We start from the raw sequence: 72,089 nt of genomic DNA on the forward strand, positions 1-72,089 counted from the left end.
TAAATAGGGCCTTTTCTTAACTCCACATGTTCTTTTTTGTTCTAATACCTAATATATTTTAATAAATGCTTAATGCCCAAAGACTGGTGCAACACAATGATGAAAGCAGACCTAGAAGGTCAGTATCTTATTTTTAGAATGTATGTGTCCTCATGAAGAGAAATAGGATACATTCAATTAATTAACTGATGACTACTTTAGAAAATTGTGGGGTTTTTTATGAGGCAATTGGGGCTAAATGACTTGCCCAGTGTCACACAGCTAGTGAGTGTCAAGTATCTGAGGCCGGCTTTGGACTCAGGTCCTCCTGAATCCAGGGCCGGTGCTTTATCCACTGGGCCACCTAGGTGCCCCAGAAAATGCCTTTTAAAAAAATCACTATTTCTCCTGATCCCAGATACATTTGTAGGATGTGGATATGGGGAAGAAGAATCAATCTGATCTTTTAGTTTAGTTTTTCCCTCCAGATATTTTTTTGACCTCTGAAAACTCAGTAACAGAATAGAGGGACAAGAGTAAATTTTTGCATTCTTTTTTTTTTTAATTATTCTTGAATAGAATTTTATTTTCCAAAATATGCAAAAAATTTTAACATCAATTTTTAAAAACTTTGTGTTTCAACTTCTCTTCCTGCCTCCCTTTCCAACCCCCACCCACAAGAAGTCAAGCAATTCAAAATTAAGTTATACATGAGTGGTCATGGAAAACATTCCCACATTAGCTAGGTTGTGAAAGAAAACAGTAAAAAAAACCCAAAAACTTCAGATTAAGGAATTGTCAAAGATGGAAAAAATTTTAAAAAATGCGTTTCCATCTGCCTTCAGATACCATCAGCTCTTTCTAGATGGGTTGCAATTTTCATAAGTTCTGCAGGGTTATATTGGATCATTGCCTTGCTGAAAATAACCACATGCTTCCTAGCAGATCATCTAACACTATTTCTGTTATTTTGTATACAGTACATTTCACTCTACTTCAGTTCATGTAAGTCTTTCCATGTTTTTCTTATAGTATCCCATTCATCATAACCTGTATATAGTACCTTAAACTTGACAGAGAATTATCTTCATAATAGCTCAGCAAAGTAGGTATCATACGTTTGCCATTATAATCAATCATCATAACTATTTCCCTCTATCCTATTTCCTTCCAATGATATTTACTCTATTTTCTATCTTTTTATCTATTCCTCTTCAAAAGTGTTTTACTTCAGACTGACCCCTCCCCTACTCTGCACTCCCTTTTTTCACCCTTCCTTCCTTATCCTATTCCCCTCCTAATTTCCTGTAGGGTTAAATAGATTACTCCTCCCAATTGGATGTGGATGTTATTCCTCCCATGAGCCCACTCTGATGAGATTAAGGTCTTCGAGTTAATTCTGTGTTCTAAATTGTTCTTCCTCCCTCCCTCCTCAACCCTCCCTATGAAATTAAGCAATTCCATATGTCATACTTGTGCAGTAATGCAGAACACCTTCCTCAAAAGTGTTTTGCTTTTTACTTCTTTCTCCCCCAATATGCACTTCCCTTCTTCCCCTCTCCTGCCCCCTTATCTCCCTCCCCTCCCTCAGGGCAAAAATATAATGCCATACTTACTTGAGTATGTATGTTAGTCCTTCTTTGAGCCAATCCTGATGATATTAAGGTTCACTCACTCCACAACTTCTTCCCCCTCTTTCCCCCCATATAAGTTTTTTTCTCTTTTCCTTCATGTGAACTACCTCTCTCCAGACCATCTCTCCACTTCCCCCTTCCCCAGTCGATTCCTCCTACACCTCAACCCTATTTTAAAGATGTCATCATGGGTTAGTTTGGTGGCACAGTGGATAAAGCACCAGCCCTGGCCCCAGGAGGCCCCAAGCTCAAATCTCGCCCCAGACATAAGACACCCCACCCTGTCTGCCCCACAAAGAACAAAACAGAAATACTTTAGAGATATCATCCCATCATATTCAGTTCAAACCTGTGTCTTATGTGAATTCCTTACTGAGATAGTTCTTATGACTTTGAAGTATTATCTTCCCATGTAGGGCTGTACATAGTTTGATCTTTTAATATCCCTCATGATGTCTTTTTCCTGTTTACCTTTTTATGCCTCTCCAGGGTCTTGCATTTGAAAGTCAAATTTTCTATTAAGTTCAGGTCTTTTTATCACAAATGCCTGAAAGACCTCTTTCTCATTGAAACCCCATTTTTTCCTCGGAAAGATTATGATTAGTTTTGTTGGGTGCATGATTTTTGGCTGCAGTCCCAGCTCCTTTACACTCTGGAATATCATATTCCATATCCTCCAGTCCTTTAATATAGAAGCTGCTAGATCTTGCTTTATCCTTATTGTAGCTCCATAGTATTTGAATTCCTTTTTCCTAGCTGCTTGCAATATTTCTCCTTGACTTGGGAGTTCTGGAATTTGGCTATAATATTCCTGAAGGTTTTCCTTTTGGGGTCTCTTTCAGAAGGTGATTGGTAGAGTATTTCAATGTCTATTTTAGCTTCTGCTTCTAGAATATCAGGGCAATTTTGCCTCACAATCTCTCAGAGGATGGTGTCTAAGCTTTTGCTTTGGTCATGGTTTTCAGGTAGATTTTCAAATTATCTCTCCTAGATTTATTTTCCAGGTCAGCAGTTTTTCCAAGGAGATATTTCACATTGCCCTCTATTTTTTCATTCAATTGGATTTGCTTTACTGTGTCTTGGATTCTCATAAGGTCACTAGCTTCCATTTGTTCAATCCTAATTCTTAGGCAGTTATTTTCATCAGACTGTTTTTTTAATCTACTTTTCCATTTGGCTTTTCAAACAGTTGACTTTTTTCTCATTACTCTCCTGCATCTCTCTCATTTCTCTTTCCATTCTTTCCTCTCTTTCTCTACATCTTTCTTCTATATCTCCTACTTTCTCTTCAAAGTCCCTTTTGAGAGCTTCCATGGCCTGAGACCAGTTCATATTTTTCTTGGAAGCTTTGGATGTTGGAGCTTTGACCCTGTTATTATCTTCTTCTTCTGAGGGTGTATTGTGGTCTACCTTTTCCCTAAAGAAGTTTTTGATGGTCTTCTGCTTTCTCTGCCTACTCATCCTGACCTACTATTTCTTGCCTTTAACTCCTTAAAGTGTAGTTCTGCTTCTAGGAGACACTGTTCGAGCTACAGTGTGGATCAGGGGGTGATTGGGCTTGTTCTCAGCCTACCTGGCATGTGAGTAACCATAGCCACTTTCTCTTTGACCCAGAAACAGAAGTCTGATTGAGCTCTGATTCTCTATGGTTGGAAGCTTGGCATGCCTATGCCCCTCCTCCTCTGGGCCAGGACCACTCAATTCAGCCCACTGGTTCAGGTCCAGGTTGCTTTTCCCTAACTCTAGCAGAGACTGCCTCCACTTTACCCCGGCCTCCTGCCAAACCCCCTCACCAGTCTGTGATTGGACCTTTAGAAGCTGCTGGTCCTGAAGACTCTGACAGGTGCTAGAAGCACTTTCCCTGTCTGGGTCTGGACTGGGTGCTAAGCAGTTCATGCTGATCAGTAGGTGATTGGAATTGCCTTCTTTTGCTGAGAAATAGTCTCACTCTGTTCTTATGTGCATTAGGCTGCTCTGTTTTTTTACCACATTATTTGGGGCGTGAGTAGACGGGTTTATCTGGAGCTTCTGGGAGTCACAGCATCTCCTCCACCATCTTGGCTCCACCTCTATCAAATTTTTGCATTCTTAATGAAAGGAAATATCTCTGGTTCCCAGAGGTTTTTAACAGCTTTTACATTTGCTCACCTCCTAGTATCATTATTGCTGAGCTAAAGAAACATAAATAGGAAAAGCGTAAATTAGAACTAAATTTGAATGTATGTTGTTTTGGGCTGGGTTGACTCAGGTCAGTTTCTTGGTAGTTTAGGTTCTATGATAAAATAAATGAGACATTCATAAGTTATTCAACCAAAGGAGATATATTTAGCCATAGGAAAAGAAGGATATTCAATAAAGATAAGCATTGAGGACATCTGGGGCTGAATCAGCTGAGTGATCATTGGCTTTAGGTTTCCATTATGATTCACCAGCCAAGCCTCAGAAACCCTTATGTACAAGGCAATGAGGAAGTGATTCAACAGATTGGGCCCTTAGTCTCCTGTGCCAACTAAATCCCACAAAACTTCTCATTACCTTGTAAGAAGAAACTAGGATAATCTATATAGGGGAAAGGGTTAAGATATTGCTTCTACCATACGTCTTAATGCACACATGTTTTCTTTTTGTAATGTTTAAACTATATCTGAGTGGCTCTGATAGCATATTCCCCCATTCTCCCCCCCCCCAAATGGCAGAAAGTTGATTGGCTATAATTAGGAAAGCATAATGGATTGTTATGTGTGAAAAGGAACTATATATTCACTCTAAGCGCAGGCTCTTCCCCTCCTATATTGAGTCTTTTGTGAAGACAAACTAGGTCATTTTTTTGTTTCAATTCTTACTTCCCCTTTAATTACTAAATGAGTGTTGTCTCAAACAATCTGAGACTTGGGGAACACCTTAGCTTAAAAAGGCCAAGGCCTTACACTGCGTCCTGAGCCATTGCCAGTCATCTTGACTTATGTCTTGCCACTGGACTCTAGTGACTCAGGAAGAGAGTAAGACTGATGACTTTGCACAGCTCTGCCTCACTTAAATCTAATTCAATTGCAAGTCAAGTTATCACCCTACTGATATCATTCATCTTCTTCCAGAATTAATGATGAATGAGAAAAACCTGTAGTTCTTTGAGGAATCTGGGATCCCATTGGTGTTGCGACTCCCTATATGTATCCAGATATTGCTTCTGGTCTTATGTGATTAAAGTGGATGCCCTTCCATAAAAACACAATCTCAGTGAACCAGAGACCTTTGGTTTTATTTGATTATTGGCAAAGCTATTTAAAGTTGTGTTGAACTCAAATTTTTAGGAAATTTTCCTGGCTGATTACCAGCATCTGAAACACCTGAAAGACTTCCATTCCACAATTACACCCAGAGGACATCCCAAGAATAATCTAAGAAAAGACTTCCAAAGACTTAAATGGATGTTTTCCTTTTCCACATTGTATACACTGTTTATAATGTCCACTTACTAAAGAGGAGTGCCCCCTTTAGTTTTTCTGTTTGTAATGTGCACCTGCTAAAAGGGGAGTTAGACTTTAGCCTTTGTTAATGTATTGCTCAATTTCTTTTTCTCTTTTCATTACCTTTATTTGTTAGTCATAAGTATCTATAATGTTATTGCTTCATGTGAGGAAATGATGTTTCTTTGCATGAAGCACAGGGGGGAGTGTGAGAATTAGAATGATACCCCGTGCTTAGAGGGACATTGTGAAAATCAGGCCTAAAAAGAAAGCATGTGACTTGGTATTGGAAGTGACCTTTCTGGGGTTTCAAGGGTCGGATTGGCATCTGGAAGTTGTGTCTACTACCTGTGGGTTGTGTCAATCAGTGCTACCAGCCAATTAGCTTGGAGAAGTGTGTGGGGATGGCCCTGCTTCCTGTTTCAGAGAAGGCTTCTAGGAGAAGCCACTGAGAAGTGGACTCTTTCATTCAGGACTTCAGTTTGGTGGCAAAAAGAGAACTTCATGTATGCTGTTAGGAAAAGGCAAGGTTTTCTCTCTGGCTATCCTGAATAGATCCACGCTAGGTTTTTTTCCATTCTATAAGAAATCTGTTCTCAATCTCTCTTCACTAACTTCTAATACACTTTAATAAATATTTAAAAGCCTAAACTCTTGCTGAATTGATCAGCTAGTTTCTCCCCCACACTGTGGTCAGGTCAGGTGACCACACATTAGATTTTAAACATCACAGCTAGAATTTTAGGCTTTACACATTCAAGGTGTTTTAATAATTACTATATATCTAGGAAGATTTGAATATCACTTCTACCTACTCTGACATCCCTTGACACTGGCTTCCTTGCTTTTTCTTAACATACAACACTCCATTTGCTAACTTTATGCCTTTTCATTGATTGTTCCTAATGTCTAAAATGCTCCTTCCTTATTTCCACCTCCTGGTTTCCATAATTTTCTTCAAGTATCAGGTAAAATTTCAGCTTTTATGGAAAAAGTCTTTCCTAGTCCTTCCTGTTTTTAGGTCTTTTTTCTCCCAATTTATCCAGTATATATCTTGTCTATATATAGTTGTTTGCATGCTGAGTCTTTGCTCTTAGCATAGTGTCTGCACAGAGTAGAAGCTTAATAAATGCTAGTTGACTGACTTGAATGGACCTTTTGTTTGTCATCTTTCACTAAAGCTGCCCAGCTATTTTTCTATTCTTAAATGCCATACATGTGAAATGATTCCAGTCATATACAATATTTTCTAAACCACTTTTTGTAAACAAGTTATTTCTATGTACCATAGACTAACTCAGAGGACTAGATTTGGAGTCAAGGAGATATTATTTAAATCTGGACTCATTTACTTATTCTGTGAGCTTGGGCAAGTCAATTTAACTTCTGTCTGCTTTAGCTTCTTCATCTGTAAGAGACAGAGATTAATAAAATTATTTCCCTGGGTTGTGACTATGAAGTAAGTTAATATTTAGAAAACACCTTGGAAAGCTTAAAGTGTTATATAAATGATTGCCACCATAATATGTCTTTGTGTCTCCTCAGCTCAGCTTATGTCATATTTAGATTAGAGATGTCTAATAAGGTAGTAATTCCTATTTGGTTTTTGAATGTACCAGAGGATAAGTGAGCATAAACCCCAGATTTTGTCTAGTAATCTATACTTTTAGCCTTTTTTTCAGGGAAAAATTGAAGTATATCACTGCTCCATTTTGAGAAACTAATGCCTGAGCATCATGGGGATGGATTCAAGACCTTACTTCAACCATTATTTAATTATGTGAATTTGGCTAAAACACTTAATATATGTCACTTTCAGTTTCATTGTCATTAAGGCCACCTTGAGTAAAAGAATGACAAAATATTATGAATTTATGTATTTTGTAAATAAAATATTACATCAAAACCCTTTTACCACTTTGAAAAGTATTTTTCTTTTCCTCTTTCTGCTAAGATTTACAAACTAAAGATTTTTTGGTAAATAATCATTATCATTGTCATCCATTATTGAATTATGATGCCATATACAATTTGATTTGTATTAAGATTTGCAAATTTTTGAAGTGCTTTGCATACATTATCTCACATGATTCAAAGAACTCTCTGTATGGTAGCTAATGCTATTATTATCCCAACTTTACAGCTGAAATTTAATGGTTGTATAGCTTAATCAGTACCATATATTTAACAGGTGTCGGAGCAGATATTTGAATTAAGTTCTACCTGATTCTAAGACTAACTCTTTACCCAGTGCTCCACCAGAGAAAGATCATTGGTAGACTAGTAGTCAGAATATCTGGGTCCTGACATTCCCTATAATATTGACTTTAAATAAATCACAAACTTTCTAGACTTCCTTATCATTATTTATAAGATCAATAAATTGGAATAGATAATTAAGTTCCCTTCACAAAATTCTATGATTTCTAACTTCTCTTTTTTTTCCTTTTTTTTTTGTTTGTTTTGCATATTTTTTTGTAGGGAATTTAGAGTTAAATTACTTGCCAGGGTCACACAGCTAGTAAGAGTCAAGTGTCTGAGGATGGATTTGAACTCAGGTCCTCCTGAATTGATGACTGGTGCTTCATCCGCTGCACCACCTAGCTGCCCCCTCTATCCTCTCTAAGAGTGTAATTGAGAATTTGTTTTCAGTTCAATAAGCTTAGCTATCCTCTTCAGCTCAATCTAGAGAGAATTGGGCAGGAAATATCATAAGCTAAAAATAAATTAATTTTAGAAAAAATATGCTATGCTTAGGAAGTCAAAGTATTTTGGTACTTTTATTCATTGAACAAAAGCACACAATATGTTTCACAGACCAATTTATAATAAAATAATCATATGTATTTAAAATGTGAAATCTAATTACAATATTAACCAGAAAAAAACATGTATTTTTTCTAAATAAAAATTTTTCCATGCATTTTTAAAGTCCTACATGTGCATATAGTTAGAGCTTCCTTTGTGGCAATTATGTGAACTGGTCCTTGTTCGATTTTAATTCATCACCACAATGTGTTTCTTGCTGTGAAGTATTTGGGACATATAATAAGGTGGTGTGAAGATATTTTCTTCAAACAACAACATCTATACTCTGATGTCTTCCTTCAGTTTCCTTTTTGGAAATTCCAGTTCCGTAAATTGGTATGACTTCTCTCAGTGTATTAGGCTCTGATGTTATTCATATGGGATGCCGTGTTAGATCAGTTCTTTCTGGGAGGTGGTTGGTTTTCTTTCAAATATGGGAAAGGATCTCATTATTGTGTGAGCAGATGATTATTTCTGCAAATTAGTGATAATGAACCAAATGCATTATCAGTTGTCTGAACAACTAAGAAACTGGCACATTTATAATATCAAAGTGGAACCAATTTATCTATTTCTAGGTTTTTATAGGGCAATATGTTTTGAACATCTGCTTTATCTGAGAAATTATGCCATTTTCCCCCTATTCTTGCTGGCTTGGTGTATTTAACTACTGAAGCTACATTTCAACAAATTTAATCTACATTTAATTTTCTTAGTAATTGATCATACTTATGTTGAATATATGCAGACAAAGACACTTTATTCAGTTTTTTATTTTATATTATTTTATGGAAATAGTTCATAAATAAATTAAAGGAGACATTCTAACCATAGGTGCTTAATACTCTTTGTGACTTTTCATTTCTTTGTATGCCCAGTTGATTCAATATCCTTTTTTGTACCCCCAGAAGATTATCATTTGCAATTATTCCAATTTTGTTTTTGTAAAACATCAGACAACTAGTTTATTTGCCAAGGATCACAGATTATAGCTTTAGAGCTATATGGGATCTCAGAAATCATCTAGTTCAAGTTTTCCATTTTATACGAGTAGACCCAGAGAGATTTATGACAGGTAGTAAGGATCACAGGTGAGATTTAAATCCAGGGCCTCTTTCTCCAAAACCAAAGATCTTGCCAGAGTTGGCATGAAACATAATGTATTTATTTGTCTAAATAATTTAAACAATTCAATAAGCATTTTAAGTGTTTGCTATAGAATGTTCAAGGTACAATGCAAAGGATTGTGGGGAACATAAAGATGAATATGACATGGTACCTGCCCTAAGAGGTTTATGTATCAGGTTGTGTCAATAACTAAGGTGCCTTTAAATGTATCTTCAAACTTTAATTCACAGAGTGAATAAAAGTGCTATCAATTTTATTTTGAACATAGTGTGGAGACTATGATACAATGAAAATATATCAATAACCTTCGTTTCATTAATGTGGGAACTATCTCCCTTAAAGCAGAGTACAACCCATCAATACCTTAGCAAATGACACAACGATTAAGTAATTTTCTCATAGTCTTATAGATAATAAGTATCAGAGGTGAGATCCATGATTCCAAGTCTAGCATTCTAGCTTTTACATTACAGGGCCTCTCACAATGCATTTTGCTGTTCCTGCTGCTGCTGCTGCTGCTGCTGTTCTGTCATGTATGACTCTTGGTGAACCCATTTGGGAGTTTTTCTTGGCAAAGATACTGGAGTAGTTTACCATTTCCTTCTCTAGCTCATTTTACAAATGAAGAACTAAGGAAAACTGGGTTAAGTGACTTGCTCAAAGTCACACAGCTAGTGAATTTGTGAGACCAAATTTGAACTTCTTTATCCTAAACACAGTACTCTATCCACTGCACTGCCTACAATACATTACTCACAGATAAATGAAAATTCACCTTTATGAATTCAGCATTATATGACTTTATTTCAAATTATATTTTTTTAAAAAGATAGCCCGAGTCGTTAATGTTTCACTACTCCAAGGAACTTCGTATATTACAAATTTCAAAGAAAGTGCCAATTGGAATTGGTAGAGGGAGATTCCTCATTCTGGAGTTTCCTATAGCAAGGCAATCACAGATACAATCTCTTTCATGATATCATTAGATGTCATTTAATTTCGTTTGAAAAATTAGACTCACCTATGATTTCTTTGGTATAGGGAACTCTTAATGAGGAAAACTCTTCTACCAACACAGAGCAAATACTCTGCAATTCAAAGTGCTAGAAAGTTGCTAGGATCACTGAGAAGTTAAGTGAATTGTCAAAGGTCATACGACTGGCATGTGTCAAAGACAGCTGTGTATCATCAAGGTCAGCTCTCTATTTAGTATGCCATTCTTCCACTCTGACTCTCTATGCCCTTTACACTTTAAAAGGTACTTTCCTCACAGCAACCATGCGAGGCAGTTAATAGAATCTGCCTATTTTGCAGATAAAGAAACTGAAACTTAATGGTACTGTCACTTGTCCATGATCATGGAGTTCTTAAGTGGGGAAAGTGACAATAAAGTCAAAATTATTATGAGTCTCTTTTCATGAGTTGTTCTCTTATACTAGACTTCCTTTCTAGTCAAAATCTAAGCAGCTTGAAATGATGAATTGCTTATCCAGCTTTTTCACCAAACACAACTCAGGCACCAGAGGATTTGACTTTAAAAATAGCTGTTTCTGCTCAGGTGGAAAAAAAATTACTTTGGATTTTAGTGATTTCCAAATGCAACTCTCTCTTTTTAAAAATATGATTGTGGGGGCAGCTAGGTGGCACAGTGGAGGAAGTGCCGGCCTTGGATTCGGGAGGACCTGAGTTCAAAAGTCCAGCCTCGGACACTTGACACTTACTAGCTGTGTGACCCTGGGCAGGTCACTTAACCCTCATTGCTCTTAAAAAATATGATTGTGATTTGGATAATATCTCAATTTTTTACCACTCACATTCTCATATACTTAATGACTTAAAAAAACAGCATTATTTGTTGAAGATGCTTCTTTTTCTGAATGCTTTCTTTACTTGATGCTCTTTAAAGTAAAAAAAAAAATCCTTAGAACAAAAGCCACATGCAACTTTTGATTAACTTATTCAAATGTCCATAGTTTTATTGAAAGAAATATCCATACTTTGTATGAGATGCCATCTCTGCTTTTCATGTATGTGTTCAGAAAGATTATGAACTTATATTTGTCTTTTTGCTTTAGAAGTAGAGCTGCTAAGTTAGGCAAACACTTCTGAATATGGTAAATTATATTTTAAGATAATTTTTAGATTACTGTTGCTTTAAATTTTACAACATAGTAAATGTCTTCATGTTTTTAATTTACACCTAAATATAATTTCACAGATGGACTTGACTATAGTTGATGACTTTAAAACAGAATATATCACACAGATTTTTTGTTATGCTCTTCAGTTAGACACCTGGTCTCAACTATTTAATTACAGGAGAGATTCAAGACAATTCTCTCCTTAATTGGAAATTTACCAGTCCACAAAAATCCCCCAAATAATTGCTTCCATGATTTACTTTCCTTTGGCCAGGCAAAACAGTTGATAGGTGCATATGACATACGACAGTTAGTATATGGAGACAAAAAGAAATTCTATATTTGCTTTATTGTCTGTGACTGATTAGCTTAGTTGATTAGTCTATTCCATTAATGGTAACATTATCATAAGCTTGCCCCCCCAAGAAGGCCATTTTGCTTTTTCTGTTTCATAAATATAATCTGAACCTCTCGCCTCAAATGATTTCCAAAGACATCATAATAAGAAGGCATGTACAATGAGGACATTGCAAATGATCTATGACACTGTAGAATATTAAAATTTAAAAGGATCTTAGAAATTATGACAAAATTCTTTATGAAATAAGGAAGTAAAAGCCAAAATGGATACATGACCTATATATAGAGAGAGAGATTCTACAAGAAAATTAGAATATGGAACATCGCACTTAAGGATAGGCAAATAATTTAAAAATAAATAAGAAATACCAAGGTCAGAGGGCAAATGGATAATTTTAAATATATTATGTTAAAATAAAGATAAAGAAATCAACAATTTATAGTCATATGAAACAATGCTCTAAATTATTATTGATTAGAGAAATACAAACTAAAACAACCTTAAGATATCATTTGATGCCTACCAGATTGGCTAAAATGATAGAAGGGGAAAGTGACAAATGTTGGAGGGGATGTGGAAATAGTTCCACCCTAATTCATTGCTGGTGGAATTGTAAATCACTCCAACCATTTTGAAGAGGAATCTGTAATTATGCCCAAAGCATTATTAAACTACCTAACCACTTTGACCCAGTAATCCCACTACTTGGTTTACTTCTGAAGACAATAAGGGAAAAAAGGAAAAGAACCTAAATGTTCTAAAATGTTTATCGCAGCTCTCTTTGTGGTGGCAAAGAACTAGAAACTGCAGTGAAGTGCATCAATTGGGGAATGGCTGAACAAGTTGTTGTATAGGATTGCGATGGAATACTTCTGTGCTATAATAAATGATGAGCTCAATAATTTTCAAAAAAACATAGAAAGACTTGCAAGAAATAATGAAGAGTGAAATGAGCAGAACCAAAAGAACATTGTATATAGTAACAGCATTATTGTTTTAGGAATGACTTTGAGCAAATAATTTATTTTGACTGTTATAAATACCCAAAGTAAATATAAAGGATATATAACAAAAGTTCCTCTCTGCATTCAGAAAAAGAGCTGATAAATAGACACACGCACATTATATGCCTATTTGTGTCTGATAGTAGCCATCTCTAGTGTGGAAAAACAAGAAATTTACAATATATTTTTGTTGTATATTTGAAAGAAATAGTAAATTGTGCATATATATTGGCAGTTTCATGTATCATCTTTTTTATTGTACTATGCTATTGAAATGCTCATCTTGTTCTGTAATTTTTTTAATTGGAAATTGAAGACAAAGAACTGAAATGACTTGTCCAAGATCCCCAAAACAGTCAGTATCCAAAATGATATAATAGAACATGTAACAACTCAATATATTTTATAATAATGGATACTTTTAATAGTCATATTTACAAATAGAAATTATTATATTGTAGGATTTTAAAGAGTTAAGGTAATTTAATCATAGAGCTTGAATTTTAGACATTGAGTTTCTATCTCTAAATATACTATAACCACAGAAACAGTGTATTTTTATTTTTAAGCAGTGGATCAAATTTTTCCCAGTAATTCTTCCTATTTTCTCCCTTCACTGAAACCCTGGTAATATTGGGAAAGTTTATTTCTATAAAAAAGTCATTGGAAATTGTCTTTGGAAGTAGGCTTTATATAAAACTAAGTATTGATATCATAGGTAAATATTATAGGCAAATCATATTTTTTTTCTATTTTTATCTTTTGTTTCCTTTCTCTGACACTGTGAAGTCTATCCTGAGAATTTAAAAGCAAGAGAAGGTATTAATCTGCCTTTCTGATCCTTGGAGCCAGTCTTTTCAGCAAGGAAGAGTACTCACACTAGCACATATTATTTAAAGTTTACCTTTGTGATGATACCCTCATGCTAGATGGCTACTTTTTTCCTGTAGCATGGTAATATTTTTGCACACATCAGTTTCCAAGAAGGATTTTTAAAATAGTTCAAAAAATAAAAAAAAAAAACAGTACATCCTGAAGAAAACAAATACTGAGTGCCACAAACACAACTATGTGTAGTGGGCCATGGAAAATTGAGACAACAGAAGCAAAAGCAAAAACTAAACAAAGCAAAACAAAACAAAAAAAGAAACTAATGTCAACTAAAAAATAAGATGTTGATATTAAAAAAAACAATCATAGAAAACCAGAAAATACTTATATAAAAAGACAGCTCCTAACTTGGTTCTTTAGAGTTTTTATCATCAGCAGTATTATAATGGTCAACAGGAAATAGAGGATCATAATCACAGTCAATGGCCTTTCATTGGCTAATATTTTAAACATGAGCATGTCTGTACCTTTTGGCATGATTTAATTAGCAATAATAAAGGAGGAACAAAGATCCCAAAAGGATATTGTGTAGGTTTCCAAGGAGTCAAGAAAATCAATGATTAATTTAGATATGTCAGTTGAAATTTTATAAAAGAAGAATCTGGTAATTCTATTGAAATTTCAAGGAGTTTCATATTACATGCCCTTTGATAAAATCATAATTTTTCCCCTTTGTTTAGGAAAATGTCATTTCCCCTCCCGAATCTGTCCTTATACTTAAATCAGAAATTTCCTAAGCTCAGTATACTTTCTAGTAAGAATTCTCTATATAGTCTATAATCAGGACTTGTACTTCTAGAAATTTTGACATGATTGTAAAGGACCATAAATGGGCTAGATTTTGATACTCTGAGGCACAATTGCAAATTTTCTTTCCAATTGATCTTTTCTGTCTTTAGATAAAATTCTGAAAAATACAAGCTCAACTTCTTGATATATTAGTATATAACATTTTTCTTTACCTCCCAACTAACCCTATTTTGTAAACTTTTATTTATCTCCCAATTTGTTTTCCATAATCAAGTCTAACCTTATACTTCTTTCTCCCAGATAACTTTGTACTACACTCATTTGATTTTTCTGAACACTTAAGAGTTTATCATTTTTAAACTAAATTCAGATGAACTTAGCAATAGCACTTGGTTAATATTTCTATGGTCTATGCCTTCCTTTGTGCCTGGGAGTAAAAGCCACAAAAAGTAGAATCAGTTCTTCAACAGTGGATATCCTAAATTATTTGTCCTTTTCAAACTCAAGTGAAAAATTGAAATAAATGAAAAAATCAGACCTTACACTTTCATTTTAACTACATTTCAAGTGAAATTGTTTACTCTTGGAATAAAGGATGAGATCATTTAAAATGGTCCAATGCTTGGTAGGCCTGTCATTGTCCATATATGCACGATAAAAGCAGGACTTTGGAGCAAATAATTTGAAATAAGGACTATTGCATTATTGTTATTGTTCTTCACTTCCTCTTTCCATTTGTTGAATAAAACATGGAAAAGATACTCAGACCTGAAAGAAAACATAGGATCTAAGACCAAGAGTCCTTCCAAACCACATTCCTGAAATAATTTGAGAATACAAAATCTCAAAAAGAACTTACTTGGGAACTTTTTTAAAAAGTTACTGCTACATCAGATAATTTTTTGAGACAGTGGGCTGAGTGAGAATCAGCCACAGTACTGGAAATTCAAAAGAAAGACTGAGTTAGCCCTTATTAGCTATTGACTGTTTTGTATTCCCAAAAGTCTAATGTTTTAGAGAGTGATCAAATTTTAGAGATTAATCAACAGCCTAGGCATGGCTGTGCATAAACAGTAAATACAGAAAAGGGTGGCACATTATGTGTAATTTGGCCTGAAAGGATATACAGGTTTAGACTCAGCAGAGAGCAGCATTCAGAATGGAGAAAGCCCAGAAAAACAAAACAAAGCAAAACAAAAAACAAAACAAAAAAACAAAAATAAGAAACCCCAAACATTGTGATGTTATTGATGCCTCTGAAGTGTCAGAGGCCTATACAAGGGTACCCTAATTGTATGACCCCCATGTGTCCACTATTCCCACTGATGGTGTATATATTTGAGAGAGATGGTATTCTAAGTTTATGAGTAAAATATCTTATTGCTACTTTTTTGCTATTCCATTTCATTGAATGCTACTTGTGTCCGGTGACTATCTACTAATATTAAATACAACACTAAAGGTTTATGAAGAATGTGAAGATTTGAGTGGATCCTGATGCACAGAAGAGTATCTTAAACATTGGGTAGCTCTTTTCTGGGGTGCATGCGGTGTACAGGGAGGACTAGCACCACTGGTGTGAGGGCTTGCTGAGCCTTTTTAGGGATGCTCATCCACCCTTGGTGTCCATCTATCACTGAACTCTCACCTGTGATTCCAAGATGCCATAGCACCATCTCAGCAGCTGGGCTAAACCAGGTTGAGAGTAAATGACAGTCCTCAAACTTATGGGTGAGTTAGGGGGATGCTTACCCCAATCGTGTGAAGACTTCTCCTGATGGATGGGTGGATGAGAAAAATTTGTGCTAACAGCCTTGAATGTGTTGGCTGAAACAAGCACTGTGGAACACATAGCACTTGGTCTGATATTAAAGACTCCATGATCATCTACTGTAGTCATCTTGACTTTTGTCCTTCCACTGGAATTTGATGATTCTAGAAAAGAAAATGATGTTGATGACTTTGTGCAATTCAGCTTTACTTAAATTAAATTCACTGGTAAGTCAAGACACAACCTGTAGTGTTGTTGGTCTTCTTTGAAAATGCACAGCTCTCTTCTGGGAAACTTATGTAGGAGACAGAATGACCTCAGATGATACATGTAAACAGAGTCTATGCAAACATGACAAAATGCATTAACATAAATCTCATTAAAATAAAAAGTTGCTTTCTAAGCCTCTTGCATGTATATGATGCTGAAAAAGTCCCATTCAGCAACAATTCTCTTGGAGTATGTTGTGAAAAAATTTTACCTCTTCTACCTCCTCCTGAATACTCATCCCTATTTGAATCAGTTCTAGTCCTTCCTAAGATTCCACCAACCTGTTTCAACAAGCTTCTTTCCCATTTCCCTATTCTCCTTTTTATTGTTTATTTAACATTTATTAACAAACATAAACATTTCAATATAAAAAAGAGAGTTTACTTTTGCAAAAAATTATGAACTTCTATCAAATGTTTGTATTTCATATATATACATATATACACACATACACACAAATATATAGTCTAAATATTTTGTTTTGTATTCTAAATATATATATATGTGTGTGTGTTTGTGTACATATACATTTAAATTTCTATATGAATATAAATGTGATAAAAATAACATTGTTTTTTTTCTTATCTTACTCATAAAAATTTTTACTGATGCTCTTTTGGGAACCATTTCAGTAATGACCCACTAGCCTAACACCTCCATCTTCCCCATTCTAAGTAGAAGTCCTCTTATGTAACATATGTATAGTCCACATGCATGCACACACAGAAATCAACATATTGATCTTGCCTGTGAATGCATCTTTCATTCCATATCCTTAATTCATTATCTCTGTTACTATCTCTCTGTCTTTCTCTCTTTCTCTAAGAGATGTTTCCTCACCAGTATTTTGATGTAACTATTGAGCACTACTTTTATCAGAGATATTAAGTTCTTCAAAATTGTTTTTCTTCATATTATTATTGTTGTCACTGAATCAGTTGTTTCCCTCTTTTTAAGCATTTCACAATGCATCAATTTGTACAAATCACCCCATGTTTCTCTAAATCCTTCATAGTCATCATTACTTAGGGCACAATTATACTCCATTTATTCATAAACCACATTTAATTAATCCATTCCTCAATTGATGGACACATATTTATTCTAGTCCCATGTCATTGTGAAAAGAGCTATTATTATAGATATTATCGTACATTTGTGTAATTTTCTTTTTTCCTTAATTCTTGATAAATGTGTCTAATGCTAGTTTCTCTAGGTCAAAGAAAATATGCAGAGTGATTTTCTAAGATAGCTCCAAATTGTTTCCACAATAGTTGGGCCAATTCACAGATCCATGAACAGTGGTTTATTGTGACTGTTCTCTCACAATTCCTCTAATAACTGTTATTTTCCTTATTTCTCTTCTTTGCCAACCTGATGTGTATGAGACAGAAACTCAGAAAATTTATTTTCAGAAATTGTTGCATTTCTCTAGCTGTTAAATATTTGGTGCCTTTGGTCTGGCCAAAGTACCCTACATACTAAAAACTTTTCAACCAACATTACTTCCAACTTTCCACCTTAGTCAAAACTTGGATTTCCTCTGATAACATTAAATCTCTTAATCTCCTATATGAAAGGTTGACTATTTTCTCACTATGATAGACTCATAGGACTAGGAAGGTTGAACAAACTCATTCCTGCCTGTACCGCTGTTTATAAACCGTACTTCTAATACCATATCTAGTTACTATTTCTATATTATATTTTCTATATTAATTAGGTAATATAGTTATAATTATTTCTGTGTCTTATCCTTCTAGATTTCAAATGATTTGAGCTAAACTTTTGTCTCCTTCAGCATGTAGCACAGTAGACTGAAAATGGCACTTAATAAAGGTTTGTTAAATGAGGAAACGAATGATTATTTGACTAAACAATGCATTTGAATAAATAGCATACAGGATTCATGTTGAATAGAGTTCAAAAGAATTAAACAGAATTCACCTTTTGTACATCTGATTTAAATAGTGCTCATCCACAAGAGTATACCTCAGGTCAGTAATGTGATTATAGTTATCTCACATTATGGTGTTATTAAAATGCCCTTTTAAAGGACTGGATCAGGCAAAACCTTTGTTTCTAGTCAAAAGCATACATGGTTATTAAACCTATGGTCTCCCCCAAATTGAATGAAAGTGGTAAAGAAAAGTCACCACAGGTTTATTTCATTTATGTACCTGTGTATGTCATTTTACTTAATGTGATGCAGTAGGTGAACCATTGGATTAAAAATCAAGAGACATCGATGGTGGCATTAGTTCTCTCACAAATGCATTGCATGACATTGAGTAAATCATTTCAAATTTCTGAGGCCCATTTTTACCATTTATGAAAGGGACAGGTTGAATTCCACCATCCTTTAAAGCTCCAAAATGCTATAATTCTGTGATCTTGACATGTGAACTCAGTGTTCACATTTGTAGAAATATTAAAGATTATGTAGCAACTCCTTTCATTAATCCATCTCTAAATATTTTTCTCTCCTGTTTCTCCATTAAATGTGTCCTTTTCACTTGTTCTCAAAACAATTTATAATCTTTCCTCTTTTATTTTCCCTGGTAGTCTGTTTCTCCATATCATCTATCTCATTTTGTACTTCTTGTTACATTCTGACACTTTTTTCCTGAGGCAAAACAGGAGTAATGTGAGATAAGTAACAATTTAAATTTTCATTTTTTCTAGGTAAAATATGTTTTCATCATACAATGCATGGTTTAGAAATCTGAGTTAAAGATTTCTAATACAGCAGTTTTCTTTTTCTTCCTGAAAGGGATTCTGTAAGACTGATCATTTCCTTTAAATTATGAAATGACCTGTTTGACATTGAAAAGGAAAACCCATCAATGATTAAGGGTAAAAATTGAACATATACCACCTTAAACATATTAACTCAACATGTTATATGAAAAATAAATTAGGTCTTATTCACTAAAATGAATTATGATATAATTTATATATTTAATAAAAATTAAGTTCAAATTTTGACTTGATTATTAGCTATTTACTAGGTTTCTGTGGGTCAAAAGAAACAGATTTGGCTCATTTTTGCTTTGGCCTTCCAAATTGATTACTGTAGAGAATGTATTAGAAAGGAGATATTTCACATTTTCCTCTATTCATTCATTTGGATTTGTTTTATTGTGTCTTGGTTTCTCAGAAAGTCACTAGCTTCCATTGGTTCAATCCTGATTCTTAGGCAATTATTTTTGTCAGAGAGCTTTTGTACATCCTTTTCCATTTGGCCAATTTGGCTTTTCAAGGTGTTGACATTTTTTTTTTTGTGACCCTGCTGGATCACTCTCATTTCTCTTTCCATTTTTTCTTCTACCTCTCTTATTTTATCTTCAAAGCACTTTTTGAGCACTTCTATGGCCTGAGACCAATTCCTATTCCTCTTGGAAGCTTTGCATGTAGGAACTCTGACTTGTTATCCTCTTCTAAGGGTGTATTTTGATCTACCTTGTCACCAAAGAAACTTTCAATGGTCTACATCTTTTTCTGCAAGATCATTATCCTAGCCTATTTCTTGACTTTTAATTGCTTCTTAAAGTGGGGTACTACTTCCAAGGCACACTGTCCCAACCTTCACAGGGTCCTACATGGTATGATTTAAGGCTAAACACATTTTAGCTCATCTGGCCTGTACTCTGGTCTGTAAGTAATGATGGGCCTGCTTACTCTTTAACCTGAAAGCAAAAATCTGATTCACTGTTATTGTAAGCTTCACGTGCCTGTACCTCTCCCCTACTGGGCCACTGCTACTCATCTGCTTCCTGGTCCCGAATACAGGCAACACAACAGTGCTCCACTTCAACTCCAGCAGAGATTCCTGCTACCTTCTCCTGGCCAACTGCTGGACTCCCCTCATTGGTGCTGAGTTCCAGAAGTAGCAGCTGATTCTGATGATTCTGAGGCTCTGGAGGCATGGACTGCCTGGGTCTGGATTTGTATGGCATGGCTGTGCTCCCCTCTTACCCTAGTACAACAGACCTTCCCTGTTGCCCTTTTAAGCCATCTTTGGGTGGAAAATGATCTCACTCTGTTCTGATATCACTGTGGATTCTGCTCCAGGAATTGTCTTATTTGTACATATGTGAACAGGTCATGTGGGGAGCTGCAAAAGTTACAGTCTTTCCTCTACTATCTTAGCTCTGCCCATCAAACACTCCTATGTATGGAAATGATATCATTCTATCCCTTTTTTTCTCCAGCAAATTGTCTCCTTGATCACCCCCACTCTCTCATCTTTCATTTCTCCCTCTTTACTGGACATGTTCCCACAACCTAAAAAAATCCCCATCATTCCCTCATGTTTAAAAAAAAATCACTCACTTGAGCACTCTGTGAAAACCATCATATACATCTTTCTTCCCTTTTGTGGCTAAGCTCCTTGAAAGGCTACAATTAGTGCTTCTACTTATTTCCCTCTCTTTATTCTCTACAAGCAGGGACTTGTACTTCCCTCATCATCATTCAATGGAAATTGTTGTTTCCCAATTTAACAATGATCTCTAAATTGCCAAATCTTATGACCTATTTCAATCATTTTCCTTCTTAAACTTTCTGCAGCTTTGTCATTTTTCATCACTCTCTTGCCCTTGATACTTTATTTTCACTAGGTTTTGGAATACTTTTTTCCCCTGGTTTTCCTCCTACCTGTCTTACTTATCCTTCTCAGTCTTCCTTGCTAGATATATATCACACCCTGCAATGACAGGTGTAACCCCAAACTATATTTTGGACACATTCCTCTTTTTCCATACCATTTCACTTGGTGATCTCATCAGCTCCCATGGATTCAATTATCATCTGTCTCAATAATCACTCCCTCCATATCTAATCTGTTGTCAAGTCCTGTCAATTTTACCTCTATAATATCTCTGGAATATTCTCCCTTATCTCTTTTTATACTTCTACCAGCCTGGTGCAGGCCCTTATTATCTCATACATGGACTATTGAATTAGCCCTTCTCTGGTTTTCCTGACTCATATCTTTCCCTACCTACTCCAATCCATTTTCTGTCCAACTCTCAAATTAACCTTTCTAACATAAAATTCTGTTGACACCACTTTTCAATAAATTCCACTGGTTCCCGATTACTTCCAAGATCAAATACAAAACCCTGTTTCACTTATAAATAAACAGGATCCTAGGCTATCTTTCCAATCTTCTTACACTTTATTCAACCCAATATATTCTTCTCTCTAGTGATGCTGGCATTTTCAATGTTCTTCACACACACACACACACACACACACACACACACACACACACACACACTCCAAATCCCCACTCAAGGTGTTTTTTCTTGGCTCTCCTCCAGGACTGAAATTCTCTCTATCCTCAATCTCTGGTTCCTGGCTTTTGTTCTGTCAAGTTCAAACTAAAATAACACATCTTACAAGAAGCCTTTCTCAATCTCCTCTTATGGTAGGCCCTTTCCCTGTTTATCTTTGTTTATCTTTGTACATAGTTGTTTTTGTGTTGCCCCCACCATTGGACTGTAGCTACTTGAGAGCAAAGACTATTTTTTAAAATGATTTTTCTTAACCCTTAGCACAATAACTAGCACATGGAAAACACTTGATAAATCATCAAGTGCTGTTTGACTGATTGATAAAGGAAATCAAAAGATGTTCATAATAATATATTTAGATTTTAAAAGCTAATAATTATTGAAAAAGCAGATAATTTAAACATTTGTTTCATAAAAATAAATTTAAAAAGCTATAAACTTTTAAAGAATAAAAAAGCACCAATTCAAATTTTCTTTTTTTTTCAAATTTTCTAAAAAATAGTTAATTCCGAAATTCCATAAACTGTTTCCAAAAATAGAAAAGTGACATAATATTGAAACCTTTGATGATTTGTATGAACTTATGCAGAATGAAAAAAGCAGAACCAGGATAACAATTTATACAATGACTACAACATCATTAAAATATCTTTGAAAGACTTAAGAACTTTGATTACTATAAAGAAGCAGCCTCAATTCAGAGAACCTGTGATCAAGAATGCCACTTATTTCTTGATGTATATGTGATGGACTAGAGGCACAGCATAAGACAAACATTTTAAGTATTGTTAATGTTCGAATCGTATTAATCAACTGTGCTTATTTGTTACAAGAAATATTCTTTTCCTCATTTTTTTGGCATGGGTAAGAATTGGTAAGGAGAAATGGGGACAATTTAGAATAATTAAAAAATTAAAAGGAAAAAAAGAAAAGAAAAAACATGGAAAGGGAAGGGCCAAGTGATTTTTTAAATATTTACAGAAAAAAAGTGGAGTTTTAGGGGGACAAGCAAGATAGTTTTATAATTAATCTAATGACTATAGTATACTTTGTAAAACTACATGTAATGTAGATTTAATGTTTTCATGTACAGTCCTCAAATCAGAAGATTTTTTATCATTTGGAAAGGTTCCTATTTGTTAGTGTTTGTCAAGTTCAGAGTAACAAAATAAAGTTTAAATATCATACTGAACATAGTATATACTTTATAAAAAGCACTAATGGATATTAGATTAGATAGTATCTAATGGATATTGTTTCTTGTACAATGTTCTTTTTCTTTTCCTCTCTGTAGATAGAAAGGAATATATTTGTTAGTTGTTAAGTTCAGAACAAAAATAATATATTTAAAATTAGAAAATTTTGCCTATATCAGCATGATGTACTGCAACCAGCTCAGTAGAGCCATTTGTTAAATTTTCAATGTAAATATTTACATTCAGCAGCTCTGCAAATACTACAATAAGAACTGGATTTATTGTTTTGTTAATTTTCTATACTTAAGAAAGTGATGCAGAACATGATAATAATCCAAATTGAATTTAAAAGTGCATCATGTGCACTTTTCTATCTGACTCAGATACTAAACATTTCCCAGTCTACCAGATACTAATATATATATATATATATATATATATATATATATATATATATATATATATATATATATGTATGATAGAAAATAACTCCTTTCATTCTGTGACATATTGAAAACTATTCCAGTACTTGAAGAAGGTAGGTCATAATGCAATAGGTTAAGAGAAGATCATAGACTTAGAGATAAAAGGGACAATAGTGTTGATTTAGTCCATTCCTCCTATTCTAGTATTGAATAACGTGTAATGCAGATGGTAAAGGGACTTGCCCAAGTTCACATAAGTAGTAAAAGGCAGAGTCAGAATTTGAACCTAGTACCTCTAATTCAGCAGTCTTTCCTCTACTACACTACCTTTAATATACCATTCCTCCTTCATTCAAATATCAAAGTATGAGAAAAATGTTCATATCTGCAATATTTCAGCTATTATGTATGACAATACCAAGGAAAGCATTAAGCTGGTGAAATTCTATAATACACATGAATTATTAAAATCAAATGAGCTTCTTCCACACCCTGACAATTGTATCTTTGGAGAAAAGCAGTATGTACATACTGAGATTCCCTCGAATGCACTTACATTGTCTTGTGGCATATATGAGCTTTCACAGTTAACCAGAATAAACACAGTAAACAGATGTGGAGATTCCTTCAGATGGATTAAGAAATAAAGTTGCAAGGAAACTCAAGTCAATGATAATCCCCATGAATTGGAACTGCTATCCTAGAATTTTCATTTGAGTAAGATATTCACTCATTGTATACATATTCAAAAGAAGTTCCTATGGAAAAGTCATTACATTGTTTGCCCTTTTGATTTTTTTTTTAGTGAGGCAATTGGGGTTAAGTGACTTGCCCAGGGTCACACAGCTAGTAAGTGTTAAGTGTCTGAGGCCGGATTTGAACTCAGGTACTCCTGACTCCAGGGCGGTGCTTTATAGACTGCGCCATCTAGCTGCCCCCTTTTTGATTTTTTAAACTGCCAACCAGTAGTTTCCTATTGTGTTGATTTAGTCTTTATGTGTTTTATGTACACAGTGAAATCTTTATCTCTTGCTTGTTCTTCATTCAACTTACATTTTGAGGAAACATAATCAACAAGCAGATATCTCGTCTTCTAAGTATTAGATCAAACCGACCAAATTGAGTGTCAGACTTGACATGCCTTTTAAGTAAATTGTAAAGCCAGTGACAAACACACTCATAACAACAGCAAATAAATATAATCCCCTTTATCTATACACTATATAAATGTCAGTGCTCAATTCAAGTTAACCCAAATGCAGTGGCAGTCTCTTTCCTACCTATATCTAGACTTTTCCTCTGGAAATAAAGGCAACACTAGGGTGTTACTATAGAAGGTTGAAAGAAAAAATACTGAATCATGTTCTGAAGTTGAGTAATATTTTCTAGAGTTAAGAAAGTGATGGAGGAAATTTCTGTAGATCCGAAGTCTTTGCCTCATTTGATTTCTGTCACTCAGGGCATCACAGAGTGATTATCACAGTGTGACAGAGTCCTGGCATCTGTATTTGATTTAAAAGGAATTAAAACCAAACCATGCTGAAAAAATCTTAAGTTTCCAGATAATTTGCAGCATTTAAAAACATCATAAAATTTCAAGTGCCACTGCCAGTCTCTTGAAGAAAACATGTTTTCACTCTGCATTGTTGATGTTATCTTCTATGTGCAAAAAACCTCTTGTGGGATATACTTTAACAGTTCTCAGTGTTATAGCAGACATCTTTAACTTGGTTCACCCTCATGTTGAAAAACTCATAAGATTATTTGAAATATCAAATTGGGTGAAGGAGGAAAGTTACACACTTCAATCACTTTGTATAAAACTGGGCTCTCTGGTTCTTCTCCCCTGTCTGAAATGGATCTCCACACTTGCCAAATTAATATTCCTAAAGCCCAGGCCAGTCCTGGTCACTCTATTACTCACAAAGCTTCTGTGGATGCTTCTTCCTTCTAGAAAAAAATTCAAATTCCTCTTTTGGCACTTAAAGCCCTTCACAATCTGACTCAAATTTTTATTTCCAGACTTGTTTCATATTACTCATACACCAAATGCTTCAGCACTTCTGGCCTATTTAATCCATTGTTTCTATGATCTATTTACAAACTTTATGTTTTTGCATAGACAGCCCTTTCTGCCTAGAATGTTCACCTCAACTGGGCTTCTAGATTTCTTCAAGGGTCAGTTTAAACACCACTCATTTCCAGCTTAGGTCCTTTCCTAATTTCCTCAGTTGTTATTGCTCCCTTTCCTAAATTACTTTGAATTTACTCATGAATGATCATTTCTTAGTTACATCTCATTCAGAAGAATCAAAATACTTTACAGAAACCATTTGAATTGTCTCTGTATCCCCAGTGTATAGGATTGCAATCATTAGAAACTTGATACATTTTTGCTTAATTGAATCAAATTGAATGAAAGGATGTTTAGACTTGTGTTCACTAGGAAACATTAAACAATAATTATTTCAAACCTGTTGTACTTAATTCTACTCTCTTAAATGTAGTGACTTTATTTGTAATATCTTAAATAAATTTTGTGTTGCACTAGCAATATGCTTCAATGTACTGTGTAGGGCTTTGAATAAAATTTATGTATCAATGCACAGTAAACTTATCCAGAAATTTATCTTAATATTTTATTCCCATATATGGATGACAACATGAACTGTAAACTAAAGTTGTCTTCAAGCAGCTCGTTTGAGCTGTCATATCTGGTTATATGACTGTTCATATCTGTTAATTCATGGTGGGGGTGGAGGACCATTGAATTATCTGTTTGTTATCCTGCAGATTGAAACTTCACAAACACACTTGGACTCTTGAAATTTTTAAAATATTGCACTATTTTATCCCCAGTAAATTTAAATGGTCAGGTAGGAATTAGGTGGGAGAGGGAGGGGTATGGAAGAAGAGTAGAGGAGCAGTAAAGTCTTAACAAGGCACTTACATGTCATGATACCCTTAAAAATGCAACAATAGACAACTGGTTGGTGGTCTTTATCACTTTGCTAATAGTTCTTTTTTTGTGCTGGGTAGACATAAACTTATATTGCAGGAAATACATTTAGAATAAACCCATAAAATAGATTTATATTGTAGATGAGTGGAATTTTTAAAAATGGAATTTAAAGACCATATAGGTAAAGCCTTAATTTCTTTTTGATCCTCAATTTGATTTCCATTTGGAATTGTCTACTATCTTTTAAATCCTAGCCATGTGGCATAGTAAATTCTGGTTGTAAACAGCTATAAATGTAAGTTTGAAAATGTCTTTTTAAATATTTCATTTCCTTTCAATATTTTTCTCATTACTGAATCAGAAGCCCAAAAGTACACATATTTTTAAAAGCCATACAATGAATACTAGTGCTCCTGAGAATGATCTAACACCTATTAGGTTTGTTTCTCACAACCACAGACACGTTCCTAAAAATATGTTACTCCTAGACTTTCAAAAACCGAAATCTGGAGATAATCACCAGAAATACCCAAGTCAGTTGAATTCCCCAGAATTGCATAGGGATTTGGAAAAGTACACACTGTTCCTTATTGTTTTGTGTAGAATCTAAGTCTCAAAACAGTCAGAAAGTCCCCAAACTGTGAATTAGGCAATGTAAGTCACTCTTCAGTGTATAGCTAACATGACTATTTAGTGTGCATCTGTTTTGTATATACTATGTCTGCCTGGAAAAAAAAATTCTCAGAGGTATATCTCTTTAGAATACAAGAAAAGTCTGGGCTCTGTCCAGATAATTGTGGTGCTGATTGTTACCCAAAGATGTTAGTTTTTAAACACCTGATGATCTGACTTCCAATCACCATTTGTCTTTCTCATTAGGATATTATTCAACTGAATCTTTTTGTCATTCTTTAAATTTTCCCATTCCAAAATTTAAGGCATACTGGATTTGATATCTACATACAAAGGAACTGGATCTTCTTTTTCTAGGGTAATTTCCTGAAGGATCCTGTGCTGTCCAGCACATAGTAGGTTCTATATAATTACTTATTCCTTTCTCCTGAAGTTTCCAAGAAGTATTGGTTGTTTTTCTTTGTGTGAGCAGGAATAAGGGAATGGAACTTGAACCATTTGTTAAGATGGAGAATAAGAAAGTTAGCAAGGGGGTAGAGCTTTATTTTAGTTTCCATCATAAATTAATTTCTTGATTAAATATGTAAATACTTTAATGATCCATCACTTTGCCTGAATAGGTACAGCTTCTGTTGATTCAGATAATAAGCCCTTTCTGATTAAAATCATGGTCTTTTTTATTTGTAATGACTTAAAATTTATCATCTAGTGGCCAACTCTCTGGTGATGAGTTCTGTACACTTAGGTTTGTCCTCAGGCAATAGTTTGTTGACAGGACCACACTCAAAATCTTTCCATTTCAGTATGACTTGCCAGGACTTATTTCTTTTGCTATAACTTCTAAGAATTCAGGGTTATCTCAGTGCCATGATGAGACATCAGAATTGGACTTCTGCTATGGCCTTTACAAAAAAATAGTATAATAAAGACCTTAAATATCACCCCCATGTGACTGGATTTAATTATCATCAAAACGAAAGGGATGTCATTCTGGTACTTGTAATCATATGAAGTGGGGCTTCATTTATTCTATATCCTTCACCTTTCACTCTCTTTTCTGCCTAGCTCAAACATCAAAGCATGGAATTCAGGGTGAAGTCAAGCTTGTTCTTTAGGCACAACTTTTTAAAGTTCTTTTGCTTTCAATTTGACTGTTCTTAAATTTCTAGAACACTGACACAGCAACTAGCTGCAGGCAACATTTGAGGTTTTAAAGTTTACTTTAAAAAATTGAGGCAGAAATCTCTACACACAATTTTCCTATTCCCACAACTCAGAGCAGAATACATTCCAGAGTCATTTTCCTCTGGGCCAAGGGGAAAAAATGTGGAAAGAAACATGGAAATTATTTTAGCCTAAAATTTGATTTTTTTCCAGTTTGACTTCATATCAATAGAAAGTTGGCATTATAAATGAAATGCTTTTAACAGGTTTCTGTTGGTAACATTAATGCTCTAATAAACTCTAATTACTCAGAGAATATGCAAATGAACTAAGCAAATTGCTACTTCACCAAATCAAATCAAATGCTGAATATTTCCATAAGATTTGAGAGGAGCACAGAAAAAGAAATGTTTTATTTCAAGCACTATGCGGACCTCCAAATTCCACCCTCATTTTATAATATAAGAAAATGCTTAGAGGTGGGCTTTGTAGTTATTAAGAGAAAACACCTAAAGATGAATTAGATATATCTGTGAAAACTTATTTTCCTGAGATATTTAAAGAAAAATAGGACATATTTTCATGCCTTTATGGTTTACCCTCAAGGGTAAAGGAAGGAAATACAGTGAGAGCAATATAATTATCATTATAATATCCATTTTAGAGATGAGGGAACTGAGGAAAGCAGCAATTAACTCAGGATCACACTTGAGTTAAGTTTCAGAAATGGAATTCAAACTTGAGGTTATCTGGATCTGATATCAGTGCCCTCTCTTTCTACTCTGCTACACAATTTCTCATTTAAATGGTTATTCATGAAATGACTCATTCTGAAAGCTAATCTATGACTGAAACTTAATATTACCATGCCTTCATTTGTCCTTTCAGTACTTAGATATAAATTCTGGGATTCAAAGTTTGTGATCAAATAAATGAAGAATTGGATCTGGATAGCACATATGTCAATATTAGCATCAGTCATATATTTTTCTAAAACTTTAGAAATAACTCCTGTAGTAAAGCAATTTTGAAAATGAAAATGATGAAAATCAGCCTCCAGAAAAAACAGTTCTTTCTGTAAAATAAGGGAAATGTATTATGAGGAATAAAAGGATCCCTGTTGTTCCAAAGTAGGACCAAGAAAAATTAGAAGTTCCCTGCCTCGGAAACCATAGACCTACACTGAATTAAAATATAGAATTCAAAGGGAACATTTGATGGTATAAATATCTATGGTTATCTAGTACAGGACACAAAGAAAATAGAGGAGGCAAAGGGAAAATGATTTTCTAAAATCTATATTCTAGTTCAGCCCTTGACTTTCCAGGGTCCCTCCTGTTTCTACTCATTGAGTTTGTTATACCACTGTGTCATGCACTGTTGTACTACTCCTAATATTATGCCTATGAGAAAATATTTTATTATTTGTTAATATTGTTTGAACCTAGCTTTGTATGGATAGAAAATTGTGTAACTCAAAACTTATGTAGAGGTCATGCTGACTTAAGAGATGATTAGAGGAAGCTGTGTGACTACAGGGATTTCCTAGATTCTGTACAAATCTTGTTTTGTTTCCACCCAAAGCTTGTATTTTGTGTTCCTTCAACTTGAATTTATACTTTCCTTCTGATAAACATCTCAAATCATCCTACTCCCTTTATGGAGCTTATGAGAGACATATTCTTAAGCTCTTGTTTGAACTGTATATAATGAAACCTCACAAAGACCCAGGGAGAAATTCACACCTTTTTTTGTTGCTCTCTCCTTTACTAAATGATCCAATAATGTTCTTTCTAAAACTATTTCACGTTTTAGAGGTTTTGATTTTCCTCTTCTGACAGTTACCAACATGTCTCAGCAACAGATTCCTGGTTGATATTCTTCAAGTAAAACTACTTAGAGAGTCCCTAGGAACAACCTCTAGTCTGAATATTCCCTTCCAAATTTCTCTTTATGATTCTCTGCTCATTTTACCTCCCTTAAGATGAAGTCAAGATATATTCCAAATTCAGAAATCAGATCAACAATGTCTCAAATTATAGACACCGAGAGAATTCAAATATACAAAGTGACAGGATTAAGTAGTAATATGTTAAAAAAAAGAATGTGTAGCATTGTCAAAGAAGATAAAATCAAACAAAGAAAGGGTTGATAGCCAATGAATAGAAACTATTTTTGTTAAAGGGAAGTAGAAAAAAATCTCTAAGCTTCCAAAATGTTGTCTATTTTTTTATCATTCTTCAAGCATAGCTTAAACACAGTAAATCACCCCTTGTAAATCTAGTAATCTTGTTGAAAACTTTTGCTTACATTTATAATTTTTCTATTTATATCACTCCATAAACACATTAAAACACTCATGTAGTAAAAAGGTTTTATTGGAATATGGTAAAAGCCATTAGATTCCTCTGTTTTACAGGTGTTTCTAGCTGTCAAATTCTATGCCACTATGACTCTTGACCTATGTGGTTAGGATATGCCATTAAAAGAGGGGGACATTATTAGAAGAGGATTTTTTTAAGACTTAATTTTCCTTTTTAGTGTCTTCTTTCCTATTGTGGTAGAGTTAGAGTTCCCTGTTTCCCCATGTAATATGTAATGATTTTTCCCTAAAAAGAAATAAATATGTCCTTAGGACTTGATTGTCTCCTGCTACCTTTCATGTAGTTTACTGTTTATTGAAGTGCCACTTGCTTGAATTCAAGGCTTCTCTGACTTGATGAACTTCTGAAGACAAAAAAAAAAATTCACGATTTCCTGTTGCATTTATTATCTTTATTTCTATATGGAGACAATGTAGTGGGGAACATCAAGAGAAGCTGTCATTATTATTTTATATGATGAGGCAGTTAGGTAGCTCAGTGGATAAAGCCCAGGAATTGATGCCTAGAATACCTGAGTTTAAATCCTATTTTAGATACTTATTGGCTCTATGACCCTACTCATGTAATTTAACTTCCATCTTTCTCACTTTCCTCAACTGTAAAACTGTAAAGCTATCTCCCAAGGTTGTTGTGAGGATCAAATGTTATAGTATCTGTAAAAAAATTAGCAGAGTTTTTGGCACCCAGGAAGAGCTATATAAATGCTTGTTATTATCATTATTAATATTATTATTAAAGTTAATCAATTAAAGTTAACATTTGTGAATTTGCTTTGACTTAATTGTATAGTTCAGAGGTACAAAAGCAAATGAAGCTCATAGATGGGTGGTTTGCATACATCAAAATGGTCAAATTAAGAATAATGTTTGGGGCAGCTAGGTGGCGCAGTGGATAGAGCACTGGCCCTGGATTCAGGAGGACCTGAGTTCAAATCCTGCCTCAGACACTTAACACTTACTAGCTGTGTGACCCTAGGCAAGTCACTTGACCCCAATTGCCTCACCAAAAAAAAAAAAAAAAAAAGAATAATGTTTGAGAGGTCCATTGACGAAAAATTTGCCTCCAAATCCAGAAGAAATTCCTTAGAATTAGATATATTTAGAAAATTGAATTAGTTCTCAAGGGAGTTAAATGAGTTTTGTGTATTTTGGGAGCTGTTGTAGCAGAGACTGGATAAACATATGTGGATAACATTGTAGAGGTGATTATTAAATCATAATTCAATTCAATTCACTTCTTTTCCAGACAGATGTAGATGTATTCCCTCTAGTTCCACACAACATGATCTCTTGTCAGGATCCTGTAATTTATCTTCCATCCTCATTTTTTACATTCATTTAATGCTACTTGAATCTACCTTTCCATTTGTTTGTACCCACTCTGTTCTCCACCTAGTTCAAGTCCTCATATACCTTCTTTTGAATACTTATGATAATTTCCTTACTGGTATCTGGTGCCTCCTGTATGCCTAGAGGCATATTTCCAATCCTTCTTTCAAGCCACAACTAAAGAAATGTTTCTAATGGAAAGATTTGATCATATCACTCTCAGTTTTGAAAACTTTCAGTAGCTCCCCACTGTCTATTGGATAAAAAAAAATCTTTAGTTTATACTTCAAGGCCCTCTGCAATTGATCTACACATGTACTGTGATGTTTAAAATCTAAATTGTAGTTGCCTTAAATTAGAAACTTCAGCACCAGATTAATTAATTAATTCAGCATTAAACATTTATTAAAGCATAGAGGTATTCACAAGGAGTTCAGAAAGTTAAGAAAAAGAAGTCCTACCTAGCCTAAAGTTCCAGCCTGGTTGGGTTCTTCCTGAAGTCCTCCTCCAGAAGCCTACTTTAATTAGGAACTCTTTAGCAAACTGATTGCGGAAGCTTTTCATAGGTCTGGAACAGAGGCAGTCCTTACACACTGCTTCAAGCTGATTGGTTGGCATCCTCCAAATCCATTAAGGGCTAGCCAGGTGTGATTACAATCTAGTTAACTTTGAATTAGGCTAATCAGCAGTCAATCACTCTCACTTGATTCAATCAGTTTAGATTAATCTCCAGGTGGGTCTTTGAGTATCTGCTAAATCCCATTATTTCATCACAGCACCTATTATTCTAACTTTATTTGAGTACTCTTTTCACATTCCATTCTACAATCAAAGTATTATTCACTAATCAACAGTCTTTCTCTTCTCTAACATTCATCTATTTGGACATGCTATTCTCCATATTTTGAATCTTTCCCTCACTCCCTTCCCTACTATCAAGTTCCATCAATTGAAATAGTTCTCCTCTTTCAAGGTACAAGTATGGGATCATCTGATTTACCTATCATGGAGCCATGATTTCCACATTGGTGTGATTCTTTTCTCCATGGACCTAATATCTACCTCATAATACATTTACTTGCATACCAGTCTTTTTCTATAATATTATGAAATACTTGAGGGAAGAAACTGCCATTTTTTAATTTTAGAACCTAGCACAATATCATGAATAGAGTAGGATTTCAAAAACTTTTAAAATGGAATTGAATTAAATTCTTTCTTTCAATAGGCATGGAGTTGCACTATATGGATTCTCACGTCTCTTTTAAGTTCAAAATTCCATGAGATGCTATATGAAAGGAAACAGCATGAGTGGTTTTATCCTCTTCCCCAAATTTCTATTAACCTCTTTAAAGGTGTCCTTTTGAAGTAAGCTGTGGAAAGAAATGTTTATATTGAAAATTTCCTATTCCTTACAAAATTCTTGGGGTTTAAGCACACACTCAGTGTGAACTACAACCAGTATATAAACACAATTTCATTTGCCATTGACTTTATTTGCCTTCACTGTTATCCTTCCTTGGTGGTCTAGAATGGTTATTTTCACACACACAAAAAGTACAAAAGAGTTGAGAGATTTTTTTTTGTTGTCATTGGTAAGCAGGTTACAGAATGAGAAGTATTAAAAAGCTCCTTCTTTTGGGAGATGAACATATTAGCCCCACAGTTTATTTATATTCTGGGATCAAACTTTCTAAGACAAATCCATTTCAATTGGCATTTTAGTAATCAGCAAAAAAAGTCAAAGTTCCACTGACCTTTCATAAAAGGCTCATCCTTCTATACTGACAGATAGGTGCTCTTTTTTCTTTCTTTTTTTTTTTTGTTGGCTACTGAGGGAATTGGAATCCATCTTCCTGAAAGTCAGCATGAAATGAGTAAATGAGGAAACCTGAACTCATTCTTTTATACTTTCATTCATTTAACAAGAATTATTAAGTGCCTACTTTTTTCAGAACAGTATAATATGTATTGAAGAAGATATAAAGTTTCAGTAAGTTATAGTTTATTTCGCATGGAACTTAATAGAGGGACAAAATACAAACACATATAAGCATTAGACATATAGAAAATGCATTAAATGAGTGCAAAATAATGTTAATAGATTTCTGAAGATCAAGCTAGGGTTCATGTAGCAAGTGACACTCCACTTCAGGTCTTACCTCCAAACAGTAGAGAAAATAGACACCAGACTCCAGAGCAGTTATATTCAGGGACAAAAGAAAATGCTCCTTGAGAATCTGGAAAGACTTCACAGCTCCCTAATAGGCAATAATGCCAGTCTTCTGTCGTCCCAATAGTATTACTTTCAAGACATCTTGACATTCCTTGTCTATATTTCATAATGAATATTTTTAAGTCTTTTACTTGTTTCATGGAGGAAAGGGGTGCCACCACTCCCTGCTTTAATCTTCAAAGGAAGAGAATTTTAAATCCATAGGCACCTTTTCCTTTTTTTATAGTTTCATTTAGATAAACAGTGAAAGTCACATATAAAACAGCTCCAATGAGAGGAAAGTGATTTGAATCTTTTTGCTTGGAAAGAGGAAGAATAAAATTTATATGATCTTGAAATGATTAGCCAAAATCTAAATCACCAGATTTGCTATTGTAAAGCTCACAGAAGTTGGCAATAAAATAAAAAATAAAGAAAGAAATTAGTGGTTTAAGAAAAATTGTTTAAAATGACAAAGTCTGAGGTAAGGTCATTACATAACAAAAATATTTATCTTGGAGTAAGAAAAGGCCTGTTGTTAATTTCATCAAGACTTATTAAATAGGATATATTTTCTTCACTTTAATCAATTTGGATACTTTCCCATGAATAAAAATGAAAGAAATTTGCTATGTAGGTAAATCCAATGTGTGATAACTGACAGTATGTTAGCCATTAGACAGCCAGACTTAGAGTCAAGGAGACTTGTAATCAAGACCTGTCTCTGAGACATGGTACCTATGTGATCATTAAATAGTGTCCTAGGCCACTGTTGAATATAAAAATCTATGCTATAAGATGTCCATCTTCATCAGTGGAAAAAGTATGATTTTTATTACACTAAATTAAAAAGGTTTTGTACAAACAGAAGCAATGCAGCCAAAATTAGAAGGGAAGCTGTAAGCTGGTAAATAATTTTTACAGCAAGTGTTTCTGATAAAGCCCTCATCTCTAAAATATATAGGGAACTAAATGAAATTTATAAGAATGTAAGTCATTCTCCAATTAAGAAATGGCCAAAGTATATGAACAGGCAGTTTTCAAATGAAGAAATCAAAGCTATCTATTGCCATATGAAAAATGCTCTAAATCACTGTTGATTAGAGAAATGCAAATTAAAAACAACTCTGAGGTACAACCTCATGCCTAGCAGATTGTTTAATATGACAAAAAGGAAAATAATAAATGTTGGAGAAGGTATGGAAAAATGAGAACACTAATGCATGGTTGGTGCAGTTGTAAACTGTTCCAACCATTCTGGAGAGCAATTTGGAACTATGCCCAAAGGACTTTGGGGTTGTACATACCTTTGACCAAGTAATACCACTACTTGTCTGTATTCTAAATTGATCATAAAAAATGAAAAAGGCCCCCATGTACAAAATATTTATAGCAGCTATCTTTGTAGTATCAAACAATTACAAATCAAAGGAATGCCCAACAATTGGGGAATGGATGACCAAGTTGTGGTATATGAATGTAATGAAATAATATTGTACTATAAAAATGATGATCAAGCAGATTTCAATAAAACCTGGAAAGACTTAAGTGGACTGATGCTTAGTGATGTGAGTAGAATCAGGAGAACATTGTAAACAGTACCAGTAACATTGTGTGATGATCAACTGTGAACGATTTAGATCTTCTCAGCAGTACCATGATCCAAGACAATTCCAAAGAACTCGATGGAAAATGCTTTCCACATCCAGAAAAAAAACAACTGCAGAATCTGAATTCAGATTGAACCATACTATTTCTACTTCTTTTTCTTCTTTTTTTCTTTTTTGAGGTTTTGCCTTTTGTTCTGATTCTTCTTTCAGAACAAGATTAATGCACAAATATTTTTAATGTGGTTAGATATTTATAACCTATATCAGGTTATTTTCTCTCTTGGGGAGGGGGGAGGAAAGTGGAGGGAGAAAAATTTGGAACTCAAAATCGTACAAAAACAAATGTTGAAAACCATCTTTACTTGTAACTGGAAAATGATAGAATACTTTTAAGATTTTAAAACTATAAGACAGAAACAACAACAACAACAAAGAGAAAGATGTGAGTAGAATTAACTTTGTTTAACAACTTTAATACAGAAGTAAGATCTATGTCTTGGAACTCATTTAATATTTCTTTACCTGTTTCCTCATGCATAAAGAATGATATTAATATTACCTATCTTCTCCACCACAGAATAATTGTGAGCATAAAATAACATGGGTAAAGTAATTTATTGATATTAAAGCTGTATAGAAACGTATGTTAATATTATCATTGAAGATAAAAATATTTAAATAATTTCACAAAAATGTCTTTGTGGTTTATTTATACCCTGATAAGTCATACATCTCTGAATGAATGTAAATATTTAAATTAATGTAAATATTCTTTATAAAAGTCCAAATCATAGCCTTTCCCAGCTTTCTTGACCTGTTCAATTCTTGTTCATATTCTCCAATATTTTCTGTACAGAAAGGAATTCTTGGAGAGTATCTTAGTTTCTTTCCTCTTGATCTCTTTATACTATATGGAAACCAGTGCAATATTTGGAATATCCACCAATTATTTGTCACTCTTGCTACATAACTGACCCATTTCCTTTTGCTTTCATGTATCCTTTATACACTGTTACTAGTAATATGCTTTAGCCTGCTCAAGTTAATCATGAGGTTTCACATAGTTTTTTGTTTGACATATAGCCATAATTCTTTGGAGACAATGATATTCTATAAGTCATATGCCCTAAGAGGAAGAATAATGATATTTGAAAGTTGGGTCTTTGTTTCTGAGAAAAACTTGGGGATATTGTATATATGCAGATGGATAGAACAACACTGTGGAATAGCCATACAATTTGGACAAAAATTATACCTCATCCACTTTTTGGGTTGTTTTTCCTTTGTGCAGACATTTAAGTTGAACCATTTTAGGTGATTTGGGTTTCCACATATGAGACTCTTCAATGTTTTGGGGCTTAATGCAATAACTACAATTAGGAATACTGTGACATAATACTCCTTTTCAGCTTGGTTTCTATTTCTAAATTTATTCCAGGGCAGTTACATGTCCCTTTGACATATATCTTCCTGTTTCCCACATTTCTCAGTGCTCACTAAGCTTTCACACTGAAATTACTTTGTATTTATAAGGTACCTATTTGTCTTTAAGTATGTTGTATCCCATCAGTAGAATTGTGAGCTCCTTAAAAGAAAGGACTTCTTTATTTTTGTATTCATATGCTACAAATAGAACATTTTGACTGGAACATAATAAGTACTGTGAGAATTGGAATTACACCCCCTACTGGAGAGATACTGTAGGGAAGCTCCACCATGAGAAGAAAGCATGTGATTTAGAGACCATGTGACTTTAGCATCTGGAAGTTACATCTATAGAACCACTTGTGGGACTTGTCAATCAGAGCTACCAGCCAATTAGCTTGGAGCTGTGTGTGTGTGTGTGTGTGTGTGTGTGTGTGTGTGTGTGTGTGTGTACTGCCCTGTTTCCAGTTGGAGGAGTGGTTTCTAGTAGGAGGAAGGGGTGAGCAAGCAATGTTTCACCCAGGACCTCGTTCTGAGTGGGGCTGAGATTCTGGCTTCCTGAGATAGATAGATGAAGGAATCTTGGCCTCTTTCTCTCTCCTCGCCAAATTCTTATGGTCCTTAATAAATACTTAAAAGTCTAAACTCCTGTTAAAGCTTATAATTTATGGAAACCACTCATTAGATTTTTAGGTGGTCTAGCTATAATTTTAGCCCCATACAGTACTTTTGTAGGCTGATTAATCAATAATATTATGCCTTGTTCATTAATAATTGGAGGATTGTTAAACAAAATTCTGCTCATATCTTTCAAGGAATAGTATATGCTTTTAACATGTATACCAAGAATAGAGTGGAGATTTTAAGGGAGTTTTTCTATTAGCGACAGATGGGTTACACAGTGGAAAATATGCAGGACCTGTGGTCAGGAAGTTCAAATACAGCCTAAGACAATAGCTTTGTGATGCTGGGAAAATGTTAAACTCTGCCTCAGTTTCCTTATCTGTAAATTGGGGCAATAATAGCATCTACTCCCTAAATTGTTTTGAAGAATGAAATATTTGTAGAGTTCTTGGGAAACCTTAAAACATTTTATAAATACTATTTACTATTATTATCTGATCAAAAGCTTTATTATAGGCAACAGAAAATATGCATAATGGCATTCTCAGCACCTTTTAGTGAATATGGGACTAAACACACTATTTGCTGTAGAATATAATTGTCAAAAGTAGGCCCATTTTTAACCATAATTAACCATGACTTTATAACTATACACATACACATTCTTTACAAAGGTTTTCTAGTGATGGGAAATAGGTATTTTGAATAAAATAACTGATATGTTCATATATTGTTAATGAAAAAAATCCATTACTTTTTCCAAGGTTAGGATCCTCTGGCTCAGCTATCTTGAGACTTATTCCTTCAAAACCCTCAAAATTATGCCACAACCAGCATGAATGTTTTCCGTGATGCTAGGTCTGTTCCAACTGCTCTTACTATTATTGTTCTATGATCTCCTTTGTCATATCTTCATGTTACAGGCTTTCCCAGGTTTTTCTGAAATCACTTACTCGTCATTTCTTATAGCACAATAATATTCCAGTACATTCATATACCACAGGTTGTTTAGCCATTTCCAAGTTGATGGCCATTCCTTTCATTCCAGTTCTTAGTTAATACAAAACAAGCTGATATAAATATTTTTGTACAAATAGGCCCTTTCTCCTTTTTTGGATGTCTTTGGGATATAGAACTGGCAATAGTATTGTTGAATCAAAGGTTATGAACAGTTTTATATGGACATAGTTTTTAAATTGTTCTCCAGAGTGGTTGGATCAGTTTACATCTCCACCAAAAGTGGATTAGTGCCCCAGTTTTCCCACATTCCCTCTGACATCCAACATTTTCCTTTTTTTGTCATTTTGCATTTTGATAGGTGTGATATTGTACCTCAGAGATGTTTTAATTTGCATTTCTCTGATCAATAGTAATTTAGAGTATTTTTCATATGATTATAGATAGTACTGATCTCTTTGTTGGAAAACTGCCTATTCTTATCCTTTAACCACTTATAAATTGGGAAATGATTTGCAATTTTATAAATTGGATTCAGTTCTCTTTGTATTTGAGAAGTGACACCTTTATTTATTAGAAATAATAGTTGCAAAAATTCCCAATTTTCTGTTTTCCTTATAATTTTGGTTGTATTAGTTTTGTTTGTGCAAGAGCCTTTTAATTTTATATAATCAAAATCATCTATTTTATATTTTGTAATGCACTCTATAACTTCTTTGGTCTTAAATTCCCTTCTGTCCATAAATCTGACAGATAAACTATTCCATGCTTTCTTAATTTGCTTATGGTATCACCCTTTATGTGTAAATCATGGATCTATTTTGACCTTATTTTAGTATATAGTGTGTTATGTTGGTCTATACCTAGTTTCTGCCATGTTGTTTTCCAGATATCCTAGTATTTTTTGTCAAATAATGAGTTTTTGTTGCAAAAGCTTGGGTCTTTGGGTTTTTCCATATAATAGATTACTATTGTCATTTACTATAGTGTAATTCATACCTATTCCATTCCATTGATCCACCATTCTATTTCTTTGTCAGTACCCAATTGTTTTTATAATTACCACTTTATAATATTTCCCATAGCAATTTTAAATGAACCTTATATTGTTAATTGTTATTAACACTGCCTGTGATCTGCCTTCTTGGCAAATAGATCTAGTATGTACTTACTAAGGATGTTTCTAAGTTCATTATCTCTTTTCATGGTGTAATGGATAGAGAGCTGGGTTTAGGAAGATGTGTGTGTGTGTGTGTGTGTGTGTGTGTATGTGTGTGTGTGTGTGTGTGATAATACTTAGACACCATTAAGTATTTGTTTTTTGCCAACGTCAAATAATTGGTAACCAATTTGCCCAGTCTACTGGTGATGAATCTTTTCACACTTGGCACTCTTAGACTAGTTCTCAGCATACAAATACAGCATATTGCTGAGATGAGTCTCAAAGCTTATGCAGTTCTGGCATAATCTTCTAGAAAAGAAGAAGAAGAAAAAATGAAGGAAGGGAAGGAAAGAGAGAGAAATGTAGAGAGGGAGTGAGAGAGGGAGGAAAGGAGAGAGAAAATAAGCATTTATTAAATCCACCAATCAATACACTTTTATTAAGAACCCTCTATGTGCAAGCCACTGTTTTGAGTACTGGGAACATAAAAAGGCAAAAGAAAAGTCATTCCCTCAAGTAGCTTACAAGTTAATAGGGGAGAAAGTGTGCAAACAAATAGATTCAAAACAAGCTATATACAGGACAAATAAGAAATAATTATTTCCCATTAATTAACAGTTGGAAGGCACTGGAATTAAGGGATGTTGAGAAAGATTTCCTGGAGAAGGTTGGATTTTAGTTGGGACTTGAAGGTAGAGAGGTCAATAGTCAGAGCAGAGGACTAATATGTGCCAATCATTTCATTAAAAGCATTACAAGTATGATTTCATTTGGTTCTTACAGAAACCCAGGGAGATAGATGCTTTTATTATTCACTTTTCCCACTGGTGGAAACTGGGGCAAACAGATGCTAAGTGACTTGCCCAAGGTCACACAGCTAGTAACTGTCTGAGGTCAGATTTGAACTTAATTCTTCCACACTTTAGGTCCAGCACTCTATTCACTATGCCACCTAGATAACCTAGAAAACCAAGACTTATGTATATGCCACAATGACACACTGGAGAAGTTTAGGGAGGAGTTTATATATAATGAAATTCAAATAATGTTCCTTAAGTTTTGTACTAAAAGTAATTTCATAGAGCACATGCACCCTCAGATGCTTCAGAGTCTCAATTTCTGGTTCAAAGGCTTTAAGCATCTGTAAATACACTCTGTGTAGGATAGTTTACAAGGAAAACTGGAAGAAGAACCTGTTCTGGATCCCTTTGGGGAAGACCTATTTTATTATTCTGTTTTTTGGCACTTGGGCAGTAGAACATTCCTGTCCTGGCACAGGGTAGAAATGAAGTTATTGAATTACCAGAATTTTATGCAATCACATCTCTCTTCCCACATATTGACCATATTATAAGAAATGAGAACCTGCTAGTTAATATGCACAGTTGAAAGTAAACACTAGTTTCCTTTGTGGTTCTATAGTCACATCATATTCTTTTTCAAAGCTGTTACTTAGGGATTAATGGGAGGGAAAAGAGGAGTGTAAAAATCTCAAAGTGCCTCGAAGGTGGGTTGCTACTTTGTTTTTGCTTTTTTGTTGTTGCTGTTGTTTTTTGTTTTTGTTTTTGTTGTTGTTTTGTTTTCCTTTTTGTGCTTTTTGATCATGATTTCTTATCTCTTGCTATGGAAAAAAATGGTCATTTTGAATATATGGTAAATATTGTGACATCACATTTCAATAAGAAATGTTTCTAAGATTGAAAAATTTTCCATATAATATCATGAGTCCCAAACTGACTAATGTCCCCACAATGATAGAGGAAAAAATTCTGCTGAAAGATTATCCTAATAAAATCTACAGGGAACCAAAACATTGAATTCTTACTCATCATAGATATTATTAAGAGGAGGTAATTGACATCAAATGCATGTGGCCAATTCCATTTAAAATTTAAAGAACAAACTTGTATTATAAAAGTGATTTGGGCCATTTAAATAAATTATTCTGTTTTTAAATTGAATTATAGGTTATTCCCAAGTGAACACAAAACAATTTGGTGAAAAAATAATGTTTTAAATCACTAAAGTTTACAATATATTTAAAACCAATTTAAGAACTTTTATTAATTTTAAAACCCCAATGCCTCATCAAGGTATGACATTCAGTGTATTTAATTCAGTGCCAGCAAATTGTAAGCTTGGTTAAGTCCTACCAGTTGCGTGTCTGTGTGTGATTCTGGTCAAATAAGAAATCCTTCCCTTAGTTTATATTTTGATTTATTGAAAACAGGGTGCCTATTTCCATTTCTACGATTTTTCTCTCAATTCTATTCAATGAGATATACCTTTTTTAACCTCTTAAATTCATTGTAAGTATCTTTAAATTCGTAATCATATTTTCCCCAATTACACATCAAGACAATTTTTATCATTATCTAAAATTTAACATTCATTTTACAAGGTTTTGAGTTCCAGATTTTTATCCCTCCCTTTCCTCTCTTCTTCCTAAAAATGTAGGCAATTAGATATAGGTTATACATGTCCTATCACTGAAAACGTATTTCCATATTAGTCACAGTTGTGAAAGAAGAAACAGGAAAAAAAACATGAAAAATATTAAAGTGAGTGAAAAACTATGTTTGCACCTGAATTCAGAGACTATCCATTCCTTATCTGGATATGGATAGTATTTTCCTTCATTCCTTTGTACTCGTCTTGCATCATTTTGTTGCTGAGAACTGTATCATTCATAGTTGATTATCACTAAATGTTGCTGACCATTCAAGTTTGTATAAGTCTTTCCAGGTTTTTCCCCCCCAAAAATCTGCCTATTCTTCATTTTTTTTTAGCAAAATAGTATTCCATTACATTTATTTACCACAACTTGTTTAGTCATTCTCCAATCGATGGGTATGCCCTCAATTTCCAATATTTTGACACCACAAAAAGGGCTGCTATAAATATTTTGCACATGCATTGCATGATGCTCAAGTGTGATAGACTTAGTCTTCTTAGCAATACAATGATCCAAGACAATTCCAAAAGACTTATGATGGAAAATGCTCTACACATCCAATAAAATAAAATAAAATAAAAACCCCAAACTGTGGAATATGAATGCAGATTGAACTATGTTTCTCCTTTTTTTTCTTTTTTGAGGTTTTTCCCTTTTATTGTTATTCTTTCAAAACATTACTAATGCAGAAATATGTTTAACGTGATTGTATATAAAGCCTATATCATATCGCTTTCTGTCTTGGCGGGGAGAAGAGAAAGCAAGAGAAAAATTTGGAACTAAGAATCTTACAAAAACAAATTTTGAAAACTATCGTTACATGTAACTAGAAAATAAAATGTTTTTATGGTAAAAAAACAACCAAATGAATGAATGGATTATTTTAAAATATTAATATTTTGCAAATGTATGTACTTTTACATTTTTATGATTTTGGGGGGATACAGACTTAATATGTTATTGTTGGATGAAAAGATATCACAGTTTGCTTGCTTTTGGGCAAAATTCCAAATTTCTCTCTAGAATGGTTAGATCAGTTCACAACTCCGCCAACAGTATATATATATATATATATATATATATATATATATATATATATATATATATATATATATATATATGTGACATCTTTTCCACATATTCTCTGACATTTATCATTTGACTTTTTTTCATTATAGCCAACCTGACAGGTATGAGGTGATGCCTAAGAGTCATTTTAATTTGCAATTTCTGATCAATAGTGATTTAGAGTGTTTTTTCATATGACTATACATAGCTTTAATTTCTTTGTCTGAAAACAACCTGTCCATATTATAAGACAATATTGGGCTTTGCCAATGCCCAAAGGCCCCAGCTGGTATTGATCTGGACTGATTGGATTGACTGAAGACTTCACTGATTAACTCAATTAAAATTAATTCAATTTAAGTCATACCTGCCTGACTCTGAAGAGGGTGTGTTCTCAGAGGCTGTGGACTTTGACCTCAACATGGGACCACCCTCAAGTCCAGTGAACCAATGGATTTGGGTGATGCTAGCAAATTAGCTTGAACCAGTGTGTATGCACCACCTCTCCTCGGGGCTCAGAGGAAGCTGGGACAAGCAGTTTGTCTTGGGAAAAGGCTCTTGGTGGCAGAAGACTCTTGCAAGAAGCAGGCCAGGCTGTACTGTTATTTCTGCTGTAGGGTAAATAGGCCTTTTCTTAACTTTCTGAACTCCATGTGTTCTCTCTTTACTAACATTTAGTATGCTTTCATAAATGCTTAATGCCCAAAATTGGTGCTAAAGCTTCTAATTTATAAGTAAACCCTAGCTGGTTTTCCCTACACTTGCGACAGGAATAGGTGACCCATGCATTTATTTTTATTCGTCACAATATCCTCTGATCATTTATCAGTTGTGGAATAGTTTGTATTCTTATAAATTTGACTCAGTTTTCTGTATATTTGAGAAATTATGCCTTTATTAAATACATTTGCTATAAATATTGTTTCCCATCTTTCTTCTTTTACTCTAATTGTGGTTGCATTGGTTTCATTTGTAGAAAATTTTTATTTTATTTTATTATAATCAAAATTATTTGCATTTTTATAATGTTCCCTCTCTCTTATTAGGTCATGGATTCTTCACTTCCCCATAGATCTGACACATAGACTAGTCCTTGCTCTTCTAACTTGCTTATAGTGTCACCATTTATGTTTAAATCATGTACCCATTTTGACCTTATCTTGTTATACAGAGTGAGGAGATATACTTTTTCCAGTAACCATTTTTTTTTTACAAATAAGCAATGCCAAATAATTTCTATGATTACTGCTCCTAATAGTTTGTAAAATATGGAAATGTTTCTATCTTTTAATTTTTATTTGTTATTTCTTATTTCTCATGAGATTATAGAACTATTTTTTTTTCCTTCTACCCCGGATGTTAGCCTTACTTGGGGCAACAATCCTATCTTTCCTGGAGTGGGGTTTTGTATTGTGAAGCACAATCCTTTATCATTATATAAATGATCACTATGATATCCATTACTTCCAAAGGAAATTTCTGTCACATTTCCCATCCTTGGTAATGCACCTATGTCACCCTGATTTTTTACCCTTATAGTATAAAAATACCCACTACTTCCTTCCTAATCCTACTGATTTTACACTATTCCCTCACATCCCTCTATGAATGTTGAAAGAGGAAAAAAAAAACTTTTAGGTCTCTCATCATACCCATTCCATGTTGGAGTAAAAACCCAGTTGTCTTCTGTGGCTTTCCTTTTCCTTCCACTTATGAATTTCCTCTATGTTACTTCCCCATTCATCTCTAATAATGATGTACTTAAAAAGAAATATGGATTTGAATTCAAAGAATATTAATTTAATTCTTTCACTTGACTCACCTCTTTCTATTTTATCTGTCTTCTACATAAACCCCTTAGATCCCTTTGTCCTTTCTCAGTCTTTTCTTTTGCCCCATTTTGGTCCTTCAATCATTAAAAACAAGCGCTCTGTCTCACCTTATTATCATAATGCAATTTGTTTCATTGTTTATAATTTTCTTATTAACTATATTGTTCCAGTACTTATAATATTTCTTCATTACACATAATTCTGGCTTTTGCTTTTAGGAACATTATTTACCATATTAAGGAAAGATTTATTTATTACTGGGCTTTCTATTTTTTTTCAAAAGATTTGGGTCTTGGATTTGTCAAAAGGCATTTCTATATAAATAGACATACTCTTATATGACTTTATTATTTTTTATCAATAGTTTATTATATTTACTGTTTTCCTAATACTGAACTGTATATATATATGTGTGTATTCTTATAATAAAGCCAACCTAGATATGATATATGCTATAATTTATTCACAAATTCCTATAATCCTTGCAAATATTCTTTAAATTTGCATTTATATTGATTAGGGATGATAGTCTACAGTTATCTTTCTGTTTTGTTTCACCCTTGTTTATATATAAAGATGATATATGTATCTGAGAAGGAATTTCATTGGATCCTTTTTTTCCTATTTTTGCAAACTATTTATATAATGTTGTCCTTAAAGATGCTTTGGATGATAACAGCATTCCCTTGGAAATTTATCTTTTCCTTTTGTTTTCTTGCTGAGCTCATTTACAGCTTAGTCATATTCATTTTATGAGTGTTTATTCAAATTCCCATTCCTTGTTTTATTAATCTGATTATATTCTAAATTTATAACCTTTCATTTCATTTAAATTTTCGGTTCTCTTGGCTTATAAATAACTAGGCAAAGCAATTTCTAAGAATTTACATTTCAAATTTTTACAATCAAATTTTTAGGAAATATAATAGAGTAAGGTTTTGTACCTCTCAAGATAAATTATTATTCTTTTAATTCTATCTTCTGGAGCTTGCATGTCAATTCCCATTCTTTCCTTTTGAGCTCTCATTTTATTTGTAATACTATATTTTAACTTTTGCTTTAGTTTTTCCAAATATTTTAATGAAATTTGGGGGGAAATTGTATTGTGTGTGTGTGTGTGTGTGTTTGTGTGTGTGTGTTGGAAAGGGAGAGAGACAGACGGACAGACAGAGAGACACACAGAGAGAGGGAGAGACAGAGACAGAGAGACAGACAGAAAGACAGAGACAGAGGGATAGAGAGACAAAGACAGAGACAGATGTTTACCTATGTACAGTTATTGTTTTCTAGGTTTATGTCTTTTTGGTCCCTGGTTCCACAACATTTCTTGGTCATAAGAGTTTTCTTTTGCTTACACATTTTTCCAGCCTTCTTAAATTTTGATTTTGTGTCATAGTTAACTTTTAGGTTGTTCTACTCTCTAGGGTATTAGCACCGTTTACTCTAATTACAAAGTATTCTGTAATTCACAGTTATCATAGTTAGCTAAAAGCAGAGAACATGGTCTGATCCATGCTGTTGTCTGAACATTGCCTAGTGTAGGCCCTTAAGGTACCCACCCCTAGTTTCAGTTTCTGTTGATAAAACTGCAGGCTCCAGTTTTCTTTGATTCTTTTCTGGTTCACTGTCCTGTCTTCTTGCCCTGGACACATAGCTATATGATCCACGTTTCATTGACTTAGTCCTGGTTTGTGTACTGGAAGTCTCCCAGGCCAGAGATTTTTAGACCTTTCCTATTTAAGTTCTATCCTAATGCATGAAGACTTCTGGCTATCTCCTTAAATGACTCTTGTCTGGAAAAGTGAACTAACTGTAGCATCTCCGTGAATTTCTTAAACATTAATTGGTCTAGTGTTCTTTCTTCATCTTTGTTGAAGTAGGTGACTGATAGAGTTGGGTTCTTCTTCCATTTCCTTTTCATTCTTGGGAAAGTATCTACTTCTGTGTATTTGAAATCCAAATAATCAATTATATTTTTCAGAGCCTCTGGGATTTTTGGCAGCCTTCTCTATCATGTTGTTCTAAATTGCTTATTCTCCTTTTCTCATTCTTTCATCTGATTCCTTTCCTTTTTTCCAAACTAATTTTTCTTATTTTTTTTAATTTAATTTTTAAGTTTTTAGTGGGGCAATGAAGGTTAAGTGACTTGCACAGGGTCACACAGCTAGTAAGTGTCAAGTGTCTGAGGCCGCATTTGAACTCAGGTACTCCTAAATGCAGGGCTGGTGCTTTATTCACTGTGCCACCTAGCTGCCCCAAAAACTAGGCTCCTGAAAAATGCTTTCATTTTTTCAGATTTCATGCTTAAAAACATGTATTGGAAAAAAATGAAAGCCGCTTAAGAAGAAAAATAACTCAATATGAAAAACTATTATAATTACCCAGAAAAACGTTTTTCCTCCACCAACCTACAATAATAAAGAATTTGAAGTTCATTCTTTTTTTATTTTTGCAAACTTAATAATCCCCCCAAAGGGAGGTGCACAGTTCCCGGAAGTATTGCAATACCAGGTCAATGCGTGGAGTGAATGGAGCAAGCTCCTATTCCATCTCCCTGCTCCAAAAATCCATTTAATATATTGTCCTCGGATAGAGGACGTATCAGATATTAAACTGATAAGAACAATATACTACACTTGATCTTAGCCAAAAGGCCGAGAAGCGATCACTAATTTTTCTTATAACAATTTTATTTATCTTATAAAGCATTACAAAGTTTCTTGTTAATTGTTTATTATTCTGGGCATCTTGTACACCATTTTGTTCCACATTCTTTTCTACTGGGATATTTAGGTAACTTTTAAAAAGAATAATATTACTTACGGAGTTATCTTATTATGACAAATTTGCTCATTTTTTCATTCTTTATGACTCTTACTGATTATTATTTGTTTAGAAGTTACATTTATTTTCTTGTAATTCATTTTTATATTTTACCTTTCTCTTCTCTACTTTTTTTTCATAGCAGTTGCACACTTTTCTCTCCCACTTCCATCACTATGCTATATGTTTTTCCTTGCCATTTATCTTCTGCAGTTGGGTTTTGCACATTTATCTTCTGCAGTTGGGTTTTGTGGGAATCCACTTAGTCTTTTAGTTAGAAGGAATACTCTATGGCTAGAGGATTCTAGATACTTTTATATGTCCTTTCCCTCAAACCTGAAAGTCCATTTTATTTTATTTAGTGCGTTGTAAAGGGTCACTGTTTTTAAGGAAATATATAGAGGTCACCAAGGCTGGATTGGAACATAACAATTTCAATAGATTGTGTCTGGTCTTTTACATATGAGTATTCTGGAAGTGGTTGAACAGAGTAAGAGATTCAGGAAAATTGATCATTTGCGTTATTTTCAAAAGACATTTCATTAAGTACACATTTTCTTTTCTGTTCTTCTTGTTATAATATTAATTACTATATATTTGGCAAAACACTTATTTTTAGTTCGGGGTGTTAAAATTATTCTGAAAACAAGCATCTTGCTGATGATGATAATATCTGTTCTAATCAATGTTACATCAAATATTCTTTATAAAATTCATATATGAATAACTTTTTAAATTCACCACAAAGAGTCCCATGGGAAATAAAGAGGACACTTTACCCTTCAAAATCTTCTCTCTCCACCAACTTTACCTAGGTCCAGGTAGCATGAGTCTGGACTTTGATTTTATGATATGAAATGATTGCAAATTATATTCTAAGTTTAGCAAAACAGTAATTATCACTCAGTTGAAAATATGAATATGATTATAATATAACTGCATGAATATGATATAATTTAACTAGTTTTATTGTGTGACTTGTAACCTAACTCTGAAGGAGATTGATTCTAAAACAAGAGAAATAAATAGGAACATTAGCAGTATCATTTGAAATAACCTATACCTTTTCCAATTTGTTTCTTTAAAAATATTGATGCATTTTGTTTTAACACATGAATTTCATTCTTGCAGTTAATAATTACTTTATTTTTATCTGTGTATATGTAAAGATTGCATCCCCCCTCTTGCCCAAGCTAAAAGTGAGAAAGCAAGTCATGAATAGGAAGAACAAGTCTCACTACTGATCAGCATAAAAGTTTCGACTTGTTCCTGGTCCAGGTTTCAGACCTGAGACTGTTCCCCCTTTCATAGACATCCTGATGACCATTCTGTACCAGATTCTAACTATGTTAATATGCCAAAGTTAATACCCCTATGGGCATAGCTCACTGTAAATATCACAGAAATCTAAACCTCAAGAGATTTGTTAGCCTCAAACTCCTTAGAAGCTAGGATTATGAGTATATACCATCACTAGTGTCTTAATAGAAAGTATGTGTGTTTAAATATCACTAATACAGAATTAACCTTCATTATTTTATTTTACTTATATTCTTTAGGTTACTTTTAGTGTAGTCATTGTACACTTTGCTCTTTTGGGTTTAATTTCTTTATACTGCATGCATTCATATAAATTTCTCTATTTTTTCTGATTCTTTATATTCAGCATTGAATATAGTAGCATAATATATTATTATAGCCTTGTACTAACTTTGTTAACATCTTTGCAAATAGTGATCACTGTTGACTATTTTGAAAAGAAGACCACATGTTGGCATGTATGTATATGTATTCTTACATACACATATGAATATATGTGGTTATATGCATATATTGTATCTTATCCTGACCTCTCCAAAAGGTATACAAGTTTATGATTAATGCTAAAAAACAAAACAAAACAAAAAGGGGCAGCTAGATGGCACAGTGGATAAAGCACCAGCCCTGGATTGAGGAGGACCTGAGTTCAAATCTGGCCTCAGACACTTGACACTTACTAGCTGTGTGACCCTGGGCAAGTCACTTAACCCTCATTGCCTTGCAAAAAACAAAAACAAAAACAAAACAAAACAAGTTTATGATTAATGCTGATGGAAGGAGGCCACATTGATTAAATTATGTATCCTTGAAATATTTAAGTATCTTTCACAATTCTAAAAAATATTGGAAATATTTTATTACTTCTGGGTTATGTGGTCACTGCAATGGAGGACTAGACATTTTCTTGGATCTTCGCAACCTTTCAAACTTCTCCGAAACATAATATGCACAAGAAATATAGCAATTTCAGTTGTCTACATTGGGGAAAATAACAATAAGACAAATGTGTGATCCTGGGCAAGTCACTTAACTCTTATTGCCCTGCATAAAAAAAAATTTAAAAAGAGAAATCATAATCTCTCTATAAACAATCATATTGATCTCAAAGAAAGCAGAGACAATTTAAGGGTAATAAAACTCCTAGACAAACATGACAAATCAAAAATCTTGATCACCACAATGAGAAATATAAGGAAATTGTCCAGAGCTTCTGAAAACAGAAAAAAAGTGTTAATCAAAAGAATCCCCAAATCACCCCCAGGAAAAGCTCTATTATCTTGATAAAATCAAGAGAATTGATTGAGAATAAAATCAAGAATAAAGACACAGAGGGTCAGAGAAGATGATCAACTTACTCCAGGTTGCACAGTACATAAGGATCAGTGCCAATTCAAAGTCTAGTCTTCTGTTCCCATCTTTCAGAGGTCTTTTAACTATACCATGTTTCTGGAGCTGAAAGTCAATTCAGACTGTTCTTATGCTAGCTACTATAATATATATTTGTATTGACATCAATGTTGGTACATATGGATGTCTCTATATATTTATATATGTATAGAGATTGAGATAATATCATATACAATATCTAACATTAAGAAATATATTTTATATATAAGATATATAGATACTGTTCCTTAAAATATCAACATAAATTTGTTGCATATTCCAATGTGGATATTATTTTGGTAAACCAATAGGAAGATGTGAGTTCAAATATCAACTCTGACATATACCTGCTGTGTCTCTGATGAGTACTTTAATCTTTCATGCCCTAGAACACTCCCAGGTCTACAATGATAAGGATGATTAGGGAGTTTTTGCTTTGTTTTATTTTCCAGAGAATTCACTAGATAGGTTTCAGTGAGATTCTCCTCCTACACACATACACATATACACAAAAACATGTGTAAGTTTTGTCTTTTAAAACATAATTTCTACATTCCCTTCTCTATTTTCTATGCTAATTACATTCATAAATGAAATGCACAGAAAATCTAAAATATTGCATTAACTTCTAGTTTAAGCATTATTTTGCAGCTCTTTTGAATGTTGCTAGCAGATAGAGAATAATCTAACATTATTTAAATCAATAGTAGCATAGTATAATAAAAGAATCTCTGGATGGAGAAATTGGATGTTCTGGAGTCATCTTCCAGCTCTGGATGACCTATCATGTCATTCAAACTTCCTCAGTCACAGTTTCTTCATATGTTAATAGGAATAAGTATACCACTATACATCTACATACCTCACAAGGGTTATAATGAAGAATACTTTACTACTGCAATGTTCCATACTTTCTTCAATTTGGCTTCATTCCACTAAGCCCTTCCCACCTTCAGAAACAATGACTACTTAATTTTGGAAGGGATTTATTTATAAATAGTAAACAATAAATATGAATTATATCCTGATGTTGAATATATTTTGGTGCAATTACTAATGGACAGAAATCAGAGAGAATAAGAGTCAGAGATCTATATAATCCACAAACTACATAATTAATCCCTAAGAAAAAAACAAATTAGAAATGAGACCTTCACAGTGAAAAGTGGTCTTCCAGGTACAACTTGAGTCTCTGTCTATATCTATGGATCATTCTTTCAAAACTTCCTAGCAGAGCTACATCTATTAATCCCAGATGTTCAAGTGCCACTGTAAGTGATCTCTCTGAGAATATCTTAAAGAATGTAGATATTATAACATTTATAGCAACATTGTCCACAATGTTGAAGCAATAAATGTCTATTTGTACATTTTATGGTATTTTTTCCTACTCTTTGCTTAGTTCCCACTTTCCATTCAACTCTCTTAAAAGGAGGTGACAGCTGTGTATATACACCCAGAAAATGGGGCCAAGAAATAAAGACCGTCTGTGCCTCCAGAGAAAAATGAGCTACATGGACCTGACAAAGGTCTTTTTTTTTTTTTTGCTTTATTTTCCTTATGATCTAGTAAAGACATAATATAGACAAAACATTGCATGATTAATGAAAAGGGGAAGTCTGATTATTTATTTGCTTGCTGACTTAGGTTTGCCAGTTTATTTATTACAATTTCCAACGGACTGTGTATTGTTTATTATAAGATGATATAGTGCATAGTGTCCTACTTTCTTTAATAAATCAGAGTAAAATATAATATTACTTTTATTGAGACAATTTTTAAAGGGTCAAAGCAGTACAACCAAGGTTTCTAGTGTTAGAATGAAGTAAGAATATCTAACATGCATGTTTACTTCACATACACATAGGTCATCTATCTGCCTAAATTAAGTGGGATGTCCAAGTAAAAAGAAAGTAAACATTGGAAGGCTCTCTAACCAATTTTTTCTCTCCTTATCCCTGAGGCCATGCCATAGCAGGAACAAAATAATTTGCATTTTCAGCTATCATATAACATATACTGGAAGAATAACGTAGAAGACATAAGTTTAATTGAATATGTTACTACAATCCACCAGCATTCAAGTCTAATACATCAAAATTTTATTTTATTGAGCCTAGAAATGTGATGAATCATATTTATTATTTTTGAGGATACTTTAAAATTATTTTGGCTGTGCTAAGAAGATCTAATAATTAAGGACCTAAGGAAAATTAACAAATAATATTTATTTTAGTGTGAAAGTGTCAACAAAGGTATATTCCACTAGTTTGCTAATTGATGATACACATCAGTCATTTGGTTTGTGATCTCCTGGCATGATACCTATTTTACATAGCATATTTTATGTTGCCTTTGCTAATTTAAATGTGTTCTAATTTAGCTGCCCCAATCCTTTTTTAAAGAGTGCTTATCAACATAATGAAAGGGATAGCCTTATGGTGGCTTCCTTCTTCTATGGGACATAGTCAGAATTTTTCACAAACAAGTGAAGGATCTCAAGCCGTGTCTTTAGATTATTTGGATTTCTTTTTTTTTTTCTTTTTTCCCTCAGGGCAATGAGGGTTAAGTGACTTGCCCAGGGTCACACAGCTAGTAAGTGTCAAATGTCTGAGGCCAGATTTGAACTCAGGTCCTCCTGAATTCAGGGCCAGTGCTTTATCCAATGTGCCACCTAGTTGCCCTATTTGGATTTCCCTATATACAGATTGTGTCTCTTTTTTAGAAATATGGATTAGAACTGCATATACATGCAATATCATCATCATCACTAGCATTTACATAGTACTTTAAGTTTCAGTAAGCACTTTACATATGTTATATACAGCATGTAACTGTATGAGATGTTTGAGTTGCTGAAAAGTATTCTTTTTTGTATTGGTATAAGGAGTTGTTACTCAAGCACAGTAAGCATTAATTCAGATTAGCAGTAGAAGGAACTGTTTAAAGCAAAGGCTATGTTCAACATGACACTTTGATAGAAAGTTTATGAGACTAAAAAAAAAAGAAAAAGGAAAAGGAAAAAATCAATGAAGTCTATGGCTCCAGAAGTCTGAATGGACCTAGATAGATAGGTAAACAGACAGACAGACAGATAGATGATTGCTTGATAGATACCTGTATAAACATAAATACACACATATGCATACATATAAATGTATATTCATATGTGTGTATATGCATATATGTTTAGATCTTGGGACTTAAGGTGACTGCATGTGCTTCACACAGACATTATCATGCTGGTAGGACAGTATAATTATGTTTCATGGGTGAAATGTCCATCTAATATTGAATATGTGTTTTGTTTTTTTCAATAAATATTCTTGTACAGATTTACCATTAATGAGTGATTTATAAATGTAGATGCACTAATCCAGGACTTCTTAAACTTTTTCCACTTGTGACCCCTTTTTGCCCAAGAAATGTTTACATGAATCCAGGTACATAAGTATATAAAATTGGCATACAAATCACAAATATTTACTGTCAATTTTTTGCAACCCCCACTTTAGTTATGCAACCTCATATGGGATCAGATCCTACAAAGCTAGAAAGTATTGTACAGTCATTTCCATGATGTGTTATAATCTAAGAACTAGCCTAGATAAATATAGCATCTAATAATGCTTGAAGGATTTACAATTTGCATGAATGACAGGCATGTTCACACTGAGGCAATCATGGAACCTTGAAGTATTGAATTAACTTTCATCACTCTACCATCAATCAGTTATAAAGTAAGTTCTGAGAAAATAATTACTGTATCTCAAATAGGAACAATTGGTAGAGGTTACAGAGAGGCAAATTTAGAGTTGATTTAAGGGGAAAATATTCCTAACAATCAGAGAGATCCAATAGTAGAATGGGCTGCCATGGGAAGTAGTTGGCTCTCCTATCATTTATGAATTTACAGTCTGTGACTTGGATTTATATATCACTTACTAATTCTAGAAAAATCATTTAACTTCTCTGGGCTTCAATTAATCCACATGAAAAATAAAAGTATTAGGGGAGATAATTAATAAAGGCTGTGTGTGGACAGTTTGAAGAAAGGGTAGATAGTATTGGATTTGCAGTTAAGAAGATCTGAGTACAAATCCTGATTCAGACACTTCCTGGCTATGTCACCATTTGCAAGTCATTTAACCTTTATCATCATTAATTCTCTCACCTATGAAATAAGTATAATAAAAGCATCTAGTTCATAGGTTTGCTATGAAAATCAGTAAATCGGTCAATCAAATAGTCAAATACTGTGTGCCAGGGACTATGCTAAGTCCTGGCAAGACAAAATGTAACGTATCAAATACTTTGTTAAACCTAAAACATAATAGTAATGCTAGCTAACAAAAATCCTACAATGTTCCTATATCCTCACCAAAAAGACATACCCCAAACCAATAATAAAATATAGCTCTCAATTATTTAATTACTTATAAATTCTAAGTGTTTTCTGTTTTGAATGAGATCTTATTCCTGTGTAATTTGCCCTCTACTGAAAATATGGTATGAGGAAAAGCTATGTGGATTTATTTAACTAATATAGACTGGAGGGAGCCTAAGAGGAGAGGAAGAGCCTAAGAATATGGGATATAGGGGCAGGTAGGTGATGCAGTGGATAGAGCACTAGCCCTGGATTCAGAAGGACCTGAGTTCAAATCTATCCACAGACACTTGACACTTAGTAGTTGTGGGAGCCTGGGCAATAACATTGGATAAAAAAAGGCCTGGGAATATTTTGCTCTCATCTTGCAGTACAGCTATACAGAGATACATGAGGACTCATCCTTTTCTTGCCTTTTAAATTTTGAAGACTATGTGAAAGAGAGGATAACTCCTCCAATGCTTACTGTCTCCCATCTCAGCCTCATCCTGCCACACACACACACACACACACACACACACACACACACACACACACACACAAACATGCTTCCCCCAAATAGGCAGAAGTTGAAGACAGAACTTGTGAGAAAGCCTTTGGATAAGGAGACTTCAAAGTTGATTTTGTAAGTGGCTACTGGGTTTTATAAATGAAGATCTAATAGATTTTCAAGTGTACCTGTTTAATTTTTCTTCCTTTTAAAAACATACTTTCATGATCTTATGAATTCTCTGCTTATCAATGTGGAATCAGACATGGTGTGATGTAGAGGCGGCTATTGTTAAATATGAGAGTTGCTCAAGTTTCCTGGGAGGATGTGATTTGAAAAGGGAAGTGAGAAATCTGAAGTGTACTTCAGTAGATCTTGCCATGAGAATTTTTACTTTAAGGTGAGATATATACCTTATCTGATCTTCCCAACCATTCTGTGAAAAAACTAGTGTCACACTATGTGATCCATTCTGCAAATGAGGACAGAGTGGCTCAGACTGGTCAAAACCATTGCTCTTACATGTCTGCTTACTGAGCAAACCAAAAGTCACCTAGCCAGTAAGTAATAAAGGCAAGACTTGATTCTAACATCTTCCCAATCTCATACCATTTCACTAAGTCAGACTTAATCCAAAGGGGCCTATAGAGAGTTTTATCTTTCTAGGAATTTGGATCTCAAGAGAGTCAAAATGATGTGTATGCCTTTAGTATAGGATAGACTAGTGATTCCCATAACGTTGCTCAGAGACCCCTGAGAGTCCCAAGGACTATTTCACAGACTGCATTGGAGTAAAAACTCTTTTCATAATAGTACTAGGATGCTTTTATATCTAATATAGTAAATATTGATAAATATAACGCAAAAGCAAAAGTTTTTTCATGTTCTTGGTAATTTTAAGAGTGTAAAAAATTCCTAAAACCATACAGTTTGAAAACTTCTGAAGAAAAAGAGATTATGTTAAATGAATAGGCTGTAGTTTTAAGGATAAATATATTAAGGGGTTAGAATGTTTTATATTCAGAAGTATAATAATAGCAAGAGATAGTGAATGATAATGGATAAACAACTAGCCTTGGAATCACAAAAATCTGGGTTAAGATTTTCCTATCAGATACTGTCTGTGTGACCCTGGATAAACCATTAAATCATTCAGTGCTCCAGAAAACACCTCTAAGACTACAAATAGTTTAAGTTTTTGAAGCATTTTTTCACAATAATTCTGTCATGTGGGTGAAAAGATGATTGTTTCCCTTATTTTACAGAGGAAGAAATAAAAGTTAAGACTTGTCCATAGTGAAGGAAGATTGGAGCTGCCTGGGAGTCAAACCTAGGTCTTTTAGCTGAATTCAAGGTTCTTAGCACAATAACTTTTTTTTTTTTTTTTAGTGAGGCAATTGGGGTTAAGTGACTTGCCCAGGGTCACACAGCTAGTAAGTGTTAAGTGTCTGAGGCTGGATTTGAACTCAGGTACTCCTGACTCCAGGGCTGGTGCTCTATCCACTGTGCCACCTAGCTGCCCCAGAACAATAACTTTTGACCTTGGAAATAAATATTTCAGGAGTTGGTAAGGATCATATCATTGACCAAGAGTTTAGGAAGTAGGATTCTGGTGTTCCTGGATGGGATGAAGCAGAAATAAGGGAAAGTCTTAACTTAAACTTACCAATACTAGAAATAATTCTTAGAGGAAATGAAATTTCAGCGACTTCAATTTGATGGTTGTAGAAGGGCTACTCTTAGAATTTGGCAATTATTAAGGAGCCTTCATAAAAAGTTTCTTCATGAGGGCTAAATGATCACCAAGATCTATTCACTTATTTATTCTTCAGTCATTTTTATGCTTAACTATGCCTGTGGTTTTGAAAATTTTTTGATTGTATACCTTTCTCAGTTTTTTTAAAAAAGAATATCTATCCCATCTTAAAAATATTTGCTTATTAATAAAATGTTTATATTATATTATATATTTGCTTATTTCCATATTTTGATTATAAATTAGATGCATGTACTATTAATGTACATTTTAAGATGCACAAAAAATAAAATTTAAAAATGTGAATAATATGTGATCCAAGGAATTACTGAAATTTTTCAAGTAGGGAAATTACATGGTTAGACCTGTATTTCAGGGGGAAACTCCTTGGTAGCTGTATGAAGGAGAGTTTGAGACTGGAGAAAGGAGAGTCTTGAGGCAGGTAGACTCATTCAGAGCTTTCTGAAATAGTTCAGGTGATAGGTTGAGGTCTGACCTTGGATTTTGGCTATGTGAATGAAGACAGACAGATAGAAGTGAGAACTGTGAGACTAGAACTAAGAACTAATTGAATATATGGGGTGAGGGGAAATGAGGAGTGGAAGCTGACACCTAGGATGTGATATCCTGTGTGCTTGGAATGTTGGTGGTGCCTTGACAGCAATAAGAAAGTTTAGAAGATTGATTGATTGATTGTTTGAAGGAGAGAGGAGTAGTGTAATGATATCTATAATCAAGATCATAATCCATCCATATGTGCTCTTCTTATATGACTCACTCTGTGATTACATAAAATGAAAAGAAGGCAAGAGGACTTTTGCTCAGTGGCAAAAACTCTCAAAGGTAGGACTCACTCATGGAAACCCTTGTGATATTGGACCAAAGGATGTAGGGGACATTTACCTTGCCTGGATACTCTGAAATGGTTACAGGAGACTCACAAGGGGGTAGAGTTGGGATCAGAGGGAAATAGCAGAGAGGAGGAGCATGGAGGTCAGAGTGGTTATATTGGAGATAAGCCTCCAAATTTCATATCAATACAAGGATATTCCATCTTCCCAGCCTCCAAATGGTTTATTGCAAATCCCCTGAGATCAGTTCTCTGTTCACCTGAAGTAAGGCATGACCCTCCAGGGGACCCCAGCCCCAACTTTAGAAACCACTACTCCAGACTATTTTAAAATTTGTATATGTTCTGAAATCTACATGTTTTAAAGTTCTGAAGGTTCCATTTATTCTTTGAAATTCTTCATAAAAAGAAGAAAATATAACTTTTTCATATAGGAATAATGTACAAATAACTATTTCACTGAAGCAAAAAGATATAGTAGAAAGAGCCTAGATTTGGATTTAAATTCTGGCTTTGATATTTAGAAGGTATGTGACCACAGCCAAGTTTCTGAATTTCACCAAGCTACAGTTTCCTAATTTAAAAATAGGAGTATTACTTGTATTAACCACCTCACAAGGTTATTAGAGAAAAGCACTTCTAAATTTCAAAGTACTTTAAAAATATAAGTATTTTCTTATTAAATAAATATAAAATTATCATTTTCTTTCATTATAATGTAGCAGGGCAATTGCTGGTGCTTCTGCTATGTTTGTATAATTTTTTAACAAGATAAGTTGATGAATATCTCTTTTTTTCCAGTTACAACTTAAAGACACCTCTGTGCATTCTATAAATAATTAATTAATTCAAAATAGCAGTCTTTTATCATAATGTTTGCTTGTGTATCTTCATATTAACATGTGTGGGAATTGTTCAGTTATTTTCAGAAATTGTATTTTTGCAACCTAATATATTTCTTTCAGCCTGAATAACATTAAGAATCCAAGTCAGACATAGAAATGATGCTCATCCAAATATAGAAGCCCCAAATACATTTATTTATTTTCAAGGTCAGAATTCAATTATAGCCCATTCTATGTGATTTTTCTGTATTCATGGATTGTTGCCAAAGAAATATGAAATACTGTTGATCACCTATCACCTTGAATACTGAATCACAAAAAAATATAGAGGAATTGAGGGATTTTCTACAACATTGCAAAGTTGATTCTGGTCAGATATAGGGAATGTGGCATTGCTTTGATTTTTTTACAGATTTATTTTATTTTCAATTCATGGAACAAAACAAGCATTTTCATAACACTGTATAATGAAAAAAACATTTCACATGAAACTACAAATCTACCATGTACAACTTATTATTCATTTTAAAATTATCATGTAAATTTCTTTTTTCTTTATTCTTACCCCCTACCCAGAGATGACTACCATTAGACACACACATATATGTCTGTGTGTATGAAAATGTGTACACACATATTTTTGTATGTGTGAAATTAATCTGCATATACTTCTATTTATCATATTTATCCATTTTTCTCTGGTTACAGATAGCATCTTTCTCATAAGTCCTTTATTTTAATTTTGTTATTCATAAGAATCAAAATGATGTAGTCACTCAAAGTCCTTCTTAAAATAATATTGCTATTACTATATACACCGTTCTCTTGGTTCTGTTCTCTTAGCTCTTTTATAGCTAGCACTTTAAGATTTATAAGGCACTGTATATAAGTTAACAAAATCTCATTTGATCCTCCTAACTGTACAAGATAGATGCTATTATCCTCATTTTGCAGATGGTAGGAGACCAAGTCTAAATGATGTTAAATGATTTGCCTAGTATAACACAGATAGCAAATATATGAGAACAGATTTGAACTCATCTTCTTGACTTTATGTTCAGTACCCTCCCCCACTACAGTGCCTACCTCACTGCTGGCTAACGTGAGTATTTGTCTATGTGTTGGGAATATTTTTAGAGTTCTTCCACCAAAACAAATTCCTGATTCTTTTTTTAAAAAAAGTGACTTCAGAAATGATTTTAGGCAACTTGAAAAATAGACAATGTTGGTCTTTGTACACCAGTTTTTTCCATTTTTTCTATTTTTTTCACTTAATGGTAGCCCTCAACTGCTCTATATTTTTGTGATCTTTTTCTCCTAAGCTGCCCCTGATCTCATGTGAAAATGTGAAGTTAAAGGAAATGGAGATTTTAACCTAGAGAACGAATACTTAGAGAGAGTAGGGCATGGTAGGAGTCTTCAAGTATTTTAAAGGACTATCACATGGAAAATGATAAATTAGGTTCATTCTGTTGCCTTTAGAAGACAAAATTAGGAGAAATTTGTGGAAGTTGCAAAGAAGTCACATTTCTATTTGATACATAGGATAGCCACTGAACACCTAGAGATGGTAAAATCACAGGTTTTAACTGTAAAGAATTAATTGTTATTTGATGTTTTTATGCCTTGGAATGCACTGGCCTGGGGCTCCACAAGCCGCATGGTGCTCCACCCACTGGTTATAGCCATTGCCATGGTGCTGGCACCTCACGTCATCACCACTTGCTGATGCCTACATGAGCCTGGCAAAATTATAATGATTGGAAGCCTAGTGAGGGCAGTCATGTGACTGTCAGAGTGGCCATCCCATTGTCTGGGGCTGTATGGGGGTTTTCTGGGATTGGGGGAGGAGAATTAGGCATTCTAGCTAGAGGCTGGGAGGTGACAGGAGTTCTGCTGCGTATTCTCAGCTGATTCCTGGGAGGTGGTATATTTTCAGGTTGTATAATTTCCCTTTCCCCATTTTATTTCCTTTCCCTTGATCCTACTGATCCTGTTTGTGCTTTTTTTTTTTAAAGTTTGTTATTGTTAAAGTAAATCCTGTTCTGTTTTAAGGGAGGCTGCCGGTCTCCTTCCTTGTCCCAATATTGCAGCGAGCCGCTTAGCTAACACTCCCCATTTAAAAATTGGTCCCCACATAACCAAAATGAAAATGGGGGAAAAAAGACTATGTGAAATCCTTTGCTGTTGACTCCATATGACCTAAGGTCGATCTAATTCTAACCATAAATTTATTGATAATCCCACAGATTATTATAATACTAGTCACATCCCAGTATAAGCATATGAAAAAGATGTGATGCCAATTTAAAGTGGATAACCATCTGTGCCTATGAGTGAAAAAACTTATTTTGTCCTTAACTTCTTCCACCCTTATTTGATACAATTCTCTTATCATTCCTATGAAAGAAGGAGACTCTGTTCCTCAACTAAGTAATTATTCATTGTTTATAGAGAGGCTTGGTACAATAGCTGCCCATTGGAACAATGTTTCTACATGTTTTATAGAATTGAAATCAGAGATGCTGATCATTGTTTTTCTCAGTGTCCTTTATACAAAGATCCATGTGAAAAATCCTTACTTTAGCTTCATTCTAGGAAATAAACAGGTCCACAGATGAATTTCTGTGCTTCTATTGCCAGCACATGGAAATCAAGTTTCCTTACATATTTCCATTTTCTGCATTAGCTGCCTGATAACTTAAAGCAAAAGGTATCCATGCATGTTTTCTTTTAGCACAGGATCTGGCATTTAGCACACAATTAATACATACTAAATGACTCACTACTTAGCTCTAGTGCTAGAAAACATGTACTCCTGCTTCCTTACATGATTTCTTCTTTGTTTCCTCTTTGAATGTCAGGTCAAGTTAGAGTATCTTTGCCTTTCTGGAAAGGCCAGTTTAAGATTACAGAATTAAAAAAAAAAAGATACATGGGGACAGCTAGGTGGCACAGTGGATAGAGCACTGGCCCTGGACTCAGGAGTACCTGAGTTCAAATCTGGTCTCAGACACTTAACACGTACTAGCTGTGTGACCCTGGGCAAGTCACTTAACCCCAATTGCCTCACTAAAAAAACCCCAAAAAACAAAACAAAACAAAACAAAATACATGGAATCCTTGAAATAAATTATAATGATCAAAGCAAAATGAAGTCAGATTCTTCCCAGTGTCAGAATAGCTAAGAATTTAATATTGCTTTCTGAAAGGAATCATCAATCAATGACAAGCCTATTGTTACTGTAACTATAGTGTGAGGGGAAAAAAAAAGCTTTGATTTTTCAAATGGCTTATAAAGAAACCCCTGTATTTGTGCATGTTTATATGTGACATTAAGGCATGGAATTTTGCTACTGTTGCTACAGAATGGATGCTAATTACAATTTTCCTAAGGATCTTACATCCATTCAAAAGATTTTTATAAAGTGACTCCAGTGTGCAAACTAGACTACTTGTCATATTCTCTACATGTTTTTGTTTTTCTTAACTCAATGCTGGTGCTTTTCATTCATAACCTATACTTGGTATACTTCCCCTACTATCTCCACCTCTACCTGCTGAAATCCCACCCATCATTCATAATCAAATTCAAATGAGAATACCTTAGTGAAATCTCCCTGAATCTACTCAGTTGGAAACTATTTTTGCTTCCTTGGACCTAGCATGGTTTTTAGACATGTAATTTCATAACGGTGAAACTACTTTCACAATTATAGAACAACAGTTCATACACTAAGAGATTTAGAGCTAAAAGGGACCTTATAGGTCATCTATTCTAATACCATTATAGCTGTAATTAATAATTCATAGAGAGTTGCCTAGAGTCAGTTAGAATTACGAAACTCACTCATCATGATGAGAACAATATGTGACACAGGCAACAGGTCTTCCTGACTTAAAAACTGATCCTTTATCAACTATGCTATGCTGATCTTTCACAAAGTCATATTTTTTGTGTATCTTGAGCATTTATGTTTTATTTTATATTACAGTTATTTTTTATAATTATTAACCACATAAGGTTAATAATAGATTCATGGGCAAGGTAAATGGGTCATTATTTTTTTCCCAAAATAACTTTTACAGTGTTCTATACATAGTGGATACTTAAATGTTTCTGGAATTTTCAAGACAAGTCTTCAAACTTGAAAAATTAACTTATTCTGTGTGACCACAGAAGAAACAAATAAGAAATAAAGGCCACAGAGAGATGAATTTCTACTTCTATAAAAGATGTATGTTATTGGGGTAATTAAGTAAAAAAATCACAATGGAATCATGAGATGTCTCATTATTATTTGATTTTTACTTAATGTTTGTTGTGTTCTATTTATTATAAAGAATATTATAGCCTATACTCCCTTTAGAGTATGTGTAGATATGTATCTGTTTATCATACATTCTATAGTTTTGAATTAAAGGCATTAATAACTTTGGGATTTCTTTACATCTTTTTAATGGAATTAAAAATAATGAGCATTTGGTTTTAAGATACAGTTGAAGAATTTTGAAAATCCTATCCCATCTTTAAGCTACTTATAAAAACCTTCTATAAGTTTTCATGTCATGAATTCATTTCTTGGTCTGTTGGTTGTTTCCTGTTAGTTTAGTTTTCAGACAAGACATAATTCAATTATTAAAAAGAAATCAACATCCATGCCATTACACAAACCCCAAACTTCAAAACCACTTTGCTTTTTTTTGGTATGTGTAGAATGATGTTTCAGGATCATACTTTCATGTAGACCCAGAAGTAGAAACAGGAAATAAGGGTAATTTATGACTACTCTTCTTTTCTTTTTCTTTTTTATTTCTTTTCTTTTTTTTTGCAGGGCAATGGGGGTTCAGTGACTTGCCCAGGGTCACACAGCTAGGAAGTGTCAAGTGTCTGAGGCCGGATTTGAACTCAGGTACTTCTGAATCCAAGGCCAATGCTTTATCCACTGTGCCACCTAGCTGCCCCCTATGACTATTCTTCTACAGGGCCATTTTACATTAAAGTGAAAGTAAAATATGTCTATACACTTACACCAACAAATTATTTCTCAACAAGGAAGAAAGAGAGAATAATACAAACAAGAACAAAAATGCAAAATCTATTTGCGAATATTGGTGTACAATCAACAAAATATTTACAATATACAAGATGCAAAAGAATAATTGTTTTATTTATTCTTTGTCCTATGTTTTATTTTTCTTTTCTTGCTTTTAATTTTCACATTTTCTTATATTGCTTTTAATTTTCAAAGTCTTATCTTCAGTGCTGTTTTGGGGTTGATGTGTCATTTTAAGTTTATTCAATTGTATACACAATCAATCTTCTCTTTTTGAATACAAAGTATGATGATTCAGGACATGAATTTTTTTCTTCTGTTTTAATTACAAAACATAAATTCTGCTTATTATCTTGCCACTATTGTTCTCTATAGTTATTTATTATTTTTATGATTTGCTCTCTGACTCATTCACTATTTAGTATGTGGTTTCCAAGTCTGCATTTAAGTTTATAACTTACGTTATTATTTCGTTGAGTGGTTAGAATTTTTGTTGTGATAAGATAATAAGTGAGGTATTTATGATTTCTGCCTTTCTACAATAGTTTATTAATTAGTTACACCCCAGTACAAGATCCACTTTCATAAAAAGTAGATTTTCTGTGCTGTTTGTATTCTTTTCATTTACTCTCTCCTCTCTCATTCCAGATGATGTTTTTATAAGATATCTGAGGAATGTAATATTTAAGAGTCTGCTATTTTGTATTTTTCAAGGATAAATTCATTCTCAGATTATTAGATAAAACTCTGATCTGTAGGTCTGTTATTTTGGTTGGTAACAATCTAAAGTCTTCTTCCAGCTGTGCAGTTGTATTTTGTTTTGTTTATTTCACTGTTATTTGTTCTTTCCTCCCTTAATTTGGAACCTTTCCTAAACCAGTCTGAAGCTCAGAGATTGGGCTACTTTATTACAATTGTTCACCATCTTTATTAAGTTGTAGATGTTTCCTATGTATCTTTTATTCTTCATACAAAACTTTTCATTCTATCTCTATGGAAGCCTTATCTTTCTTTATGTCTCTTAATAAATTTCTAAACCATTCTAGCTATTCTTTCAGTAGGTTCATTTTTCTTCTGGGATTCTAATTTTTGTTGTTTCTTTTTTTATATACCATGATGTACATTCATCTTGAACATTGTTTTTTGTTTACTAATTTTTCAGTATATTTGTCAGTTTTTCTACAAGCTTTTTTTTTCTAGTAAAATTATTTTTTTGTGGTTATCCTTTTATTTTGTTCTGGGTATTTCTTGCTGTTTTAAAGTGACAAAGGTGAGTTGGACTCTATCACTACCATTAGCTCCATCATCTTGCTAGATCTTCCTGACAAGTAGAGTTATAAAATGGAATATACTGCCTCACTGTTTTCAATCAAGGGCTGAAAAATCACTTATTGGGTAAGTTAGAAATAGAATTCTTAGTATGAATTACATTATATGTTTTTTCACTTCTAAGAATCAAAACAATTTTTTGTTGAAGTTTTAAAGGTCTTGATGGTGTTTATTTGTGATGAGTTAGCTTGAGTGGGAGTAATCATGATTTATCTTGTCTGCAATCATTCTACCATTTGAAAATGTTCAACACAGTGTAAGTACCTCTAACATTCTCCCATATACCAGGAACTTAATATTTGATGGAAGGGTGGCTATGTATCTCAGGGAGTCCTATATCTGAACCATTTTGGACCATGCAAACATTGAGTAACACTCCCACTTGCATTAACTTACTAAAGACCATCAGAAATTAGGTACTATCAATCCCAATCTCTGGTGACCCCAGGTTAAACAGTTACTACACTTCCCCTAAAAACCTACTGGTTCCTTAATATCAAACTTCTAGGAACACCATTTTTTTTTAGTTTTAGAAAGAAATTTATTTTATTTTATTTTATTCTTACTTAATAGTATTTTATTTTCCCAATGACACATATAGTTTTCAACATTCATTTTTGTAAGATTTAGAGTTCCAAATTTTTCTCCCTCCTTCCCTTCCCTCCCCCCTCTCCAAAAGAGCAAACAATCTGATATGGGTTATAACTGTACAATCATTTTAAACATATTTCCATATTATCATGTTATAAAATAATAATCAAAACAAAAGGGGAAAAAAACAAGAGAAAAAAAGCAAAAAAGGTGAAAATAGTATTCCTTGATCTGCATTTTGACTCCATAGTTCTTTCTCTGGATGTGGATAGCATTTTCTATAATGAGCCTTTTGGAACTGTCATATCATTGTATTTCCAAGAAGAGCTAAGTTTACCATAGTTGATCATTATACATTGTGGCTGTTACTGTGTACAATGTCTCCGGGTTCTGTTCACTTCACTCAGCATCAGTTCATGTAATTCTTTCCAGGTTTTTCTGAAATCTGACTGCTCATAATTTTTTTATAACAGTAGTATTCCATTGCATTAATATATCACAACTTATTCAGCCATTTCCTAATTGATGGTTATCCCCTCAATTTCTAATTCTTAACCACCACAAAATAAATAGCTACTGTAATATTTTTGTATGTGGCGGTCCTTTCCTCTATTTTAGGATCTCTTTTGGATCAAGTAGTGGTATTGCTGTGTCAAAGGGTATGCACAGTTTGATTGGCCTTTGGCCATAATTCCAAATTGCTCTCTAGAATGGTTGGATCAATTCACAACTCCATCAATAATTAATTAATTTTCCAAATTTCTGGCAACTCCTCCCACATTTATCATTTACCTTTTTTGTCCTTTTAGCCAATCTAATATGTGTGAAGTGTTACCTCAGAGTTGTTTTCATTGGAATTTCAGTTGTAATTACCTAGGTCTCTTCATTGATGAGATCAGAGGCTGTGGCTCTAAAGGAGTTTCAGAAAAATAAACAGAACACGGGCTTTATTCGACTCTCCAATTCTTCCAGAAATCCCTGGTAATATTTGTTGAGAAAAATACCAAGCACCCTTTACTGGCACTGGATATAGGTCTTGGCACTGACTGCCAACTTTATTTCCCATATATAGTTCTTGGTTGCAGTTCCAGGTTGGAGAGGAGAACTTGTGATCATTCAAAAAGGAACAGAGTTCCTGTTCATAGTTCCAAGGCCAAGAGGTGCACTATCAATTGTGGCTACAGGCAAACAGTTGCTCCTCCTGGGTAAAGACCAAAACACACATGAGGAGAGCAGTGACCACATGTGTTCCTGGATTACACTATTTTAGAAGCACTGAAACTTTCAGACTTCCAGAACGAGATGTTAAACAGCAACATGGGTCAGTGTATATACACTCTCAGGTAAATATAAAGCTCATTCAAAAATAGTCTAGAAAATGGAGAAACAACAACAAAATAAGGACAAATTGTACTATTGTGGCAGGAAAGACAAAGACACAAACTCTGAAGAATACAACGAAGTGAAAACAGCAACGGCAACAACAAAAGCCTCAAAGTAAAATGCTATGACACAAACCCAACAAGAATTATTGGAAAAACTAAAGAAACAGAAGTAGTAGAGGAAAATGGAGGAAAAGAAATAAAAGTGATGAAAAAAATTAATGGTTTGCTAAAAGAGGTACACACAAAAATGCAGAAGAAAATAACACCTTAAAAACCAGAACTGGTCTAATGGTAAAAGAGGCATAAAAACACATTCAAGAAAAGATTCCCTAAAAAACAAAATTGACTAAATGAAAAAGGACGTAAAAAAGCTCAGTGAAGAAAATGATTTCTAGCAGCAAGAGATAGAGAAATTCCATTAAAAAAAAACCGTAAACAATATAAAATATTTGGGAGTCTATCTGTGAAGGTAAACTCAGGAAGTATATGAACACAATTACAAAACACTTTACACACAAATAAAAGTAGATGTTATCCATGGGGATAGACTTTGCTCTTCTCACCAATGTAATGATCTAAGACAATTCCAAAGAACTCATGATGGAAAATGTCCTCCACATCCAGAAAAAAGAACTGTGGGTTCTGAATGCAGATTGAAAGATAATGTTTCCACTTTTTTGTTATTTTTTTTTTTAGATTCTTCCTTTTGTTCTGATTCTTTTTTCACAACATGAATAATGAAGAATTATGTTTAATGTGATTGTATATATAATATGTGTGTATGTGTGTATATATATATATATATATAAATATATATGTATATATATAAATATATATATATATAAATATATATATATGTACTATTTATATATATATATGTACTCTCTCTCTCTCTCTCTCTCTCTCTCTCTCTCTCTATATATATATATATATATATATATATATATATATATATATATATATATAAAACCTATATCAGGATGGGGCGGAGCCAAGATGGCGGAGAGGAAGCAGCAAGCTGCCTGAGCTCTCCTTCTGTTCCCTCAAAACGAACATTAAATCAAGCCTCTGGATGGATTCTGAAACTACAGAACCTGCAAAGAGACAGAGAGACACAGTCCTCCAACCAGAGATAATTTAGAAGACTTCAGGAAAAGGTCGGTCTGACTCGGGCAAAAGGGAGGCCCAGCGCCGAGGGGGTCGGGGCAAGTTTACAAGAAACACATTTGAAGCAGAGAGATACACACAGAGTAAAAGTAAAAGGCTGGAGCAGAATATATTATGCCTCAGCTAAAGTAAAAAAGGCAGGGGTAGCAATCCTTATCTCAGACAAAGTGCAGGCAAAAATAGATCTCATTAAAAGAGATAAGGAAGGAAATTACATCTTACTTAAAGGTACTATAGATAATGAAGTAATATCAATATTAAATATGTATTTGCCAAGTGGTATAGCATCCAAGTTCTTAGAGGAGAAGTTAAAAGAGTTACAAGAGGAATTAGACAGTAATACTATACTAGTGGGGGATCTGAATCTCCCCCTCTCAGAATTAGATAAATCTAGCCAAAAAATAAATAAGAAAGAAGTGAAAGAGGTGAATAGATTACTAGAAAAGTTAGACATGATAGATGTCTGGAGAAAATTGAATGGGGATAGAAAGGAATATACCTTTTTCTCAGCAGTACATGGCACATTTTCAAAAATTGACCATGTATTAGGGCACAAAAACATCATAGTCAAATGTAGAAAGGCAGAAATAGTAAATGCATCCTTCTCAGATCATGATGCAATAAAAATTACATGTAAGAAAGAGCCAGGGAAAAGTAGAATGAAAATCAATTGGAAACTAAATAATTTCATTCTAAAGAATGAATGGGCCAAACAAGAAATCATAGAAACAATCAATAACTTTATCCAAGAGAATGACAATAATGAGACAATATAACAAAATCTATGGAATGCAGCCAAAGCAGTGCTTAGGGGAAAATTTATAGCTCTAAATGCTTACATGAATAAAAAAGAGAAAGAGGAGATTAATGAATTGGGCATGCAACTTAAAAAGTTAGAAAAAGAACAAATTAGAAATCCCCAATTAGACACTAAATTAGAGATCCTGAAAATTAAAGGAGAAATTAATAAGATTGAAAGCAAAAAAACTATAGAATTAATCAATAAAACTAAGAGCTGGTTTTATGAAAAAACCAATAAAATAGATAAAATATTGGTTAATTTGATTAAAAAAAAGAAAGAAGAAAACCAAATTACCAGTATCAAAAATGAAAAGGGTGATGTTACCACCAATGAAGTGGAAATTAAAGCAATAATTAGGAAATATTTTGCCCAACTGTATGCCAATAAATTTGACAATCTAAATGAAATGGATGAATATTTACAAAGATACAAACTGCCCAGGTTAACTGAAGAGGAAATAAAATCCTTAAATAAACCCATATTAGAAAAAGAAATTGAACAAGCTATTAATGAACTCCCTAAGAAAAAATCCCCAGGGTCAGATGGGTTTATGGGTGAATTTTACCAAACATTTAAAGAACAATTAATTCCAATATTATACAAATTATTTGGAAAAATAGGGGAAGAAGGAGTTCTACCAAATTCGTTTTATGACACAAATATGGTGGTGATACCAAAACCAGGCAAAGCAAAAACAGAGAAAGAAAATTATAGACCAATCTCCCTAATGAATATTGATCCTAAAATCTTATATAAGATATTAGCAAGGAGATTACAGCAAGTGATCACCAGGATAATACACTATGACCAGGTGGGATTTATACCAGGAATGCAGGGCTGGTTCAACATTAGGAAAACTATTAACATAATCAACCACATCAATAAGAAAACCAACCCAAATCATATGATTATCTCAATAGATGCAGAGAAAGCTTTTGACAAAGTACAGCACCCATTCCTAATAAAAACACTAGAGAGTTTAGGAATAGGGGGAACTTTCCTTAGAATAATAAACAGTATCTACCTAAAGCCATCAGCAAGTATTATATGCAATGGAGATAAATTAGAGGCCTTCCCTTTACCATAGGTAATTTAGGAGAGAAAGGAATAGTGTACCTATCAGATCTTTGGAAAGGAAAACAGTTTTTGACCAAACAAGAGATAGAGTATATTATAAAATGCAAAATGGATGATTTTGATTATATTTAATTAAAAAATTTTTGTACAAACAGAAGCAATGCATCCAAAATTGGAAGGGAGGCAGAAAGCTGGGAAACAATTTTTGAGGCCAGTGCTTCTGATAAAGTCCTCATCTCTAAAATATATAGGGAATTAAATCAAATTTATAAGAATCCAAGTCATTCCCCAATTGAGAAATGGTCAAAGGATATGAACAGGCAGTTTTCTGATGAAGAAACCAAAGCTACCTATTCCCATATGAAAAAATGCTCTAAATCTCTAATGATTAGAGAGATGCAAATTAAAACAACTCTGAGGTACCACCTGACACCTATCAGATTGGCTAAAATGACAAAAAAGGAAGATAATAAATGTTGGAGAGGCTGTGGGAAAATTGGAACACTAATGCATTGTTGGTGGAGCTGTGACCTGATCCAACTATTCTGGAGAGCAATTTGGAATTATGACCAAAGGGTAATAAAAATGTGCATACCCTTTGACCCAGCAATCCCACTTTTAGGTCTTTTGCCCAAAGAAATCATGGAAGGGGGAAAGGGACCCACATGTACAAAAATATTTATAGCTGCTCTTTACGTGGTAGCAAGGAATTGGAAGTTGAGGGGGTGCCCATCAATTGGGGAATGGCTGGACAAGTTGTGGTATATGAATACAATGGAATACTATTGTGCTGTAAGAAATGATGAGCAGGAAGAGTTCAGAGAAACCTGGAGGGTCTTACGTGAGCTGATGATGAGTGAGATGAGCAGAACCAGAAGAACATTGTACACAGTATCATCAACATTGAGTGTTGACCTACTGTGATGGACTATATTCTTCTCACCAATGCAATGGTACAGAAGAGTTCCAGGGAACTCATGATAGAAGAGGATCTCCAAATCCAAGAAAAAAAAAAAGAAAGAAAGAACTGTGGAGTATAGATGCTGATTGAACCATATTATTTCTTTTGTTTTGGGTGCTGTTGGTTTTTTTTTTCTTTCTATTTTGAGGTTTTGCATCACTGCTCTGATTCTTTCTCTTGTAACAGGATTAATGCAGAAATAGGATTAATGTTATTATGTGTATATATATGTATGTGTGTATATATCTATAGCTATATGTATATGTATAGAGATATATAGATATAACCTATATCAGATTACCTGCTGTCTAGGGGAGGGGGGAGGGAGGGGTGGGAGGGAGAAAAATCTGAAATTGTAAAGCATGTATAAACAAAAGTTGAGAAATATCTTTACATGTAATGGAAAAAATAAAATACCTCATACATTTAAAAAAAAAAACCTATATCAGATTACTTTCTCTCTTGGGGAATGGGGAGGGAGAGAGGGAGAGAAATTTGGAACTAAAAATCTTATGAAAACTAATGTTGAAAACTATTTTACATGTAACTGGAAAATAAAATACTTGTATGTTAAAAAGTTAAAAATAATACAAATAAAATCATATGTAAACAAATGGAAAAATATCAATTGCTTATGGGTAAGCTTTACTAATATAATGAAAGATGACATTTCTACCTAAATTTACTGACTTATTCTGTGCCATACCAATGAAACTACCAAAATTTCTTTGATAGACCTAGAAAAAATAATAACAAAATCTGTCTGGAAAGATAAAAGGACAAAAATAACAAAGAATTAATGAAAAACGAAAAGAATGCAACCTAGCTGTATGAAATCTAAAACTATATTATAAAACCATCAAAACTATTTGGTACTGGCTAAGAAATAAATTGGCAGATCAGTGGAATAGGTGAGGCA

General features: G+C 33.8%; 1 non-coding gene across 1 annotated transcript; it reads right to left on the bottom strand.

Annotated features, from left to right (window-relative positions):
* Positions 1 to 47,418: 47,418 nt before the first annotated feature.
* Positions 47,419 to 47,610, bottom strand: LOC122752016. The gene has a single exon (XR_006355826.1). It is a non-coding gene; the product is annotated as a U2 spliceosomal RNA (small nuclear RNA).
* Positions 47,611 to 72,089: the final 24,479 nt, after the last annotated feature.

Source organism: Dromiciops gliroides, chromosome 3 (assembly GCF_019393635.1).
Source record: "Dromiciops gliroides isolate mDroGli1 chromosome 3, mDroGli1.pri, whole genome shotgun sequence".
NCBI lineage: Eukaryota > Metazoa > Chordata > Mammalia > Microbiotheria > Microbiotheriidae > Dromiciops > Dromiciops gliroides.